General features: G+C 43.1%; 1 protein-coding gene, 1 non-coding gene and 3 pseudogenes across 4 annotated transcripts; 1 reads left to right on the top strand and 4 right to left on the bottom strand.

The window, feature by feature from the left end:
• Positions 1-19598: 19598 nt before the first annotated feature.
• LOC123423037 lies at positions 19599-19692 on the bottom strand (annotated as a pseudogene).
• A 277-nt stretch (positions 19693-19969) lies between these two features.
• Positions 19970-20056, bottom strand: LOC123424115. Its single transcript, XR_006621605.1, has one exon. It is a non-coding gene; the product is annotated as a small nucleolar RNA SNOR75 (small nucleolar RNA).
• Positions 20057-20181: 125 nt separating this feature from the next.
• On the bottom strand, positions 20182-22762 carry LOC123399030 (annotated as a pseudogene).
• A 2799-nt stretch (positions 22763-25561) lies between these two features.
• On the top strand, positions 25562-28456 carry LOC123410480 (ADP-ribosylation factor GTPase-activating protein AGD10-like). Of its 3 annotated transcripts, none has more exons than XM_045103443.1 (6): positions 25562-25679; positions 25807-25925; positions 26743-26868; positions 26948-27035; positions 27396-27533; positions 28065-28228. In XM_045103443.1, exons 1-6 carry the CDS (start codon positions 25611-25613, stop codon positions 28125-28127), a joined length of 603 nt encoding a protein of 200 aa, XP_044959378.1. In that variant the 5' UTR covers positions 25562-25610; the 3' UTR covers positions 28128-28228. The 3 variants fall into 3 exon arrangements, with proteins under 3 accessions (XP_044959378.1, XP_044959365.1, XP_044959371.1); XM_045103430.1 differs by having other exon boundaries at positions 25572-25679; positions 28087-28456; XM_045103436.1 differs by lacking the exons at positions 25562-25679; positions 25807-25925 and having other exon boundaries at positions 26757-27035; positions 28087-28456.
• A 17677-nt stretch (positions 28457-46133) lies between these two features.
• On the bottom strand, positions 46134-49417 carry LOC123410470 (annotated as a pseudogene).
• Between the last annotated feature and the right edge of the window lie 22672 nt (positions 49418-72089).

Raw genomic sequence — 72089 nt, 5'->3', positions numbered from 1 at the left:
GATATATAAACCAGAGTGAGGAATTATAGGCTTGGTAGTGAGAATAGTAATAATAACACTTGAAAGTAAATAATATAAATAAAAGTTAGAATTTAGTTGTGTTTCCTGCAATGGAGAAGTTAGGCGTAGAGAGAATTCAGTTCATGGTATACATGAAGTGTGCTAGTGCGACGGTACTACCTATTACCTTGTATCGTGGTCATAGCATTTCATTTATTGGTTTTGTAGGCAGATTATTTTTAGGTCATGAAACTCCTAATCGCAGGATTACATTCCATTCTATGGTTGTGCTTCGTCATTGCTAGAACATGGTTGTCTCCACAATTAAGGTCCTCGGACAAGAACCGAACATTAGATTTAATGGATCATTGTTATCCTATATTGTCTTCGATCCTTACAGATGTCTCCACTTATCACGTCAAAGGTCACATATTTCCTAAATAATATGTGTTATATGTGTATTTGTTGAGATAATCTTGCCTGGGTCCATAAATTAGACAGCACACATAGAGTGCAACAGAGTATAACAACTTAATAGACAAATCATCAGACTACAAATACAAATGATGACATATAGATCATGCACAATGAATCTTACTACCTACTACAGCTCCCATGCCAAGGGGGAACTACTCACACATTGTAAGGCACTAACCAATCATCACAGAGAAGAAACCAAATAAGACAATTTTTACACACGAAAGATCCACAATGAACTGGATGATCCAAATAGTCTCGGTCTCCAGATGAGTATGAGTAAATTTTACAACTTGTTATTTCAACTTGGAATTCATCTTACTATAGTGAATGATGAAATGATGATGGAGATGAAAGGGCCAAAACTAGAAAGAACGCTGGTGGTTCTTCGGAGCTCTCCTTCTCTATTATGGTTATGGTGGTTGCGGCTAGGGTTCTCCAATGCTATGTATCCCATCATGAAAGTGTCTTGTATATACGTGGTGGAGCTGTTGGCACCTCATACAACCGCCCATCTGAGCGGGTGTGCTCGCATTAAGGGACCACTTTTGCTCTCTTGTGCCTGATGGCTTGCCTCTTCACATGGAAGTTGATCCATTTGACTTCAATTGTAGAAACCCCCCTTGGTTTCCTTCCATAAATAATATTACCGGCCAAACAATGGAAGAACAATTTTTCTTGTCTTTTGAAGTATTAGCATTAGGAATAGTTGAGAAGTGGCATGAATATGGTGAAAACCAAATAAGAATCACTTAGAAATAATCACAAATTCTAGAGCCATTATTGACAAGCATTTTCCTTCGATTCTCTCATCGTGGTGTTCCGTAAGAAGTTTAGTTGAATCATCTCCAATTTGGTTATCTCCCATTTTCAATTGTTGGTTAAGAAGTAGCCATAGATGTCAAAACGGAGTTTATGAGAGTAAAGACCCAATTAGCCATGGGTTGTCTTTCCATCCTCTAAGTCTACTGTCCATGTGTTCGATGAGAGGGAGGACCTAAGTTCTCCCAAGATTGTGGTGATTAAACGAAAGGCCTAGGTATCTATAAGTAGGAGAGTCCCTCGTACCACCAAAATCTAGGATGATGTCTTGGAAATTAAGCTCCTCGCACCTAAGTAGATATACAACACATTTCTTAGCATTGACCTTTAGTCTAGAGGCATCACCTATTTTTTTCGGAAATAACTCTCACTTCTCCCACCTCCTGCTTGATATGGTTCATAAATAATGTCACGTCATCGACATATAAGTGTTTTCAAAGTCCGACAACCTTAGTCCCAAGCTGGGATGAAGTGTCACTTTTCGTGGCAAGATCCAACAGTCTCAGAAGGGGTTCCTTACACTAGTAGAAAAGGCCCATTTGTCCCGGTTCCAGAGGCCCATTAGCCCCGGTTTTGGAATCGGGACTAAAGGGTCGGGACTAAAGGCCCAAACCTTTAGTCCTGGTTGGCTTACGAACAGGGCCCAAAGGATCTCCACGTCGCCACTGTGGGGAACCCATGTAGGAGGAACTTTAGTCCCGATTGGTCACACCAACCGGGACCAAATGGCATCCACGCGTCAGCATCTCGCCGAAGCTAGGGTTTTTGTTTTTTGAATGGGGGGGGTTGGGGTGTTTTGGAGGGTTAATTTAGTGTTTTCATATTGTGTTAGCTAGCTAATAGAGAGAAGTGGCCTCTCTTTCTCCGTGCTTGGTCGACGCTAGCTACTATACATATAGAAAGAACTTGACGCTAGCTAATAAGAAAATGAAGGAAACCATTTACAATCCCTAACATATATATACAATATAACATCTTCTACAATCCCTAACATCATCTAATTAAGATCCAATCACAAATCCACATGGTATTCTCCGTCTTTAGGTATGACGTCGTCAAGAAAGAATCCCGCCAATTCCTCTTGAATTGCTCGTATGCGATCATATGGTAGGAGTTCATCCCGCATCTCGGAGATCTAATTTAATGAAGGGGGTCAGTAAATGCATATATATGAATAAAACTAAACACAATTGATGGTAATATATAAAATAAAATTGTGAATATTATTTACGTACTTCAAATAGTTCCGTAGAGAAGCGCCGCTCAGAGGTCGAGTGGCGAATGAACTCGCATACGTAGTATCCACATAAAACAGTCCCTTCTTTCTGGTACATATACTTTACGAGAATAGAGTTCAATCAAACTGATAAGCAAGCATGGTAATGATATATTTGAATCAATTAGAGATGCGCGGAACTAGCTAGTACTACTTACGTTGGGGTGCGTAAATCGCAACTCTTTATTTAGACCGGGAACCTTATTGGCAAACTTCTTCCAAACCCTCCCAGGCAAAGAAAATGATTACTTGATATCATCCCATGAACAAAAGCTGCATGTCGATATGGTCCTGGTATTGGTTGGACTTACTTTTTGAGCGTTGCAGTCATGTCTGCATAATGCTCTTCGGCTTTACGTCTCGAGTCTAAGACAGTTACTAATGCCCTACCAACGTCAATGGATAGCAGAATAAAATGGTATCTGCACACGCATATATAACTCATCAATTACATGACTTAACCTCGAGTAATCAAAACCGAGTATACAGAGAAGACAACAACACTCACTTGAAGTTGTAAGGAAATATTATTTCCCTTTTGTTTTGATGTATAAGGAACGAGTTTAGCAAGTTCTCCTCGGTCTCTTTGATTGAGTTTCGTACATCAATTCACTTACGGCATTTGGGCTAATGAACCCAACATCGACGATTCCTGCTTTTTTTTAATTCAACGATCTTCAATCTGCATAATAGATATAGTGAGGATAATTATATATACATGCAATGAACAAACTAAGCTACAGACTTACACATAGTAGGAAGTCATGAGTTGTTTGTCGAGGGCCAATTGATTGTATAACTGAAATAACTCCTCAAATTAATAGGAATCACGGGAAGTCCAATAAATTCATGCTCCGGTTTCACTTCCACATACATAGTGTCTTTCTCAGACTCCCTACAGGTATTCATGTACCACTCATGCAATTTGTGCATGATCGTTGTTAGATGAGGATGACTAGGTTTGACGAGAGGCTTCCCGCACACGTATTTATATTGTTCTTTTCTTACCTCATCCCCCAAGTAATCATCATGATTGGTACCGGGCACCATCCCCGGATGATTAGCAACGACGATATCGCTACACACCTTGAGCGGGGGCACGACTCCTTCTCCTATTGGCCGAGTTGGGGAATTGTTTTCCCTCTTCTCCTTGCATCACTAGAAGTAGTTTCTGACTGTCGCGCTTGTGCATATGTCTTTTTAAGAATGTGGTCATAGTTGGAACCCGGCGGAGGCGGTGATAGTCGCTTCAGTTGATTGATAGTGTGCTCCACTTTCACCGGATCTAGCTTCTCCTTCTAAGGTGGAGTTTTCTTTGCAAAATGGGCCCTCAATTCGGCATGACATATGTCCTCGTTTTCTTGCTTGGTCCTCTCATATGGTAACTTTTCCAGAGGCTTGAGACATGGACGTATTTCTCGCCTCTGCTTGTACTGCTAGCCGCCGGAGAGAAGGTGGCACATCTGTTCCGCTGGAGAGAAGGAGGCGGACTGCTCTGACGCGCCGGAGGAGCCGGAGCGGCGGCGTTTGTCTTCCAACGTTGCCGACGAGGTGAAGGAGGAGGCGGACTGCTCTAACATGTTGGAGTAGGCGAAGGAGGAGGCAAAGTGCCCTCACGCGTCGGAGGAGTCGAAGAAGGAGGCGGAGTGCCCTGATCACTCGCCGGAGGAGGAGGAGGAGGAATGCGAGGAGGCAGAGTGGGCTGATCACTTGCCAGAGGAGGAGAAGGCGTCCGGTTTGGAAGCTTGATGAACTCCTTCTGCCATAGACACGTACTCCTCAGAGCATGAACCAACTGATTCTCCCCTTCACCTACAGGGTGGTCAAGCTCGAGCTCCTCAAATCTCTCCATTACTTGATCCACCATCACAACAGCATAGCCATGTGGAATCGAAAGGCAGTGAAAAGTTCCGTTGGGTTCAGGAGGTGCAACAGAGCTGACAGCTGCCTTGAAAGTGAGGTTCCGACATTTCATCATAAGCTCGCAATGTTGATCCTCCATGATAGTATCCGCGGGGTAGCTAGGAGCCGTGAAGTCATGCTGAACGGGTTCCATGGAAGTGATACGTCTCAAACGTATCTATAATTTTTAATGGTTTCATGTTGTTATCTTTTCAACATTGGATGTTTTATATACCTTTTATATCTTTTTTGGGACTAACTTATTAATTCAGTGCCAAGTGCCATTTCCTGTTTTTTCTGTGTTTTTGACTCTTTTCAGATCTGATTTTGGAACGGAGTCCAAACGGAATAAAATCCCCGAAATGAATTTTTCCGGAACGGAAGAAGATCGGGGGACTTGAGGGCCAAGGCAGGAGGACCACAGGGAGCCCACAAGCCCTTTTGTCGCGGCCAGGGGGGCCTGCGGCCACCAGCTTGTGGCCTCCCTTGTGATCCCCTACCCTAGCTCTTTGGCCTATATATTCCCTAAAATCCTAGAAAAAATCAGCGCGTCCACGAAACCACTTTTCCGCCGCCGCAAGCTTCCATTTCCGCGAGATCTCATCTGGAGACCCTTCCCGGTGCCCTGCCAGAGGGGACTTTGGAGCTGGAGGGCTTCTACATCAACATCATCACCTCTCCAATGACTCGTGAGTAGTCTACTTCAGACCTACGGGTCCGTAGTTAGTAGCTAGATGGCTTCTTCTCTCTCTTGGATCTTCAATACAAAGTTTTCCATGATCTTCATGGAGATCTATCCGATGTAATCCTCTTGGCGGTGTGTTTGTCGAGATCCGATGAATTGTGGATTTGTGATCAGATTATCTATGATTTATATTTGAGTTTTTGCTGATTTCTTATATGCATGATTTGATATCCTTGTAAGTCTCTCCGAGTCTTGGGATTTATTTGGCCAACAAGATCTATGATTCTTGCAATGGTAGAAGTGCTTGGTTTTGGGTTCATACCATGCGATGACCTTTCCAAGTGACAGAAGGGGCAGAAAGGCACGCATTGTGTTGTTGCCATCAAGGGTAACAAGATGGGTTTTTATCATAGATTTGAGATTGTCGATCTACATCATGTCATCTTGCTTAAGGCGTTACTCTGTTCTTTTGAACTCAATACACTAGATGCATGCTCGATAGTTGTCGACGTGTGGAGTAATAGTAGTAGATGCAGAAAGTATCGGTCTACTTGTTTTGGACGTGATGCCTATATGTATGATCATTGCCATAGATAACATCATGACTTTGGGAGGTTCTATGAATTGCTCGACAGTAATTCGTTCACCCACCGTCTACTTTCTTTCATGAGAGAAGCCACTAGTGAACACTACGGCCCCCGGGTCTATTCACAACTATCATCTCAGCTTTTACTTTTACTTTGCTTTGATTACTTTTTTCTTTGATTTCTCACTTTGCAAACAATCTATAAGGGATTGACAACCCCTTCATAGCGTTGGGTGCAAGCTCTTTGTGTTTGTGCAGGTACTTGTGACTTGACGCGATCCTCCTACTGGATTGGTACCTTGGTTCTCATACTGAGGGAAATACTTACCGTTGTTATGCTACATCACCCTTTCCTCTTCAAGGGAACACCAACACAAGGCTCAAAGGCCGCGGGGAATCCTTTGCATATTTGCCAAGGAAATCCCTATAGGCGTAGCCAGCAGCAGAAGGATTTCTGGCGCCGTTGCCGGGGAAGGTCTGTTGTTGCCGTAGCAAAAGGATTTCTGGCACCGTTGCCGGGGAGAGATCAAGTCAAGATCTATCCAAGTAAGTGTCACAAACTCATCTCTTACAGTTACCTTTTTTGCCAGTTACCTCTCATTTTCCTCTCCCCCACTTCACATTTGTCGTTTTCATTTGCCTTTCTCCTTTGCCGTTTTCATTTGCCTTTTGCCGTTTTCCTTTGCTACTTTTCTTCCTTGCTTGTGTTCTTGTTTGTTTGTTGAAGTCATCATGGCTGAAAACACCAAACTTTGCGACTTCTCGAATACTAATAATAATGATTTTATTAGTACTCCGATTGCTCCCGCCACTAGTGCGGAATCATATGAAATCAACGCTGCCTTGCTGAATCTTGTTATGAAAGAGCAATTTTCTAGCCTTCCTAGTGAAGATGCCGCATCCCATCTCAATACTTTCATTGAACTTTGCGATATGCAAAAGAATAAAGATGTGGATAATGATGTTAAATTGAAGCCTTTTCCGTTCTCTTTGCGAGATCGTGCGAAAACTTGGTTTTCTTCTTTTCCTAAAAATAGTATCGATTCTTGGAATAAGTGCAAAGATGCTTACATATCCAAGTATTTTCCATCGGCTAAGATTATCTCTCTCTGTAATGATATCATGAATTTCAAGCAACTTGATCATGAACACGTTGCGCAATCTTGGGAGAGGATGAAGTTAATGATTAGAAATTGTCCCGCTCATGGCTTGAGTTTGTGGATGATTATACAAATCTTTTACGCTGGTTTGAATTTTGCTTCTCGAAATATCTTGGACTCCGCCTCAGGTGGAACGTTCATGGAAATCATGTTAGGAGAAGCTACAAAACTACTAGACAATATCATGACCAACTACTCTCAGTGGCACGCTGAAAGGTCACCTGCTAGCAAAAAGGTACACCCTATAGAAGAAATTAACTCGCTTAGTGCTAAGATGGACGAGTTGATGAATTTGGTTGCTAATAGAAATGCTTCTTTAGATCCTAATGACATGCCACTATCTTCCTTGATTGAGAGTAGCAATGCTAGTTTGGACGTTAATTTTGCTGGTAGGAACAATTTTGGCAACAACAATGCTTCTAGAGGAAACTATGTTCCTAGGCCTTTTCCTAGTAACTCCTCTAACAACTATGGCAATTCCTACAACAACACTTATGGAAATCATAACAAATTACCCTATGATTTAGAGAGTAATATCAAAGAGTTCATCAACTCTCAAAATATTTTCAATGCGTCCATAGAGGAAAAACTACTAAAAATAGACGATTTGGCTAAGAGCGTTGATAGGATGTCTTGTGATATTGATACTTTGAAAGTTAGATGTGCTCCTCCCAAGGTTAACTTGGATGAAACTCTAAAAGCTATGTGTGTCTCCATGAATGAGAGCAAGAAAGAACCGCCCAAATCCGCGCTAGGCATGAATGGTTTAAAAGGGTGCGTTCTAGTGATGCAAATCACGAAGATCTTAAAGTGCTTGGTGTGACTCCTCTTGAATCTTTGTTTTCGCGTGTTAAACCTATTGATGAAGGGGCTGGATATGAATCCACTTTGGTTGAAAAACGCCCCAATGATTCGGAGTCCACCAACCTTGATGATAAAGGTGTGGAGAGTGGAGTAGGAGAAATCAAAATATTGGGTAGTAATGAAACTCCCACTTCGGATTTCAAGGAATTCAATTATGATAGTTGCTCCTTGTTTGAATGCATTTCCTTGATGCAATCCATTGCAAACTCTCCACATGCTTATAGCCAAAGCAAAGCCTTTACCACACATATCGTAGATGCTATGATGAAATCTCTAGAAGAGAAACTCGAATTAGAAGTATCTATACCTAGAAAACTTCATGATGAGTGGGAACCTACTATCAAAATCAAAATCAAAAACTATGAATGCAATGCTTTGTGTGATTTGGGTGCTAGTGTTTCCGCGATTCCAAAGTCTTTATGTGATATTCTTGGTTTTCATGAGATTGAAGAGTGTTCTCTTAATTTGCATCTTGCGGAATCTACTGTCAAGAAACCCATGGGAAGGATCAATGATGTTCTTATTGTTCTAATAAGAACTATGTACCCGTGGATTTCATTGTACTTGACATAGATTGCAATCCTTCATGTCCCATTATTCTTGGTAGACCTTTCCTAAGGACTATTGGTGCTATCATCGATATGAAGGAAGGGAATATTATATTTCAATTTCCTCTAAAGAAGGGCATGGAGCATTTTCCTAGAAAGAAAATAAGATTGCCTTATGAATCTATGATGAGGGCTACTTATGGTTTGAGCACCAAAGATGACTATACGTGATTCCATCACCTTATGCCTAGCTAAGGGCATTAAACAATAGCGCTTGTTGGGAGGAAACCCAAAGAATCTGTCCTTTTTCTTTCTGTTTTGTGTTTTCCACACTTTCATAATTCTGTTATGATTGTGTTTTTTGTGTTTCTTTTGCGTTTGTGCCAAGTGAAACCGTTATGATTAGTCTTGGGGATGATCGTTTGATCGTGCTGGAAAAGACAGAAACTTTCTGCTCACGAAACAATTTTTCATTTTTTTCTGTGAGATCTTTTGAGTTGATTCTTTTTGCTGCTGATTGCTACGCAAATTCTTCAGATTGTCGTAATTGTTCAGAAATTTTTAAGTACCAGAAGTATACGAAGTATACAGATTTCTACAGACTGGTGTGCTGCTAACAAATTCTGTTTTTGTTGAGTTGGTTGCTTACTTTGATGAAACTATGGATAGTATCAGAGGTATTAGCCATGGAAGATTGAATATACAGTAACCCAACATCAACATAAGTAGAATTTAAGTTTGCTACAGTACCTAAGGAAGTGGTGATTTGATTTCTTATACTAATGTTATCACGAGTTTCTGTTTAAGTTTCGTGTTGTGAAGTTTTCGAGTTTTGGGTGAAGTTCTTATGGACAAAGAGATAAAGAGTGGCAAGAGCTCAAGCTTGGGGATGCCCAAGGCACCCCAAGTTGATTCAAGGATGCCGAAAAAGCCTAAGCTTGGGGATGCTACGGGAAGGCATCCCCTCTTTCGTCTTCAATCCATTGGTAACGTTACTTGGGGCTATATTTTTATTCACCACATGTTATGCATTTTGCTTGGAGCATCTTGTATCGTAGGAGTCTTTTATTTTTGTTGTGTCAAAATCTTCCTTGCTGCACACCTAGAGAGAGAGACATGCACTCACCATGATTTTGTCGAGCTTCACTTATATCCTTTGATTAGGCAATTTAGTCACATGTGTTTCACTTATATCTTTTGAGCTAGTTGATTTTGCTCTATGTGTTTCACTTCTATCTTGTAGATCACGGAAGCGCGTGGCGTGGTAGTTGATCTATGCTATGAAAGTAGTCTCAAAAGGGGTAGTTATCCAAAGGGATATGAAAACTTCCACCTTCATGTGCATTGAATAGTTAGAGGAGTTTGATTCATCTCAATTAGTTTTGAATTGTGGTTGTGGTAATATTGAAGTTATACTAGTAAGGTGTTGTGGATCTAGAAATACTTGTGTTGAAGTTAGTGATTCCCGTAGCATGCGCGTATGGTGAACCGCTATGTGATGAAGTCTGAGCATGATTAGTTTCTTGATTGTCATCCTTTGTGTGGCGGTCGGGATCGCGCGATGGTTTATACCTACCAACCCTTCCCCTAGGAGTGTGCGTTGAATGCTTTGTTTCGATTACTACTAAAACTTTTGCAACTAGTATATGAGTTCTTCATGACTAATGTTGAGTCCATGGTTTAGATGCACTTTCTCCTTCCACCATCACTATCTTCTTCAGTGTTGTGCAACTTTCGCCGGTGCATAAAACCCACCATTAGCCTCCCTCAAAACAGCCACCATACCTACCTACTATGGCATTTTCAAAGCCATTCCGAGATATATTGCCATGCAACTACCACCATGACATGTGACACCACTTCTACATTGCCATTGCATGATCATAAGATAGCTAGCATGATGTTTCCATTGATGTCTATGCCATGCTAGATCATTGTCATGGTACACTACCGAAGGCATTCCATATAGAGTCATCATTGCTCTAAGTTTTGAGTTGTAAGTGTGATGATCATCATTGATGGAGCATTGTCCCATGTGAGGAAATATAAGAGGCTAGCGAAGCCCATTTACAAAAAGAGGCCAAAGATGCCCATAAATAAATAAATAAATAAATATATATATATATATATATATATATATATATATATATAAGAGAGGCAAAAGAGCCCACCAAAAAAATTAGAGAAAAAGAGAGAAGGGAAAGTGCTACTATCTTTCCACACTTGTGCTTATTAAGCACCATGATCTTCATGATTGAGAGTCTCTCGTTTTGTCACCACCATATAGCTAGTGGGAAATTTTCATTATATATCTTGTCTTGTATATTCCAATGATAGGCTTCCTCAAAATTGCCTTAGGTCTTCGTGAGCAAGCAAGTTGGATGCACACCCACTAGTTTTCTTTAAGAGCTTTCACATACTCTTAGCTCTAGTGCATCATTTGTATGGCAATCCCTACTCATTCACGTTGATATCTATTGATGAGCATCTCCATAGCTCGTTGATATGCCTAGTCAGTGTGACCATCTTCTCCTTGTTTGCCTTGCAACCTCCACCGCACTCCATTCCACTTATAGTGCTAAAACCATGGCTCACGCTCATGTATTGCGTGAGAGTTGAAAAGGTTTCAGAAAGTAAAGGTGTGAAAACAATTACTTTGCCAATACCGAGGTTGTGCATGATTTAAATTCGTTGTGCAAGGATGATAGAGCATAGCCAGACTATATGATTTTGTAGGGATAACTTTCTTTTGGCCTTGTTATTTTGAAAGTTCATGATCACCTTGCTAGTTTGCTTGAAGTATTATTGTCTCCACGTCAATAGCAAACTATTGTTTTGAATCTAATGGATCTGAACACTCATGTCACATAAGAGGAGTTACAAAGGACATCTATGCTAGGTAGCATGAAAGCATCAAAAATTCATTCTTTATCACTTCCGTACTCGAGGACGAGCAGGAGTTAAGGTTGGGGATGCTTGATACGTCTCAAACCTATCTATAATTTTTGATGGTTTCATGCTGTTATCTTGTCAACTTTGGATGTTTTATATACCTTTTATATCTTTTTTGGGACTAACTTATTAATTTAGTGCCAAGTGCCAGTTCCTGTTTTTTCTGTGTTTTTTACTCTTTTCAGATCTGATTTTGGAACGGAGTCCAAACGGAATAAAATCCCCGAAATGAATTTTTCCAGAACGGAAGAAGATTGGGGGACTTGAGGGCCAAGGCAGGAGGCCCACAAGGATCCCACAAGCCTTGTTGCCGCGGCCAGGGGGCCCGCGGCCACCAGGCTTGTGGCCTCCGTGGAGCTACCCTGCCCTAGCTCTTTGGCCTAGATATTCCCTAAAATCCCAGAAAAAATCAGGGCGTCTAGGAAACCACTTTTCTGCCGCCGCAAGCTTCCGTTTCCGCGAGATCTCATCTTGAGACCCTTCCCGTTGCCCTGCCGGAGGGGACTTCGGAGCTGGAGGGATTCGACATCAACATCATCTAGTCTCCAATGACTCGTGAGTAGTCTACTTCAGACCTACGGGTCCGTAGTTAGTAGCTAGATGGCTTCTTCTCTCTCTTGGATCTTCAATACAAAGTTCTCCGTGATCTTCATGGAGATCTATCCAATGTAATCCTCTTGGCGGTGTGTTTGTCGAGATCCGATGAATTGTGGATTTGTGATCCGATTATCTATGATTTATATTTGAGTCTTTGTTGATTTCTTATATGCATGATTTGATATCCTTGTAAGTCTCTCCGAGTCTTGGGTTTTGTTTGGCCAACTAGATCTATGATTCTTGCAATGCGAGAAGTGCTTGGTTTTTGGTTCATACCGTGCGGTGACCTTTCCCAGTGACAGAAGGCGCAGCAAGGCACGCATCATGTTGTTGCCATCAAGGGTAACAAGATGGGCTTTTATCATAGATTTGAGATTGTCCATCTACATCATGTCATCTTGCTTAAGGCGTTACTCTGTTCTTTTGAACTCAATACACTAGATGCATGCTGGATAGCGGTCGACGTGTGGAGTAATAGTAGTAGATGCAGAAAGTATCGGTCTACTTGTTTTGTACGTGATGCCTATATGTATGATCATTGCCATAGATAACGTCATGACTTTGCGCGGTTCTATCAATTGCTCGACAGTAATTCGTTCACCCACCGTCTACTTGCTTTCATGAGAGAAGCCACTAGTGAACACTACGGCCCCCGGGTCTATTCACAACTATCATCTCAGCTTTTACTTTTACTTTGCTTTGTTTACTTTTTTGCTTCCAGTTCTCACTTTGCAAACAATCTATAATGGATTGACAACCCCTTCATAGCATTGGGTGCAAGCTCTTTTTGTTTGTGCAGGTACTTGTGACTTGACGCGATACTCCTACTGGATTGATACCTTGGTTCTCAAACCGAGGGAAATACTTACCGCCGCTGTGCTACATCACCCTTTCCTCTTCAAGGGAACACAAACGCAAGGCTCCAAGGCCGCGGGGAATCCTTTGCGTATTTTCCAAGGAAATCCCTATAGGCGTAGCCAGCAGCAGAAGGATTTCTGGCGCCATTGCCGGGGAAGGTCTATTGTTGCCATAGCAGGAAGCCACGCTGCTTCTCCGCTGAGATGGCGGGGTACCTTCTGGGGTAGCTTCGTGTCGCTGGGATGGTTGGCCAGAAGCTCGCTGGCTCTCATGTTCCTCAAGCTTTTGTTGTCTTGCTTGGATCTTCTGCATGTCACTCAGCTCCGCTTTCCTCTTTCTCTCCCGGCTTCTGTAACCGCCTGCGTCGGGAAACCCAACCTTCCATGGAACGGAGCGAGGTGTGCCTCGTGTTCGTCCAGGGTGCTCAGCATTCCCTAGGGCCTTAGTCAGCTCGTCCTTCTCTCTGTCGGGAATGAACGTCCCTTCTTGCGATGCGGTGTAGTACTTATGAAGCTTGTTGATGGGTATTGCAAGTTGCTCGTCTGTCCAATGACACTTCCCTGTTTCAGGATCCAAAGTTCCCCTAACCCTGAAGAACCAAGTCCTTGAACGGTCTAGCCAGTTCAATGTCTGTGGTTCGACCCCTTTAGCAATCTTGTCATTCTCAGCTTTGTCCTAGAACAGCCGGGCTTGAGGTAGCCACCTGACCCCGTGTGATGGTGATACTGCTTCTTTGCGGCATTGTTCTTGTTTGTCTCTGACATTTTCTTACTCTTGTCCGATATCTTGTAGGCCACAAATGCAGGCTAGTGATCTCTTATCTTCTCAAATTATCCAATAAATTCTGGAGTCTTCCCTTTGTCGACAAACATTGATTTCAAATCATTCTTCCACTTCCTAAATAGATGTGCCATCTTCTTAAGAGCACACGCATTGACCAGTGGCTCTATAACTGGCTTATTCGGATCCTCCTCTGGCGGTAGGGTGAAATTTGCCTTGAGCGTGGTCCAAAGATCATCTTGCTGCCTATCGGTGACATAATCACCTTTAGGGACGTCGTCGCCCTTAGGCTTATTCCATTGCTTGATGCTGATCAGGATGTTGTCCCTAACAATAGCTCCACACTTAGAAGAAATTGCGTCCTTGGTCCGCTTTGGTTCAATCGGTAGGCCATCGTCCGCCAGTGTTGTGATCGTGAACTTTTCATCCATGCGCAACCTTCTCTTCGGGCCTCGTCTCTTTAATGAAGTTTGGCTCGATCCGGAGGGCTATAAAATAAGACAGAAGAGTTAATATATGCACATACCTTCGGGCTTAATTAACATATATACCTCGTCGAACTTTGCAACAGCTCCATCCCCCGTTCAGTCAATAGAGCCGTCATCATGGTCTCCTTCTTCCTCAGGCATTCGGTAACCGGAGCCATCATCATCATGTCCTTCCTCCTCCATTGTTCGATCACCCGAGCCGTCATCCTCTCCTTCAAGAAATATTTCATTGTTGAGACACGACAAAAAATCACCTTCGCCGAGGATTATCTCCCCCAACAACTGGTCTTGTTCCAAGTCTCTCTGATCCATAGTTTGTGCAAATATTTCAGCTCCTTGTGTGAATAACCGAATTACACGAACTTCTATGTTTTAAACATGCACAAACTTTTTTATATTTCATTTCCAAATGTTGAATAGTTCATAGATGTACGTTATGATATATAATGCAATAGATCTCAAGAGGCAAAAAGGTTTTCTTTCAGTTACAACCAATAATCAGCTTAATACATCTCGAATTTTATCGAATATAATCTCGAATACATCTATAGTAGAACCTCTTCCACTCGCGGTTCATCATCAAACTAATCACCCAAAGAGTTGTCTTTGTACTGAGGCACGGGCGGTGGAAACTCACAGAGTAGGAACCATAACAGGATCATAGCTCGGGTGAGATCGCTGAAGAACCTGCCAGGTATTGGAGAACCTGGCGTCCAACGCAACCAAGTAGCGACGGACGTGCTCGTCCTCCTCCCTCACACGGCAAAGTACCTCCTCCTCGGGGGTGAGCTGCCTCCGCACCGAAAGTGGTCCATGCGACCGCCACCAAACAAGCTCCGGGTCTACGACGGGAGCCTGATTCCTCGCCAAGATGTGTGCCCACAAGGTAGCACCTCCCGGTGCCAGCCCCACGGAGCCCAGTCCCGCACATGCTGGGGCCTATCAAGTAGGTGGTCACCACTGAGTCGACGACGAGGATGCGGGATGGGCATCGTCGACGTCTAGAACAATTTCTACAACTATTTAAGGCCCTACTATTTCAAGCATAAATTTGGATTTAATATATTTAAAGCCCTCATATTTTACCGCAAAAAATGAAATCTAAAACTAAACCTAAAATACATCTAAAACTAAAATGCATCGAAAACTAAATTTGCAAAAGCTTTGACTCATCTTTGACTTATCCAATTTAATACAAAATCTAAAACAAGCAATTTAATTAGGTAGCGGTGGAGCTCACCGGGGCCGATGGGCTCGGGGCGGCGATGATGACGGGTTCGGGGGGCAGCGACGACGACGACGGGCTTGGGGGCGACGACGACGGGCTTGGGGCGGCGATGACGACGGGTTTCGGGCGACGGCGATGGGCTCGGGGGCGATGACGATGGGCTCGGGGCGGCAATGGCGATGTGCGCGGGGGCGGCGACGACGGGCTCGGGGACGGCGGTGATGACGAGGAGGACTGGAGCAGGGGCGGCGACGGCAATGGCTCGGGGGCGGCAGCGATGGCGACGGCTCGGGAGTGGTGGCGACTACGAGGAGGAGGACGGGCTCCAGGCGGCGGCGACGACGAGGTGAACGGGCTCGGGACGGCGGCGACAGCGGGTTCAGCGACGGCAAAGTCTCGGGGGCGGCGACGATGAGGAGGAGGAGGACGGGCATAATTCCAACAGTTTAGTCCCACCTCGCTAGCCGAGAGAGCCCAGGAGTGGATTATAAGCGCTGGTGCGCACATACTCTCGAGCTCCTCTCCACTGCAGGCTTCCGGGCCAAATTTGTCACTGCCTGTGGGCCTATTGAGCCTTCTACGGGCTTGAACTTATTTGAACTCAAGACTTTTTATATGTTCAAAATGAACCATTCAAGACCACATCATCAATTTTCAACACTTTGTGAGTTCATTTGGTATTTTTCAAGCATTTACTGATTTCTTGAGCTAAATGAGCCATAAATTGAAAAGCACTACAAATGAACTCTGAATAGGTTGAAAGTTGGCATGGTATCATCATTTCACCCACATAGCATGTGCTAAAATGTTGAGAGGATTGCGGCAAAAACTAGATGCACTTCGTGTACAAATCGGACAATCTGTGTCGAAGTATCAAGGATTCTTACGAAAACTCTTCTGTTACAAAAGGGATTTTATTTTTTGAACTTATTTGTAATCAATCCTTTGTGTGTGTTCAAAATGCACCATTCAAGGCCACATGATCGATTTTGAACACTTTCTGAGTTCATTTGGTATTTTTCATGCATTTACAGATTTTTTGGAGCTAAATGAGCCAGAAATTGAAAAGCACTACAAATGAACTCTGAATAGGTTGAAAGTTGGCATGGTATCATCATTTCACCCACATAGCATGTGCTCAAAAGTTGACAGGGTTGCGGCAAAAACTGGATGTACTTCGTGTACAAATCCTACAATCTCTTTCGAAGTATGAGGGTTTCTTACGAAAACTCATGTGTTACAAAAGGGATTTCATTTTCTTGAACTTATTTGAACTCAAGACTTTTTTTTGTGTTCAAAATGAACCATTCAAGGCCACATCAGCAATTTTCAACACGTTCTTAGTTCTTTTGGTTTTTTCATGCATTTATTGATTTTTTGACCTAAATGACCCGGAAATTGAAAAGCACAACAAATGAACTCTGAATAGGTTGAAAGTTGGCATGTTATCATCATTTCACCCACATAGCATGTGCTAAAAAGTTGAGAGGGTTGCGGCAAAAACTGGATCCACTTCGTGTACAAAACGGACAATCTCTTCCCAAGTATCACGGTTTCTTACGAGAACTCATGTGTTACAAAATGGATTTCATTTTTTTGAACTTATTTGAACTCAAAACTTTTTGTGTGTTCAAAATGAAACATTCAAGGCCACATCATCAATTTTCAACACTTTCTGAGTTCATTTGGTATTTTTCATGCATTTACTGATTTGTTTTGAGCTAAATGACCCAGAAATTGAAAAGCACTACAAATGACCTCTCAACAGGTTGAAAGTTGGCATGCTATCATCATTTCACCCACATAGCATGTGCTCAAAAGTTGACAGGGTTGCGGCAAAAACTGGATGTACTTCGTGTACAAATCCTACAATCTCTTTCGAAGTATGAGGGTTTCTTACGAAAACTCATCTGTTACAAAAGGGATTTCATTTTCTTGAACTTATTTGAACTCAAGACTTTTTTTTGTGTTCAAAATGAACCATTCAAGGCCACATCAGCAATTTTCAACACGTTCTTAGTTCTTTTGGTTTTTTCATGCATTTATTGATTTTTTGACCTAAATGACCCGGAAATTGAAAAGCACAACAAATGAACTCTGAATAGGTTGAAAGTTGGCATGTTATCATCATTTCACCCACATAGCATGTGCTAAAAAGTTGAGAGGGTTGCGGCAAAAACTAGATGCACTTCGTGTACAAAACGGACAATCTCTTCCGAAGTATCACGGTTTCTTACGAGAACTCATGTGTTACAAAATGGATTTCATTTTTTTGAACTTATTTGAACTCAAAACTTTTTGTGTGTTCAAAATGAAACATTCAAGGCCACATCATCAATTTTCAACACTTTCTGAGTTCATTTGGTATTTTTCATGCATTTACTGATTTGTTTTGAGCTAAATGACCCAGAAATTGAAAAGCACTACAAATGACCTCTCAACAGGTTGAAAGTTGGCATGCTATCATCATTTCACCCACATAGCATGTGCTGAAAAGTTGAGAGGGTTGCGGCAAAAACTGGATACACTTCGTGTACAAATCTGACAATCTCTTTCAAAGTATGAGGGTTTCTTACGAAAACTCATGTGTTACAAAAGGGATTTATATTTATTGAACTTATTTGAACTCAAGACTTGTTGTGTGTTCAAAATGCACCATTCAAGGCCACATCTTTAATTTTCAACACTTCCTGAGTTCATTTGGTATTTTTCATGCATTTACTGATTTTTTTAGCTAAATAACCTAGAAATTGAAAAGCTCTACAAATGAAGTCTGAATAGGTTGAAAGTTGGCATGGTATCATCATTTCACCCACATAGCATGTGATAAAAAGTTGAGAGGGTTGAGGCAAAAACTGGATGTACTTCATGTACAAATCAGACATTCTCTTTCGAAGTATCACTACAAGGAATATGCTAATACACGATGCTATTTTTCCGTCGCTACATCGTCACGGTTTTTAATTTATGACGATCTCACGACGAAAAACCAAGCGTAAAAACGGAGCGTCACAAATGAACAGCAGCGATGTTTTGATTAAAATCATCATAACTTTTACGATGATTCCTGGATTGTCGTAACCTTTATGACGACCCTAAATCGTCGTTGACAATCAAACCCAGTCCTACGTGGCAAAATTACGACGAAATCAAAATGTCATGGTTCAAATCAGCCCAACCCATTTCTATTGATCACATGGGCTGGTTTTATTTTTTTGGACTTTTTCTTATTGGCCTTCTTTTTGGGCCTTAGCCTATTTACAACCACTTCTAGTATTTTCTTCGAATTTTTTATATCATTATAATTTGGGCCCTGGCCTTTTAGTACCCAAATACATTTCGTCCAGTTTCATTTTTGGCCCTTTTTCATTTTTGAATTCGGCAACTTTTTGTTCCAAAATTTGGATTCATTTCTATTTGTTGGGCCTTTTCAACCCAATTATTTGTCTAGTATTAAATCCAACACTACTTCATATTCAAATCAAAAAAGTCCAAGTCGAATTAAAATCATCCATCATATAACATCACAAAATACATATCCCGGGTTTACATAACACAATAAATCATCTCATGAATACATTTCCTTACACAAGAATATAGCAAGAACAACAAAATTGCACAATAGAATAATGGCACATCTGCTACTATCCCAACAGTACATTGGACTTCATTCCGCTCTCCTATGAGGCATGCTCGAGATGCCACAACTTGTCAACCTACAAGAACATTACACTGCACATGAATCAATCAAAAGGAAACAAATATAAAAAATATTAGAAATAAAAATATATGTGTTCATCCTGAAGGTGATGTTAAAAATTCTGAGATATAAATTCTGGAGTATAATTAGTCCAACCTAAACAGGTCACACAAACTGAAAATTAAACTTCAAACTATCTAAGATTGTTCCAGGAAATTCTGGACAAAGGAAATGCAGACAAGAAAACTCAATATCTTTATGGTATTTTCGCTTTACTGGAGGAATTTAAGCACTGACACAATTAGGAGTCAATGACACAATAATTAGCAGACATGTAAGATAATACAAAACAAGCTACTCCACATTACTCTGATAACCAAGTGCAAACCAGGGTGTAAGAATATTAGCCCAAAAAATCCTTTCGGCAACATACATCACTAAATTACGCTATCAATAAGTGCACCAGAGACTCTAATTTATTACCTTCAGAAGTTTTAGATCGAATCAAATGAAAACATGAAAAAGGGACTACCAAAGAGCACTATTGATTTAGATAGAGCTTGATGCTGAGTTGATTTCTGGTGTCAACCGGGGTAATTCTTTAGCCAGATTGGAGAAAGGAAACCCGACTAGCACTCAAAATATTAACTAGAAGACAATAGTAAAACATATAAGATGGATCAGATTTCTGGCTTGGAATCCTGGTGGATTACATTTGCGCATTGTATAGTCATAGTCGATAATTTGGGGAAAGTATCCTCAAGTCCATATAATCCAAGGAAAAAAGCAATTGATCATCAGAGTAAGTGCAGAAACGTGGTATGGATATGATATAATCACTTCTCACAGCAAACAAAAAATGGTGTAGGAGTTTCTATTTATTTAAGACAAGACAACTATACAGCATCCATGACAGAATGTGCTGCTTACTAGACATTCAGAATAAGTAGGAGGAAATTATCATCAAATAGATCACAAATTGTCTGTTTTAATGTAAAAAAGAGTCATATTTGAAAATAAAAAAATAAAAAATAAACAAATTAATGCTCTCTCAGACAAATGCCTCGATTGTCAACATGGTTTAATAGAATGGACTACATCAAACTCGTCATCTGTTTTCATCATCACAGAGAGAACCAACTAAAAAAATTAAGAGTCGGTAGAGATACAAAAACATGACTTCAGATGCTGAATATGCATAGTTTAATAATATACTATATCATGAGACACCTAATAAGTGTTGATCATCGCTGATGAATCAACCACAGAAACCAGCTACAGAAAGAACAATATAGTTGATATGTGTAAACGAGAGTATAGTAACAGGAAGCTCCTTGTATGAGAGCAGCCAGTGTCGCAAAAACCCGTTTCCTTCTCGATGTCTGCCAATCTAACGAGAAACAAGGCCATGAAAGCATATCAAGCATCAGATACCTCATGGCATCCCAAATACCACTATCCAGACAAAATTCAGTTCAGTGCTAAGATATGCATGGACAAGTTGAATGCAAAAACCATATCAAAGAATGGTTCGTGCTAGAATCTTAACCCAAAGTATCTCTAGGCAACGTACATCGCTGAATTACGCTACCAAGAAGCGCACCCCATTACTCAACCTTAAAGCTAATTAAAACTTAGCAGAGTATACCTAAAGATGAAGGGGAACACTCAGTGTGTCAAAAAAGAAGGCAGCGTCAAATACTATAGTAATTATTATTGTACATGATATAGTAAGGTACTCTCACTGGTTATTGACTGTTGTCAGTTTTCACTAAGCATAAGTGCATAATATGGAAACAATATAAGAGAAAACATACACCCTCGGATATTAAGCTATTCCAAGTATGTGAGGTATACAACTTATAGGAGCTTACATGACATTTGAACCGATAGTCCCAACGCCCAGAGCAATGTTCTTCGGGGAATCTAGGTGTTCTGGTTTATTCTCTGTAATATCTGATGTCGATAACCTATTCTTCTTCCCTCTACTGATTAAAAATAGAAGTTATTAATCCCAGTCCAATGTGTTGAGGGAATAAAAACATAGCGTGTCAAAAAGAAGGCAGCATCAAGTACTATAGTAATTATTATTGGAGATGATATAGTAAGATACTCTCACTGGTTATTGACTCTTTTCAGTTTTCACTTGCCATAAGTGCATAATATAGAAACAATATAAGAGAAAACAAAAGTAGTTAGTCCTAGTAAAATGTGTTGAGGGAAGAAAATCATAGCATATAAATCAATGAGTTTTAACAACTGACATCATGAACATTCAGTGATCTTTTTTATGTATATGAAGCTGAATGAGCTTACCTAAGCAGAGATCCTATGGTCTCATCATCAGAATATGTGCCATACGAAGCCTCTTGACGCTGTGATTTACTCCGTGAAAGGTCCACTGAAGGCGGCTCCTTATTTTTGTTTCTGCCATAGATGAAGAGAAACACTCAATATGTCAAAACGGACAAAGACACATCATAAAACTATTTCACATATCTGTGGCATGTTCACTCTCAACTTTATACTATCTCTAATATAAAATTGTAATTATTTTAGGACGGAGGGAGTACATCAAAACACCAAGACATAAGAATCTCATCTCAAACCTATAAGAACAGGGGAATACCTGAATGTTAGGAGCAAAACCACCTTCATCTCCGACATTGGTGGCATCCTGCCCATACTTCTTCCTGATAACATACTGTTACGGAAAATGGAAGTTTCAGTCAATTTATTGATTTACAAGATGATAAAGCTAGGGTGTGTCTCCATCCATAGAGTTCCAGATCGGTTGCACTTGCACACATGACATGATGACCAGTAACAATATGTATTCTCATCTACCGATCTACGGCTGATGCACGAGCACACACACCGTGTGTACACTGTACGTGCAGATGATATCTGCATCCATATCATTGTACTACTATTTATTTTGCATGTGGAGGAAACTTCAAGGAAGCACATGGCATTTTTAGGAGAGCGTGGCAAATGCATCCTTCATGCACCTACAACTTTGGGTCTCTCATCACATTCATGGTGCAATGCATATGCTAATTTATTTATATCAACTGAAATTTCTCTTCCATTTTTTCAGGTGGAACATTCAGATGCCTACAATAATCTTTCACTTATTTACAAGATGATAAAGAGACAAAAAAGCCTGTTATGAACCATTTACTTGGGTCACGTAACCAAACGAACTCAGATTCAGATTTAAATGTCCCGAGCATAGCTTGCAAAGAGTAAGTAAGTGGTACTGGTACTACCCGTTGATGTGGACCGGACGAGGCCGTTCTTGTTGCAGCCTGTGCAGGTGCAGAACCCGCCGCCACCCTTAAGGTTGTATCGCTTGTGGCGCCTGTCGCAGCTACCGCACAGGACGCACCGCTCGCCGCCGCACCAGCCGCAGGCAGTGAGGGACGTGGCGCCAGCCACGATGCATCGGAGCTCGCCCGACTCATGCAAGTGGCGGAGCTCCTCGGCACTGCTGAGGTGGCAGCCCCCGACGAAGACCTACGGGAGCGTGACCCGGCAGGCGCGCGGGGGGAGCGTCGTGAGCTCCTCGAGGTAGCACGCGTCCATGGCAAGGTCGCGCTCGTCGACGGAGGCGCAGAGCCCCCGCGGGATGGCGTGCGGCGCGGCAGTCATCGTAGGTGCCCTAGATGACGTCGAGGGAGGTGTAGTAGAGTAGGACGCGGTGGTCGGCCTCGGTGGCGGGTGGTGGCGCCTCGACCCTGGAGGGTGCGGAGCGCACGGAGTGCACAGGCGGCCACGCGAACGCGGTGGAAGATGCAGGTGGCAGAGGGGGATGGGGAGGAGGTGGTGGCGGCGAGAGGAGGGGGATGGGGAGGAGGAGGGTTCGATGAGATCTGACTTAGGCTTTGGGTAGTTGGGCTGCGGGTGGGGATTTCCCTTTTCTTTTTTCCTTTTTTCTATAGATAGATGGATGGATGGATAGGTGGATGAATGGATGCCATGTCATCGATCTGTGTGACAACTAATTCCACCAATGAGAATAAAACGTATGAAATGTATTTTTCTTTTCTTTTTATTTTATAATTTCACGTGAAAATTTCAAAGAAATGATGTCTTATTATATACAAGGCTGCATATTAGAATGACAAACAATGTTTTTAAAGGGAGCTTTCATTTTCTTTGCACGAAAATTTCGTTTTTCATTTTCCGAATGCCCAAAATGAGTTTTGGGCACATTAAGGCATTGTAAAACTTTCATGAGATAATGATTTGGATAGGAAAGAGTGCCCAAAAATATGAGGGTAATCAAAGAAATAGAAATAGCACTTCCTTCACAAATTGCTATTCTGAACAGAATAGGAAAATGAATATTGCTGAATTATTTTTGAACTATGGAAGGAAGGGTTTTCACATATTTGAGGAATATATGAGCCAAAGTATTTATGAGATTTTTTCGAGATTTTTTGGAATGACAGAATAGCAGGTTGCTTCACAAACTAGGATGAGGTGGGATAGAATGGACCCAGGAGTGACATGTCAACATAGTTAGAACATGTTACGACATTTTTATAATCGTCATAAAAGTTATGACGATCTCATCTTATACGGTTACAACATTTTTGACTCACATCATCGTAATTTATATGTAGATTTGATCCCCTCAAATGGTTTACGACAATCTCGGATGAAATCGTCATAGATTTATGACGAATTCATCAACGACATCTTAAAGAACGTCATGTATGAGCATATTTCTTGTAGTATCACGGTTTCTTACAAAAACTCATTTGTTACAAAAAGGGATTCTATTTTTTGAACTTATTTGAACTCAAGACTTTCTGTGTGTTTAAAATGTACCATTCAAGGCCACATCATCAATTTTCAGCGCTTTCTGACTTCATTTAGTATTTTTCATACATTTACTCATTGTTTGAGCTAAATGACCTAGAAATTGAAATTTACCTTTCGTCCCGGTTGGTGCTACAAATCGGGACTAAAATGTAAATTTTCAGCAGCCCAAAGGGCGGGAAGAAGAGACTTTTAATCCCGGTTAGTGCCAACAACCGACAGGAAAGGGCGTCTTTCGTGTTGGTTGGTGGCACAAACCGGGACTAAAGGCTTGTGCCTGCCACAGCCGCGGTGCGATTGGATGTTTAGTCCCACCTCGCTAGACAAGAGAGCCCGAGAGTGGTTTAAAAGCGCTGGTGCGCAGATCCTCTCGAGCTTCTCTCAACTGCAGGCTTCCGGGCCTAATTTGTCACTGCCTGTGGGCCTATTGGGCCTTATGCGGGCTTGGATCCAGGCCCAACTCTGTGGCTGGGTTTCTAGTCGTTTTCAAGCCGTGGTGGCCGAGTAGGTGGCATTTTAAAAAAAATCTAGTTTTTTTGTTTCATTTTTTACTTTATTTATGTTATTTTGTGAATAACTTTACTAAAAAATAGATTTTTGAGTGATTCTTTTTCTTGCTATTTAATATTACTATGTTTTATCATTATATTCAATTTAGTAGGTTTTAGGTTATCTTAAATGACTGTTTTAATCAAAAATAGATCTGTTACAAAAGGGATTTCATTTTTTGAACTTATTTAAACTCAAGACTTTTTCTATATATATGTGGTCGAAATGTATGATTCCCATCAAAAGTAGCAAATGAAGTTAGAAAGGCCTAAACCATTCAAATTTGGAAACTATAATGGCACAAACAGAAACTAGACATATATAAATTGGTCCAAGCAGTACACAATAATACTTGTCCAAACAATACATAATAATGACTAGCATAGATATATATATACAAGTGTTCGCCATTGTGAACACTACTCGTCTGAATCGTCTAAATCAGAATGTCCCCAACCTGGTGTGAGGTGATGCTCGCCATAGTTGATGACTCGAATCTTGTCGTACAACTCGTATGAAACGTATGCATCTTTTGCTGCATACTGAATGTTCATAGGGTCAAGTGGGGTCCTCTTCCAATGTATGTGCTGAGACCTTGGGAATTTGGTCTTCATAACAGCATACTCCTCGTCGATCAAGGCGACTGCCATATGAGCCATCGAAGTCATGTCATGTCAAAGCCTGAATTTCTGTTGAAAATCAATGTGGCAATCAGCTGGTATCTCAATACCGAAGTTGTGCCTTATCTTCAGCTTGTCGTTCCATACACTACTAGGAAAAGGGGTATAGATGATATATACATTAATGGCGCACCACACAAGTAGTGCGCCACTACTATATAGCAGTGACGCACCATGTGCAGGTGTGCCATTAGTGTGATGGACACTAATCGTGCACCAAACACTCGGTGCGCCACTACTATTTTTTTTGGCAAAATTACTAATGGCGCACCGGGTCAGAGTGCGCCATTACTAGTTTAACTAGTAATGGCGCACCACTCACCCAGTGCGCCACTACTATAATTTTTTTTATTTTTTTTACAAAACTACTTATGGCGCACCACCAGCCAGTGCGCCATTAGTAACTAGGGTTACTAATGGCGCATTTGTAGGTGGTGCGCCACTACTATAATTTTTTTTGCAAAACTACTAATGGCGCATCACTAGCTAGTGCGCCATTAGTAATCAGTGTTACTAATGGCGCATTTGTAGGTGGTGCACCATTAGTACTTTTACAAAAAAAAGATCTCTCTGCCACCCACGACCCCTACCAGCCCCAAGCCAGATCTCCACCCATCGCGGCGGAGCCATGGCGTTCGACGCCTTCAACGACAAGACCGCCGTCTTCCGCCGCCTCAAGGCCAAACCTGGGAAAAAGGTGTGTATACCTCTTCTTCCTCCTACCCTCCCACCCCCCTTCCTACCTACCGGTTAGCTCAGCCAGCCAGATCTGCGAGCCACCGCCTCAGTACAGATCTGATCCATATGTGCTATGGCTATGGAAGATGTGCTTCGACTACAACGCCAAGAACACTACATGGGCATCCGTCACCTACGGCATCTTCCTCTGCCTCGACTGCTCCACCTTCCACCGCAGCCTCGGAGTACACATCGCATTCGTCAGGTACAACTTGCTTCCCTCCAGATCTTACCGCTACTCGATCTCATCGATACATGCCCCGCACCATGATCAATTCAATTCCAATGCTCGATTCATTCACCACCAAGCATCCATACTCCCTGCTTGGTCGACCTAAAACTAATCTCTTTGCTGCGTTCGTGTGATCCAATCCCAATGGCCGACATCCAGCCACCTGACATAAGAATGGATTAAACCTGGGACGAGCCTTTATGCCCTCGGCGGCAGAGAGCCAAACACACACCGATGCCCATATCGTTTGCTAGGAAAAAAAACTAAGGCTAAGATGGAGTTGAGAGCGGGCTTGCTTCGTCTTGGTACAACAACCAACCTCTAATAGTCCACAAGTGGCACATTGGTCTCCTAACATATACATATCATGCATTCCTAAGCCGATCAACAGTGTGAGCTTTGTCTATTTTTCAAAGTTAAAGCAATGTTAAGTTTGCCCTTTGTGCTATATGCTTCCTAGTCTTGGGTCACAGAAAAGAGTGCGAGGGTCATCCTACGTTTTCTCTACATTCTTGAGAAGAAACTCCATGGATCCACTGCATGGTGATATGATCTGCTGCTAATGCATTACTCCTTGCAATCACCACCACCACCTGCTGACGCGTTACTCATTTTGTTGTCTATGTTTTGTCAATTTGTTGTGCCAAGAGTAAACCTTTTTCTCGTGATTACCAAGTTCCAGGATAACAACTTTCTGCTACTATTTGCCTTTTGTGCCTACCATCAGTTTCATGTTGTTTCCCCTCTCTCTTACACAAAACTCAAACTGTACATTATATTTCGTATGTAGGTTAACGAACCTGGACTCATGGACTCCAGATCAGCTAAAGATGATGTCTTTTGGAGGCAACAATCGTGCAGATGCCTTCTTTAAACAGCATGGGTGGACAGAGGGCAGTGGGAAAGTCGATTCAAAGTACACATCAAGGGCTGCTGAATTATAGAGGCAGATACTGCAAAAGGAAGTTGCTAAACACATTCTTTTGCTCTGTTAGAGAGAAGATAATGATAGTCCCGAGGAAGAAAACTCAGCGCGATCTCCGAAGATTGGAGAAAGCTGAAAAGGCTACTCAACTAGATAAGGTTATTTTTCTTGATATACATTGCCATGTTCTAACATCTTCCTGCTATCGATCCGAGTGTTACCTTCCCATGTTCTAACATCTTCCTGCTATTAATCAGAGTATTGAAAGTGAACTAACATCTTCCTGTTGCAGACCTGTAGTTCTTTACGATCTCCTTGATTCACTTTAGGAATTTCATTCATCTTTGCATGAGTCCTTCTCATCAATTGACAAAAGTTCTACAGTTTCTGGAAACACAAAGAACTGTATTGTTGATCTTTCATCTTGACCAGCATAATTTTCTTGAGTGTTGAACTTATGATTACTTGTTGAGTTGATGTTTTGACTTCACTATTTAACCAAAAATTTGTTTTGTCAGGTTGCAATATTTGTTGTGCTTGTCTTGACTTTAAGAAGGAAGCCAGATGTACTAATAAACCTCTCCCCAAAAATAGTGGGGAACAGTAAATATCTTGGACAGGAAAAGCGTCCCATCATCGCCTGGGTTATTAATCAGGTATTATTCACATTTCTTATCACTATCTTGCTTGCTCTGAATTATTTTTACTTTTGAGGCCTAAAAGCTAAGGTGAGCTTATGTGCACAAGTTGTTATGCCGTCTCTTTAAGTTTTTTTTATTACTGTTCAGACTCTTCCATCTATTCTTGTTGTACTTTGTGTGTGAATCTGTTCTACTAGAAAGTAGTTCATGTTGTAGTGAGGCAAAATGAAACATATGTGGCATTGACACTTTTTAAGCATGATGTGCTTATCTTGATTTGCTTATGATGTGCTTATCTTGATTTGCACTTTTCTTCATAGAGATTATTTGTGTCTTTTCCAGCAATGATAAATTATTTTTAGTTAACTATCAAATATACAAGAATGCACACGAGTTGTTAGTTATAAATGCTTTTCCATATGTTTGGGCGTCTTAAGTTATTTTATCAACACAACTTCAGTTCCTTTTGTGTACACCTTACTTGCCTACTGTAAGCTCTCAATTATTTGTTTGTTGTGTTGTTGGCTTAAAACTGATGTAACTCAGTTTCTTGTATGTACCCATGAAGGTTGTCATGGGCTCCACATGCGTCCTATTGTTGGCCCTTGATGCGGCGCCTCGGCCTCCCATAGAGGACCGGAAGCTTGCGGTAGCAGGAGCAAAAGCATATCCGAGCCCTTCGGCCTTTCCTGACGAGCTGCACCTCATAGTTCACCGCTGGAATCCATGCTTTTATTTTTGTCGCTCTCAGGTTGCATATCATGCCAAATTGTCTCTGGCCTGCTCGCTTGTTGTTTGTTGTCTCATTTGTCTCTCGCTATGGAAGAAATATAGGAGTGTTTATATAGTACCTTGTTCTAGCATTATTGATGAATTGTATTCGGAGACTAATATGATGAATTGTATTTGGAGACTGATCTTCTATTGTATTCGATAAATCTGTTGTTTATATGTTGTGCTCTCTATATTCTATGCAGTAATATGTTTTGTAACCTGTGCAAATATCAGGAAAAAAATACCTAATATTCATACTAGTGGCGCACCACTCAACACTTTAGTGGCGCACTGCAAAGAGCACACTAGTGGTGCATCATCAACTAGTGCGCCATTAGTAAGCCAGAGCACACGGGTAAATATGGCCCTGGGAGGCATAATAATGGCGCACCATGAGCTATACTAATGACGCACTGTCTGGTGCGCCATTAGTATACCAGATACTAATGGCGCACCATGAGCTACACTAATGGCGCACTGCCTGGTGCGCCATTAGTATACCAGATACTAATGGCGCACCATGAGCTATACTAATGGCGCACTGCCTGGTGCGCCATTAGTATACTAGATACTAATGGCGCACCTATGGTGCGCCGTTAGTAAAAATTCTAAAGGCGTGATGCTAGTGGCGCACGTGTAGTGCCCCATTAGTAGCCAAAACAGGTGCGCCACTAGCAGGCCTATTCCTAGTAGTGATATATCAACGCTAGAAAAACTTATGCCGTTGCGAAGGAAGTCCATGAGTTCTAGACAATGCTTGTCACTACTTCAACAACAACAAATAAAAATGGAACAAATGTTACATACTACAGCAACAAGGAAAAATGTTTCACTACAACTAAAGAGAAAATTGTCTTTAGGATTCAAATGGAACATATTGCTATCCTATGCAATTTTCATATCCTACGAATTGATCAAGAAACCGTCAATTAACTATGACATATATATATTCTCCCACGGTTTTGCAAATATGCAACAAGGAAAATTGTTTCACTACAACTAAACAGAAATTGGTCTTTATAGGATTCCAATGGAAGATATTGCTATCCTATGCAAGAAACCCTCAATTAACTATCCAATGGAACATATATAGAAACTGCATATTGCTATCCAATGGATCCTAGAGAGATCACTATATGCATTTTTCATAACCTTGTATCAAAGAACACCGCGAAAAATTGGTTCACTACAACAAAGGAGAAATTGATATTTATAGGATTCCAATGGAACATATTGCTATCCTATGCAATTTTCATATCCTATGAATAGATCAGGAAACCATCAATTAACTATCCAATGGAACATATATAGAAACTGCATATTGCTATCCAATGAAACCTAAAGAGATCACTATATGCAATTTTCATAACCTTGGATCAAAGAACACCGCAGAAAATTGTGTCACTACAATTAAAGATAAATTGATCTTTATAGGATTCCAAAATGGAACATATTGCTATCGTATGCAATTTTCATATCCTATGAATTGATCAAGAAACCCTCAATTAACTATCCAATGGAACATATATAGAAACTACATATTGCTATCCAATAGAACCTAGAGAGATCACTATATATATGCAATTTTCATAACCTTGGATCAAAGAAAGCCTCAAAACATACCTCGCCCAATGGAAGATCAAGACACAGAGTTTGAAACATAGTTGGATGACGGCAACAGCTCGTTGATCGGTCATGTACTCCAGATCAAGCCCCAAGAATTGCTCATGCTCCATCGCGGCATCAAGCCATCCCTTCAACTGTCTAACAAATTGCGGCACCTCCCTACTGTCGTTCGTGTACACGACATCGAGCTTGGTATTGCCATGTGCGAGCAGCTCTCCAAAGCGAGTTGGCATGGTGGAAGAAGAGAAGGGAAGAAGAGAGGGGAATAAGAGAGGAAGAAGAAAGGAGAGCGAGAGAGAAGAAGAACATAGAATGGCGAGAGACTCTGCTTGGGTTGTGCTATTCACCGCTAGAAACGAAGCGGAAGGCAAACCGTTTGGGCCTTTAGTCCCGGGTTGAGCCACCAACCGGGACTAAAGGGTGATACGAACGGTTGCCACCGCCACTTAGACCCGGTTTGATCTACAAACTGGGACTAAAGGGGGATACGAACGGTCCACCTGGTCCCGGTTTGATCCACCAACCGGGACTAAAGGGGGATACGAACGGTTCCGGTTTATGGGTCCCGGTTCATGTCTGGAATCAGGACCAAAGGGTTTACACGAACATGGACCAATGGCCCACGATACCCGGCTGACGCCCTGGCCTCACGAACTGGGACCAATGACACCATAGGTCCCGGTTCGTGGGTGAACCGAGACTAATGGGATTGCAGGCCCTCGACCAAAGCCCTCTTTTCTACTAGTGATAGCCCAAATGTACAACAATAGGGACAAAGGGTCCTTCTGTCTAAGTCTACGCATGTGCATGAAGGTGCCAAGAGTTCCATTGAGAAAAATTCTAGAAGAAGATACTAGTAGAAAACATACCTTTTGTCCGGAGCATTAGTCTCGGTTGGGTTTCACACCGGGACTAATGTGACCATTAGTCCCGGTTCCAACTGCTAGGACTAGCCAGGAGCATGGCCAGGTTTAGTCCCAGTTCATGAGAGACCTCTAGTCCTGGTTGGTGATACCAACGGAACCAAAGGGTTGTGGTAGGGTTGCGTCAAGCTTGGGGCCCTACGAGCTCCTTTAGTCACTAAGTAAAAATCCTGAAGATTACACCAACGTAATTAAAATGCTCGACAGGTAATTTCAATCATTATTGCACTAGCTATATCGGTCCCTTTCGTTCATTTTCTGATATATCAAGTAGTTAATAACTCCTTTATTCATTTTCTTTGCCGGACAGGGTTTGTAAACAGTTCATAAAATAGGTTAGGGGTGAATGGCCTCCGAAGCTGCGTTGGAAAGTGGTCAAGATAATTAATTAAGTAGTACTAGCTAGGTGTGCGCATCTCTTTAATTCCAGTTTCAATGTCATTATCTTGCTTTATTATTATCTGAATGAATTCTATTCTTGCAAAGTGCATGAGGGAGGAACAAGTGACTAATTTATGCGCATACTACATTTGTGAGAACATTCACATTGTGATCGAAAGCCGGCGCTTTAGTGACCCATAACGTCAGGTATGTAAACACCATTCACAATTTTTTATGATGGTCTATTATATATACAACCTAATATATTTATATTGATCTCCTTTGTATAAAGATTGATGAACTATGGAAGAAGCTCCTACCAGAGAACCACGTACGAGCAATTCAAGAGGAAATTGCAGGATTTTTTGCTTAATGAGGTCATACCTAGAGGCGGAAAATACCATTACATGTAATGATCTCCAAATTATGTATAGGAGAAATTTTATATATACAAATTGTATATATATATATATATATATATATATATATATATATATATATATATATATATATGTATGGTCGTACAAGAAATTATATTATGCATCATCGTGTATAGTATGTAGTAGCGTAAAATATGTTTGAAATGAAAGATAATTGAATGTAAAACACAAAATAAAACGGGAAAATATACTATAAACCCTAAACTCTTAAATCATAAACACCAACCAAAAAATGCAAACTCCTTAGTCCCGGTTGATGACACAACCAGTACTAAAGGTTCTCCGCCCCAACCACACGCTCACTGCCACATGAAGGAACTTTAGTCCCGGAGTGTGGCCAATCGGTACAAAAGGGCCGGAGCCTTTAGTACTTACCCTTTATTCCCACTTGAGGAACCGGGACTATAGGCTCGTTCTCCACTAGTGAGAAGATCTTGGGATGGTAGATACGATGACTTTCCAAAGCTGACAAAAACCAAAAGCAGACAAGACCTCCAACTAATATCCCCATCAAAGTGAATCAAATGCCTTTTTAATGTCAAACTTGAGGAAAATTGTCGACTCCTTTTTTTGTGGGCCTCTCTAAAGATATTTTGCACATAAAGTTTTCATCTATACATCTCTACTTAATGAAAGTACTAAGAGAGTGCGATACAATGCAATCAAGCTTCCGGGCAAGCCCGCTTGCAAAGAATCTTGGCAATGTTATGCATCAAAATGACCGGCCTCTAATCAAGAGGGTTTCGGGACAATCCTTCTTCCACGGGAGCATGATAAGTGCTGAATTTAGGAGATTCCAATGATATGTCCGGAGTGAGTGAGCAAGATCAGTAGGCTGAATTCGGCAGAGGGAACAAGACGCCCTTCGAAACGGTTTTTCTTCTAATGCTAGTGGCTGCTCCAACCAGGATTTGTGGAGACAGTGCATGATATTTGGGAGAAGGCGAGAGGATGTAAGCCCCATAGATACGGACCATTGTGTGACTTGATGCATGAGTGGCAGCATTGTATCCGTCGTACTATACATCATCTCAGAGGATGAGGGGCTAACTTTGGCAGTTTCTCTAAGGCTTGCAAGGATGCTTTATGGGGGGCTGGACACGAAGGCGGATGTGTCTGGCCTCTCTAGAGGGGAATGGTCATGGAGATACAAGCTTGAAGATGAGATGGTTTTCATTTTTACATGCGAAGATTTGTACTGGAAGCAACATGGGCAAAAAAAGTGGGTGTTGAATAGGGATGCTAGCACATAATTTTTCCATGCGGCGGCCAATGGCCGAAGTAGGAGGTACATGATTTCTCTCCTCCACGAGGGCGGGACTACTTACTCCGAGGAAGCTTACCTTAGGGCCCATGTGGATGGTTTCTATAGAGGTCTTTTGGGTGTATCCGGAAATGGAGTTGTGTCTTTCGGTCCGAATATGTGGACAGGCCATAGGAGGGTGTCTGTACTGGATAATTCAGCGCTGATTAGACCTTTTTTGCTTGAGGAGATTACTGCCAACTTAAAGGCAATGAGAGTGAACACAGCGTCGAGTCCAGACGGGTTCCCCGTGATTTTTTAGAAGAAGTTCTGGAGCATGATAGGCCCTCGATTTGCTGAGATGGTCCATGAACTTATGTTGGGGAGGATAGACATGAAAAGGCTAGATTATGGCATTCTTGCTCTTATTCCGAAGGTCCAGGGTGCGGAAAACATTCGGCAGTTCCGGCCTCTCACACTTATTAATGTCAGTTTTCGGTTGTCGGCAAAAGGTTTTGCAAATTGGCTTGCCCCGGTGGCACATAAGATTATTGACTCGGGTCAATCTGTATTTCTTAGAGGCAGGAGTATCTTGGACGGAGTTGCCGTCTTACATGAGGTGTTGCACGAGTTTCGACAAACTAAGGAAGAGGTGTTTATTCTGAAAATTGATTTCGAGAAGGCGTACGATATAGTGAGATGGGACTTTTTGGAGGAGGTGTTGCGTCAGAAGGGCTTTGACCCGCTTTGGATAAGTTGGATGCATCAACTTGTCCGTGGGGGCCAAACGGCTATCAACCTTAATGGCCAGATCAGTCCCTATTTTCGAAATAAGAGGAGCTTTCGTCAGGGAGACCCTATTTCTCCGTTGATGTTTAATGTGACGGCGGATGCCTTGGCAGGCATTCTGGATAGAGTTAAATCGGCAGGGCATATTTTGGGTGTGGCCTCGTCTATTATTTTTGGAGGGATTTCTCATTTGAAGGAATGCTGATGATACTCTTATTTTCATCAAAACTTAGGAGAGGGACATTATGAACCTAAAATTTATCCTCATGTGTTTTGAGGAGATTTCGGGCCTCAAAATTAACTAGGCTCCATCCCCATGAAATATTTGGGGATGCCTATTTCTGCAAGGGCCCTTTCCAAGATGGATTTCCAGCCGATGGGTGATAAGGCTCAGGCACATGTGGACCTGGGCAAGGCAAGTTCCTTGCTTCGGGAGGTCGTTTGGTTCTGGTTAATGATTGTCTTACTAACATTCCAATGTTCATTATGGGATTCTACTTGCTTCGGGATGGGATTCATGATAAATCGGATAGGGTGAGATCCAGATTCTTTGGGGCAAAGGAAAATCAGAAACAAAAATACCACATGGTGAGGTGGGAACACATTTGCCAACCAAAGGAGCTCGGAGGCTTGGGGGTGATTAACACCAAAATTATGAACTGGTGCCTTATGGCCAAATGGGCAGGGAAAACCCTAACTGGACAGGGCGGGCTTTGGCTTGACATTTTTAGGGCTAAATACCTCGTTGTGGATGGATTCGAGTTCAAACGCAATATCCCTTTATCTCAGTTTGCGAGGGACATTCGAAAAGTACAACCTCTCTTACGGCTGGGGACTAAGTTCACATTGCGAAATGGGCGATCTATCTCTTTTTGGTGGGATCGCTGGCTCCTCGATCGACCCCTTTAGGAGGCGTTCCCTCGGCTGTGTGCCATTGCTGGGAACCAAAATGCGAGGTGGCGGATGTGTGGCACCAGGACCGCTAGGACCCCAGATTTTGGCGCTCCCTTGGCCCTCCTGAAATGATTGAGTGGGATGAGCTACGTACGCATCTCCAGCACGTGCACGTTTCTGCTGGGCAAGATGAGGTGATTTGGCGGCTTGATTCATCCGGCCAATTCAATGATGGGTCTTTACATAAAGAGATCTTTCGTGGGTCCCCGCAATGCGACCTTTCTGGTATTTGGAAAGCCCCTCTACCGGCCAAAATTGGGATCTTTCTTTGGCAAGGGGCACCAAATAGGATTACGAGTGGGGACCAAGTTCATAAGCGTCGTGGTCCTGGAGATGGGAACTGTCCCTGTTTTCGGGAGAGTGGGGATAGAGATCATATATTGTTTCGGTTCGTTATGGCGCGATTTGTATGGAGCGCGATTAGAGAGGTGACCGAGAATGATTGGAACCCGTGTGGTTTTTCGGATTTTTATCGTCTAGCGGGAGACCTGAGAGGGTGACAGAAACATCTCGCATGCATGGGACTTGGGGCTATCGCGTGGGCTCTTTGGACCACTAGAAATAAAGCTTTGATAGAGGGTATTTTCATTCGGCACCCAGACCTGTTGTACAAAACTGTTTCTTTGTTGCAACTGTGGAACCTGCTCGCAAGGCGCCAAGACAGAAGGCTCGTGGAGGGACTCGCATCAAGGGTGCGAGCAAAGTGCACTGACCTCCGGCTTGCGGTGTTGGGCATGGTTAGAGGTGGACGGCCCTTGCCTCGGTCTTCCTGTTGACCGTTCTTGTTAGTCTTACCGTGCTGCATCACATGTATCACCTGATGGCCTGTATCTTCTACCTCTCCTTTCTTTCCTTAACCTTGTTTGAACCTTGTAAGACCTAAGTTTAAGGCCAGGCAGATGCCTCTTCACAAAAAAAACAGGGCCGGCCCTGGCGTATGGCCGGCGGGGCGACGGCCTAGGGCCCATATAGGAGGGGGGCCCATAGTATAGTATGTATATACAATATAGCCCATTAAAAAAATAGATACTCAGATCATCAGATCCTAGGCCCAGCCAAAAACTTCACGTGAGAAACGGAGAAACCTGCTCGACGCCTCGTCTCCGCTGCCCTACAGCACGGCGCCTTGCCGCCTCGGTCTACGTCGCCCGGCCCGGCAGTCAGGAGGTACTACGACGACTAGATCGACCAAGCATGCGGATCTCTTTTTGTACCAGGAGCTTGACAATCTTCCAATACTTGTCCAGGGCCCTGTACCTGTCTACGTTGCCTGGATCGATCTACAGTCAACTGATCCAAGCATCACGACTTCTTTGACTATCACAGCTTCTTTGACTTATTGACTATCAAGGCTTCTTTGATCAGTTGAGAATCACGTGCTACAATCAACTTTATTTAGTAAATAGTAATTCAAGTACTTTTTCATGTATGTCTAGGGTTTCAATCATTTGATGTATAAATTTCTAATTCTTTATATTCTCTATTCCTCTTTTCTTCATAATTTTAGGGTTTGTCATGTTGCCTAAGAAGCAATTATCGGGTGCTGAAAAAAGAAAAAGAAAGAAAGTGATCTAAAAATTCAACCATTGAAGGGTTCTTTGAATAGGTACTTTACATCCTCTAGCCATGTTGATGCGAGTGTACAACAACGGCAAATAAGTAATCCCGAGCATGTCAATTCAGATATTGAGGTCAATGAAGATGGCGCAAATAGAGGGGAGCAAACAAATTTTGAAGTTGACGCTGACAGTACAATGGAGGAAAATTTGCAGCCTTCTGCTAATAATGAACATCAAGATTCCCTTTCATTTATTTTTGATCCAAGAACATGGGAAATTCTTGACAATACCAAAAGGGATATTTTAATTGAGAAGGGACCTATTAGAGAACCATATATGAAGTTTGAGAAGGACATCATTGGTAGACACTTTTCATATGCTTTCTACTCCAGTAAATTAAGTAATGGTGAGTTTGTTGACAGAAACTGGTTTGTTTACCATAAAGCTGCAAACAAAGTATATTGTTTTTGTTGCAAGTTGTTCAAATCAAAACAGAGCAAGTCTATGCTAGCAAGTGATGGATTGAATGACTAGAAGCGTTTGAGTGTGCGACTCAAAGAACATGAGAACAACATTGAGCATTTAACAAACATGAATACATGGAATGAAGTTACGTTGAGACTAAGAAAAAACAAGACAATTGATGATGATATGCAAAGGGAGATTGCGAAGGAGAAGGAGCGTTGGAGACAAGTATTGGTAAGAATAGTTTGTGCTGTTAAGTTTCTTGCAAAACATACTTTGGCATTTCGTGGATCAAATGAGAAGTTGTATCAAGATAATAATGGTAATTTTTTGGGCACAATTGAAATGATTGTTGAATTTGATCCTGTTATGCAAGAAAATATCCGACGCATTCAAAGTAATGAAATTCATCATCACTATCTTGGCCACAGAATCCAGAATGAGTTGATCTTAGTTCTTGCCGATGCTGTGAGAAAGGTTATTTTAAAGATCACTAAAGATGCCAAGTATTTCTCGGTTATCTTGGATTGTACCCCGGATGTGAGCCATGAGGAACAAATGACTCTCATTGTGCGTTGTGTCAATATGTCAAGCAACATTCCGAGGGTGGAGGAGTTTTTCCTAGAGTTCCTAAAGGTTGAGGACACATCGGGATTGGGGCTTTTGAATGTATTATTGGATACATTGAGTTCCTTTGATTTGAATGTTGCTGATGTGAGAGGTCAAGGTTATGACAATGGTTCCAACATGAAGGGACAATACCAAGGTGTGCAGAGTCGCTTACTTAAAGAAAACTCCAAAGCGTTGTATATGCCATGTGCTTGTCATAGTTTGAATCTCACTCTTTGTGATATGGCAAAATCTTGCAAACAAGATATTACATTCTTTGGTATTATACAACAAATATATGTATTCTTTTCACGTTCTACTAAAAGGTGGAAGATTTTGCTTGACAATCTTCCAAAAGGAACAAAACTAACTCTCAAGCCATTGTCCAATACTCGTTGGGAGAGTCGAATAAAGAGTGTGCAACCTATTAGGTACCAAACTATCCATGTAAGATCAGCTTTGAAGGAACTGGAAGAGACTTCTATACTCATGACCCAGTAGCTGTAAGTGATGCTCAATCTTTGGTCAATGCACTTGAGAATTTTGAAACTTTAGTTGGCATGGTTATTTGGCATGATGTTTTGTTCTCCGTAAATATGGTGAGCCAAAAGTTGCAGGAAAAGATGGTATGCATTGATGCTACTATAAAACACATTCAAGGTGTCATATCATATTTTCAGAAGTACAGAGATGAAGGATTTCAAGCTAGTATTGAGATAGCAAAAGCCATTGCATCTCATATGGACATAGAGCCATAATTTCCTACAAAACGTCAAAGGAAAAGAAAGAGGCATTATGATGAAACCAATGATCAAGATGAGGAAATACAGTTGTCAGCTATGGAATCCTTGAGAGTTACTTACTTACTAGTCATCGTTGACAATGCAATTCTTTCATTGACCACTCGCTTTGATCAGTTGAAGAAATTTGAAAAGTTATTTGGTTTCTTGTTCAATTCAAAAAATCTGAAGTCCTTGGATGATACCAATTTATGGGAATGATGCACTACTTTTGCAAAATCTTTTTCTGATGATAACTCATGTGATGTTGATCTTGATGATTTTGTCTCTGAGTTAAAAGTGTTGCAGTCAACTTTGCCACATGGTTGGATATCAGCTCTTGAGATTCTTCAGTTTGTTATGGTTGCAGATTACTATCCAAATGTCTCTATTGCATATCGGATCCTCTTAACAGTGCATGTGACTGTAGCCTCGGCTGAAAGAAGTTTCTCTAAATTGAAACTACTGAAAAATTATTTGAGGTCTATTATGTTGCAAGATAGATTGAATGGCTTGGCTATGTGCTGCATTGAGAAGGATATCTTGGACAATGTTGATCTTTAGTGTGCCCTTAATGAATTTGCATCAAGAAACGCCCGAAGAAACTTTATCTGAAGAATTAAATTCTTATTTGAGGTAATCATGTCATTTTAGTTTCATTTCTCTATCTTCTATTATTATTGTTGATTAAGTAAGTTGAAATTTTGTTATTATTATTGTCGATGGAATCAGTCAATTATTATAGTTAAATTTTGAAGTAAAAATATATGATCTTAGAACATAGGGGCCCATGTTGTAGAGTTCGCCTAGGGCATCCCAAAACACAGGGCCGGCCCTGAAAAAAAAATCAGTAGTCTTCACGAGATCTCCTTGTCAAGTGCTTGACGGTAGAAACTTGGCAAAGACCGGCTTGCCTGAAGGTGCGTCGAGTACCTTAGGAGTCATCACGAGATCCACTCTTGGCAACACACACTGGTGGAAAAAGGGCCTTTGGTCGCGGTTCGCAACTGCCATTAGTCGCGGTTGCGCAACCGCGACCAAATAGGCGCGACTAAAGGCCCCCCCTTTAGTCGCGGTTGCTTAAGAACCGCAACTAAAGGCCCGTCCACGTGGGCGCCAGGCGGCCGTCGGGGCGGAGGACCTTTAGTCGCGGTTCTTCTGCCCAACCGCGACTAAAGGCCCCCCCCTAAACCTGTTTTCTGTTTAATTTGTATTGTTTTATTTCTTTTGTGCTTTATTTTAATTTTGAAGGAGTTTCACATATTCTACGGTACTACATACATGCATATGAATGTACAATTTCAAACAAATTTGAAATTAGAACCAAAAAGAATTCAAGAGGAATATACAATATATATTCAATATCATCGGATGACCATATACAATTTTGAACAAGTTTCCATACATAATTTAATGCATATGAAGTTCTACGTCCTCGTAATGGTGTTCTCCTTTACGATGGAGGACTTCCCTCCTGAACCATCCAGCTAGTTCCTCTTGAAGTGGTCGGAAGCGAGCTTCTGGACTAAGCATCACCCGGAGGTTATTCCGCTGAGCATTGGTATCACTCGGAACCCGCTCAGAGGTGTATCTCCGGATCATCTCACAGACATAGTATCCACATAGATTGGTCCCCGCTGGCTGAATATCCCCACCATTCTTAGCCTTTGACCTTTTGAATTCTAGCTCTTTTTTGAATTCACCGACCTTTGTATCTACGAACCGTCTCCAAACCCTACGAGGCAAAGAAAATTAAATGAACAAGAGAGTTATTAGTTACTTGATATTAGGAAATGAACGAAATAGGCCGATCGATATAGAGCGCAAATGAATGAAAATAATTACTTCTGCAGCATTCTTCTCATGCCGCCCCAAAGCTTTGGATCCATATTCAGAGAGTCGTGGACGAGACATTCTGAGGTGTCAACTTTAATTACTAGCAGAATCCAGTGGAACCTGCGGACACGATACATGCACAGTACGTCATGCATAACTCATCGATTAGCCGGCCACATATCATGCATGGAGTAAACAAAAGAGAATGTGCTCAAGACAGAAACACTCACCCAAAATGGTAAGGAAATAGAATATCACTTTTGAGTTCCTGCTTTGTAAGAAACTGCCACAGGTCTGCCTCCATGTCGGCGGGGTGATGCTCCAACACATATCCATTAACGATGTGTGGGTCAATGAACCCAACATCATGGATGTTCCTTACTCTGCATTCCTTAATCTTCATTCTGCATGTATAATAGCGGACACAACAATATAGTTACGACATATATATAGTGCAGGCAATATGAACGAGATGGGGTATAAATAAATCACTTACAGAACGTAGCAACTGATGATAGATTTGTCGAGCTCGCGCAGATTGAAAAGCTGGAACAATTCACTCAGATGAATTTGTACATAGTAATGTTTGAAGTGATGCTCATATCTAACTTCCGCATAAATATAATCTTTGGCGTTTTTATTTTTTATGTAACCCTTGTACCATTTCAGCAGACCTTTCATTTGTGGAGGTAGATCCTCTTCCTGCGCAGGCTCGACGAGAGGCCCATTCTTCACATATGTAATTACTACCTCCTTCACTGGCGCCTCATCAAGGCCTAACATTTCACGAAGAGTAATACCTAAGTTGGCCGCTTGTTCTCTGGCACTCGTTACAGTCAATCCATGTGCTGCCGCAGCTGCTATGATATCGGGGTCATCCGGACCGGCGGCTTTCACTATAAGCGGGGCAATCGATTGTTTACTTTGTTCCCCGAGCTGGGCAACTCGTTTCCCGCTTTTTTTACTTTCTAATTCCATTTTCTCGGCCTCCTCCAAGGCTTTGTTCTCCTGGTTCTCCGCCCGCTCTTTCTTCTCCTTCAACATGAGTGCCTGCCTACGAAGTTCACGTGCATAGTCGTCAGGCAGATTCTTCGCGGCTTGGGACGGTGTGCTCAAAAATGACTTAGCCCACTTCTTTTGCTCATCAGAAAATACTGGCTTGGGCTCGGGCTCTCTTTTCTTCTTGCAGTCCGCCTTCCATTTCTCATGATCAGCAGCCGCCCTCGCGGCAGTTTCCTCGGCACTACGTTCCCAAGGCCTTGTGGGGAGAGGCTTCAGTGATGGCTCCGGTACCTTTGTGGTCTTAGGTACATAAGGGTCCAGGTTAATAATCCAGGACTGCTTCTGCTTCTTTGCCGGAGGTGGATTGGGGGGTGGCGTCTGATCACCCGCCGGACGAGGACTGGGGGGCGGCGTCTGATCACCCGCCGGACGTTGTGGACTGGGGGGCGTCGGCTGACGTGACGGAGGTGTAGGTGAACCGTCACCACCACCACCACCACCACCACCGCCACCGCCACCACCACCACCGTAGGGGGTGGACTTGTTGTCCTTGGCGCCTCGCCTGGAAACTTGATAAACTTCTTTTGCCATAGAATGAAATGGCGCTTGACATCTCCAAGTCTTTTCTCCCCTTCAGGTGTAGCAATGTCAATCTCCAGGTCCTCAAACCCTTGGACTATGTCCTCCACCGTGACACGAGCATAGCCATCTTGAATGGGGTTGTTGTGGTGGAGTGCTCCAGGTAAACATGGTAAAGCACTGCCGATGGCTACCTTCATGGACAAGTTCCCGATAGGATAATACAGATGACATTCTTTCATCTCCTTTATATCGTCCACGGGGTAGCGAGGAGGCTCCGGTGCAGTAATTTCGACCACCAGAGGCTCCGGTGCAGTAATTTCGATCGTCGGTGCATCTGCACCAGCTGGTGGGGCCTCCGTGGAAGCCACGCTGCTTCTCCGCTGCTGGCTTCCGAGATCCGCTGGATGATCTTCATGCTGCGCCCGAACATCTCTTTCGGCTAATAGTACACTCACGGTTTTCTTCATCACATCCATTTCCGATGCCAACCGCGCCACAACATCTGCTTCCCGATCCATCTTTCTCTTACGGCTTCTGTAACCGTACGGGTCATCGTTCTGGGGGAACCCTATTTTCCACGGAATGTTCCCCATGCCTCGTACACGTCCTCCGTGTTCAGGATTCCCGAGGGCTTTTGTCAGCGCGTCGTTCTCTCTGTTGAACTTGATCTTCCCCTCTTGAGCATCCCTCATTGCGTCAATAAGGGCTTGGGTGGGTTTAATTAATTTGCCCCGGTAAACACACTCCCCTGTCTCCGGGTTCAGCGTTCCCCCATGCCCGTACCACCAGCTTTTGGCCCTTTGGTCCCATCCCTCCGTACCTGGACGGATTCCTCGCGCCCTCAGCTCGTTCTCCATCTTCTCCAACCTAGGCACCCAAATGCGATACCCTCCTGGCCCCATAATATGATTGTACTCCTTCTTAGCCGCATTTTCCTTATTTCTTTTCGATATTTGAATGAACTGCTCCGATTTCTTTTGCTTCACAAATTCTGGCCAATCATGTTTCAGTTTCTCATATTGTCCTTTGAAATCCGGAGTCTTGTTCTGCTTGACAAAGTCATGGGCTAGATTTTGCTTGAATTTCCGGAATGCGTCGGCCATCTTATGAAGAGCGAACTGTTTGACTAGCCTCCTCCTCTCCTTGTTTTCCTCAATCTTGTTACCCTCCTCATCGAATTTGTTGTATTCCGGAGGTAGAACGAAATGTTCCATAAGCTTCTTGAAGCAATCTTTTTTTGTTCTCTTATCGACAAAAGTGAAACCAGCATTTCGTGCCTTCTTTGGCTCATTCCACTCCTGGACGGTGATCGAGACGTTGTCTCTAACAACGGCTCCGCATTGGCTGACAAACTTGGTGGCGTTCTTGCGGGGCTCCAGCGGCCTGCCGGTTGCACTGTCGACAACCTCGATGGTGCATGTTTCTCCTTGTTTCATCGTCTTGGTTGCGCCACGCTTTGACGACGTACTCGATTGTTTCGACGATCCGGCCGAGGGCTAAAATAAGAAAGAGAGTCGCGCGCGTTAGTACACACATATTTATTCAAATCAGTTAGTTTGTATCACCAGAGGCTCAATGTATATATATACCTCGGCGCCGGAGGTGGTTGCTACTTCCATTTGAAGATCGTCGTTTATCGACGTTTGTTCGGCATCATCTTGCTGACGGCGCCCTTCATCTTCACCGTCAAGGTTCAGATAAGAAGAGATATCATCTTCTTGATCTTGTCCGGTCGGCACATATAGAATATCGCCGTTTATGATGCCGAACATATGTGCTTCACCGTCCGGATCATAGTTGTCCATAATCGGGTCAGCTCTATCGTCCGCCATTATGTCAGTCCTGAAAACATGTAGTAAAAACAAATTAATTAAGTGAAGAAGGGGGGCGGTGGCGGTGGCGGTGGCGAAAGGGCGGTGGCAAAAGGAGGGGGCGAGGAAGGGGTCAAACACTCATGCCCGTCTATTGACAAGTACCCCCTCTTGTTTGGTTTTACTCCGTGTATAAAATTTGACTGATGTTGAACTTCGTCAAGTTCGATCGAATGCGTGTTAAGAAACATCAATATCCACAACACTAAAGTTTAACTTCAAACGAATCATGTAAAAAAAGGAACGACGGGAGTACTGCATCGCCTGTCGCTAGAAAGGATAAGCGTTAAACCTTGAGCTTTGATCTCTGTTAGGCTAGGATGCAATCACCATCGGTCGGGTGCCATGCTACTGATTGAAACAACAGCCTATAACGGTCTCGGATCCAACTTGGGCTCATGTTCTGAGATCACTTTACATTTTTTGACAAAACAAATTGACATCAGATGATTATACATTTTTATTGTCTGTTTGTTTGCCATATTGTGTGTTTTTTCATCTTAATAATGTTAATTTTACGAACTTGTCTAAACAAGACTAATACGGTTTTATTCAACTATTACTTATCCATTAACTCATTTTTATGCCTGACGTGCAAAGTGATATTAGCGTGTTATAGCCCACCAGAGGTAAACAACCCACACCATTTTCTAAAATATTTTTTCAGAATAGATTGTTGTTAGATTCTAGAGTGGTGGGTTTAGTGCCAAATAGTCAACGTCATTGTGGAAAATAAGAAAAATGCACAATATTCATCATCTATTTCTTAATCAATGGAATGTGACACCATGACACATTTAGTCGCGCGCCCAAGTTGGATCCGAGACCGTTATAGACATACTTTAGAACGTAGATTCACTCATTTTGCTTCGTATATACTCATCTAATGAAATCTATAAAAAAAAACTTAGAACGTAGATTCACTCATTTTAGGAACGGAGGGAGTATACTAAGTGAATCAAGTATCCAACGGTGCATCAAGGTTAACGGCAATCAAGATTCATAGTGCAATTCTTCAATCCTTCTTGCACTTGCACATAGGTTAACGGCGCCGTACGTGGGCGAGACGGCCGGCGGCGAGGGCGAGGGGCGACGGCGGGCGACGGCGGGCGACGTACGTGGCCGGGCAAGGGCGACGGCGGGCGGCGAGGGCGGCGTCGAGGGCAAGGGCGACGGCGGGCGGCGAGGGCGGCATCGAGGGCGAGGGCGACGGCGGGCGGCGAGGGCGGCGTCGAGGGCGAGGATCGGAGAAGACGAGAATCGGAGAAGACGGCGGCAGGCCTTGTATTTATAACCCCCACCTTTAGTCGCGGTTGGGGAGGCGACCCGCGACTAAAGGTTACCTTTAGTCGCGGGTCGCCTCCCCAACCGCGACTAAAGGGTTTTTGGCGGGTTTTTGCGTTCCCGCGCCCCCCCCTTTAGTCGCGGTTGGGGAGGCGACCCGCGACTAAAGGTAACCTTTAGTCGCGGTTGGATAAACCAACCGCGACTAAAGGGTTTTTTCGTTCCGGCGCGCAACGACCTTTAGTCGCGGTTGGTCTGGCCAACCGCGACTAAAGGTATTTTTCAAAATACTTTTCTTTTTCAATATCTTAAAAATACAAATAATATATCAAAAAATTCAGAAAAATAAAACTAATTCAATTCAATATGTTAAAAACACAAAAACTATATCAAAAAATTAAGAAAAATAAAACTAATTCAATTCAAAATGTTAAAAATACAAATAATATATCAAAAAATTCAGAAAAATAACACTAATTCAATTCAAACGTCCTTATCCCACCGACAGTTTTCTTAGATGACACAAAAACCACATTTAGTCCCGGTTGCACCAACCAGCCGGGACTAAAGGTTAGATGACCAGCTCTGGATTCCTCTTCTTCCCGCCATTTCTTCCCTGTCTTCCCGCCTCTTTCTTCCCGCCACTTTCTTCCCGCCTCCTGTCTTCCCGCTCCCATTTTTCCCGCCATTTCTCACTACATATATGTAGCCCGGCTTGGCCAGCATTATCACATCTCTACAATCTCTCATCACTCTCTCATGGCTTCCACCGCACCCACTCTAACCTACCAGCAGGTGGAGGAGCTTTGCGCCTCGAACTACCCTTGTCCACCGGGCTACCGCGTCCCCACCGGCTGGAGCCTAAGCGCCGGCGGCGTGCCGGTCCCTCCCGTCCCTCAGGGTACTGCGCGCCGGGCGGCCATCACGAACCACTACTACCTCGACCTCACGCCGGAGCAGCGGATGAATCCCCGCTGGCATCCCGATAACCAGCATACTTGGGACGCCTTCTTCATCAATCGGTGTGAAAGGGCGCTCGCCAGGTATGAGGAGGACGGTCTGCCTCCTGGGAACTTCCACGAGGCCGGCCGTCGGCTATGGTGGTACGGCCGGACTCTGCAGAGCGTCATGGACTACATCACGGCCGGCGATATCCCCCGCCTGCGCTACCCTCAGTTCGAGCCACGAGCGCCGCCCGACGACAGCGACGACAGCAGCGACGACGACGGCGGCAACTTAGAAGGCGACGACTACCAGTACAACGACGACAGCAGCTATGAAGACTACGAGTATGCATATTATACGCCTAGGCAGGAGTATGACTAAATCACTCCAAATTTCATGTATCATCAGTGGTATCTCGAATCATTCGAAAATGGACACCAAACACATCACGGGTAATATAATTCACATGATCCATTCAACAAAGTTTGGTACAATAAATTATTACACATCATTTCTTCCCTTGTGTCCCTGCTTGCTTACGATTGTGCCGTATCCATGGAGCATCCTCATCATTTAACTTAATGCTTGGGTCGGTGTTCACTTTGAAGGGCGGAATTTCAGCAAACATATTATAATCTTCTGACATGTCTGTCTTGTCCTCCACTCCCACGATGTTTCTTTTCCCTGAAAGAACAATGTGGCGCTTTGGATCATCGCATGATGTACTGATCGTTTTCTTATCTTTCCGTTTCCTCGGTTTGCTACTCATGTCCTTCACATAGAAAACCTGAGCGACATCTTTCGCTAGGACGAATGGTTCGTCAAGGTAACCAAGATTGTTGAAATCCACCATTGTCATTCCGTATTGCTGGTCCACCTTTACCCCACCTCCTGTTAGCTTGAACCATTTGCACCGGAACAAAGGGACCTTAAAGGAGGGTCCATAGTCAAGTTCCCATATCTCCTCTATGTAACCATAATATGTGACCTCTTGCCCATTCTCGGTTGCTGCATCAAAGCGGACACCACTGTTTTGGTTGGTGCTCTTTTTATCTTGGGCGATCGTGTAAAATGTATTCCCATTTATCTCGTACCCTTGGAAAGTCGTTATAGTCGAAGATGGTGTCTTGGCCAACATGTACAGCTGATCTACAACATCATTGTCATTCATTAAATGTTTTCTCAACCAACTGCCGAAAGTCTCCATGTGGGCCTTCCTAATCCAGGATTCAGGCTTCCCCGGGTTGTCCGAGTGTAAAATATTCTTGTGTTTCTCAAAGTACGGAGCCACCAAGCTGGAATTGGTCAGTACAGTGTGGTGTGCTTCAGTCAGAGAATGGCCGTCCATACATATCCTTGATTTCCTTCCGATCGTGCCTTTTCCACTTAGTCTCCCCTCGTGCCGCGATCGAGGAAGACCAATCGGCTTAAGGTCAGGAACAAAGTCAACACAAAACTCAATTACCTCCTCATTTCCATAGCCCTTGGCGATGCTTCCTTCTGGCCTAGCACGGTTACGAACATATTTCTTTAATACTCCCATGAACCTCTCGAAGGGGAACATATTGTGTAGAAATACAGGACCGAGAACGAAAATCTCTTCGACTAGGTGAACCAGGAGGTGCGTCATAATATTGAAGAAGGATGGCGGGAACACCAGCTCGAAACTGACAAGACATTGGATCACATCGTTCTGTAACCGTGGTAGAACTTCTGGATTGATTACCTTCTGAGAGATTGCATTGAGGAATGCACATAGCTTCACAATGGCTACTCGAACATTTTGCGGCAGGAGCCCCCTCAAAGCAATCGGAAGCAATTGCGTCATAATCACGTGGCAGTCGTGAGACTTCAGGTTTTGGAACTTTTTCTCCGCCATGTTTATTATTCCCTTTATATTGGACGAGAATCCAGACGGGACCTTCATACTGCTCAGGCATTCAAAAAAGATGACCTTCTCTTCTTTGGTCAGAGCGTAGCTGGCACGACCTTGAAACCATTCCGGATGCCGGTCATCAGGGTCTTTCAAACGTTGCTGGTCCTGCCGTGCTTCCTTTGTATCATTTGTCTTCCCATACACGCCCAAGAAGCTTAGGAGGTTCACGCAAATATTCTTCGTAACGTGCATCACGTCGATTGCAGAGCGGACTTCTAGGACTTTCCAATATTCTAGCTCCCAGAATATAGATTTCTTCTTCCACATGGCTGCGTGCCCGTCAGCTCCCTTCGGAACTGATTGTCCGCCAGGACCCTTTCCAAAGATGACTTTCAAATCCTTGACCATATCAAATAACTCAGCACCAGTGCGTTCCGCAGGCTTCGGCCGGTGATCTGCCTTGCCGTTGTAATGCTTGCCTTTCTTTCTTACTGGATGAATTTTCGGAAGAAATCGACGATGCCCAAGGTACACGTTCTTCTTACAATTTAGCAAATGTACACTTTCAGTCTCATGTAAGCAGTGCGTGCATGCATTGTATCCCTTATTTGACAGTCCCGAAAGGTTACTAAGAGCAGGCCAATCGTTGATGGTTACGAAAAGCAACGCTCGTAGGTCAAATTCCTCTTCTTTGTGCTCATCCCACACACGGACACCAGGTCTGCCCCACAGCTGTAAAAGTTCATCAACTAATGGCCTTAGGTACACATCGATGTCGTTGCCGGGTTGCTTCGGACCTTGGATGAGCACTGGCATCATAATGAACTTCCGCTTCATGCACAACCAAGGAGGAAGGTTGTAGATGCATAGAGTCACGGGCCAGGTGCTATGGCTGGAGCTCTGCTCGCCAAAAGGATTCATGCCATCTGTACTTAGACCAAATCTTATGTTCCTTGCGTCAGCTGCAAAATCTTTGAACTCTCTGTCGATCTTTCTCCATTGCGTTCCATCTGCGGTGTGTCTCAACTCCCCGTCCGACTTACGGTCCTCTTTGTGCCATCGCAACAACTTGGCATGCTCTTTGTTCCTGAACAAACGTTTCAACGTGGTATTATAGGAGCATACCACATCACCTTGGCGGGAACCCTCTTCCTGGGTTTCTCGCCCTCAACATCGTCACCAGGGTCATCGCCTCTGATCTTATAACGCAATGCAGTGCATACCGGGCATTCATTCAAATTCTCGTATTCACTGCGGTAGAGGATGCAGTCGTTGATGCATGCATGTATCTTCAGAACCTCTAAACCTAGAGGGCATACAACCTTCTTTGCTTCGTACGTACTGGCGGGCAACTCGTTATTCTTTAGAAACATATTCTTCAACATTTTCAGCAAGTTTTCAAATGCCGAGTCAGCTACACCTGCCTGTGCCTTCCATTTCAGCAAATCCAGTGTGCAGCCCAGCTTTTTCAGACCATCATCGCATCCGGGGTACAACGACTTTCTGTGATCCTCTAACATGCGATCCAAATTCTCCCTCTCCTTTTCAGTTTCGCAGCGTCTCCGTGCATCAGCAATGGTCCGACCAAGATCATCAACGGTCTCATCACGTGCTTCTTCTTCACCTTCACCTTCCCCTTCACCTTCCCCTTCACCTTCAGCATCCTCCATGAAAGTATCACCGAAATGAGCAAGATAGCTTTCATCCATGAAATCATCCCCTTCTTCATCTTCTTCCATTATAACCCCTCTTTCTCCATGCTTGGTCCAACAATTATAGCTTGGCATGAAACCGTGCCGAAGCAGGTGCAGGTGAACTTCTCTTGAGGAAGAGTAACCCTTCTGATTCTTACAGTCAACACATGGACAAATAACAAAACCCTTCTGCTTGTTCGCATTAGCCACTACGAGGAAATCTTTCAAACCCGTAGTGAATTCGCGGGAGAGTCGGTTACCGTACATCCATTGCCGATTCATCTGCATTATTATAATATAAAATATATAATTAACCATCATGCATTTGTTAAACTAACTAGCTATAAACAATAGAAATTAAACAATGAACAACACACATGCATATATATTTTATCAATGACACACATGCATGAAAGGTTCAAGTTGCTAACCGCGATCGAGGAGGAAAAAATAAATGAGGAACCTCAAGTGTGGCTCCAACACTTCATATCATGTTTGTTTCACGCTCTTGGGGCATTTCATCAAACACCTTGTGTGCATAAGAGGAACCAAAAGCAAACCTACACCCCCTTGTGAAGCTTGTGAAGAGAAGTGACACCAAATGGCTAAGTGAGTGTGCTGAACTGGTATCTATAGGGGAGGAGATTTAGTCGCGGTTGGCATGGCAAACCGCGACTAAAGGCCTTTGGGCACCTTTAGTCGCGGTTGGCCTGGCCAACCGCGACTAAAGCCCCTCACGTGCACCAGCTGGCCACCGAGCGCCCTGGCCCAGGCCTTTGGTCGCGGTTCGTCTGCCGAACCGCGACTAAAGAAATCATTAGTCGCGGTTCCTACAGTGTCGCGACTTATGGGGCTGGACGGAAGCCTCTTTTTCTACCAGTGACATGAACCATGAGAAAAGTTCTCCCAAAGGAATGTGTTTGTGCCATCACGAGATCCAACTATACCGAATGCCAATTCATGGGTTTTCACCCTTAGAAGCAAGTTCGAGCAATGTCTAAGCAATGTCTTCAACAAGTGAACAACATGTAGACACGACATCGCAGTTACCAGGTGCAAGCAACAAATATCAGACCTAGTGTGGTTTTCACCTTGAAGTTCATTGTCCAATACTTGAAAGAGCAATTTTCACATGGTCCCTCTTACCCCTCTCTTTTCACATCGGAGGTAAGAAGGTAAGAGTAATCAAACTCATTATTTAATAAAATCAATTGCTCATGTCTATTATATACTCTTATATCTCATATAAAAATAGAAGGTAAAAGGAACCATATTAAAAAAACCTCTGAAAGAAAAGTTTCATGTTAGTTAAATTGGCCTCTTTAAGTTATGTGTTACAGGAGAATATGACGTACGGACAATTTTCTTCTTGCAAGTAGTTTTCCTACACCCGGCTTGGTGCGCCCCTGCTACACCCTGCAAGAAATCATAGAGAAACATTCACAAAAATCTGAACGAATGTTATAACTATTTACAAAGTTTGATGGTCAAATGACATACCATGAGCTCTGTACAATTATTTTTATACTCAAAATGTATGTGCACTGTTTGAGCAAAACTAAAAGTTTTGTTTCTCTTGTACACAGTTCCTCGATGTGATTTGACCACCAAACTTTGCAAACAAGCATATCTAACAATCGTTCAAAACCATTCTCATTTTTTTCGGAAAGGAGGTTAAACCCCAGGCCTCTGCATCAATTATATTGCCATCTTTATTAATTATTTCATAAAAGTCTGACAATAACATACATCAATCCATCCAAAGCCACCACACACACCAACAAATTCAATAATGTGGACTGCTCTCACTCTCCATATCTAAAATCAATGTCGTCGTCAATTCATTCATATAACGTATCAGAAGCAACAACCGGTGCAACATACTTAAAGCGCACACCACATGCACACGTTTTAGAAGCCGTCATCATCTTCGGACCAATGACCCATCTTCAGGAAAGAGATCCCCATCATCCTTACCAGTCCGTACATCCGTCGATGCCACCGCGGTGCCCAACGGGGCCACCATCCTGCGCTCATCCGTCCACACGCGAAGACTCTGAAAGAACTGTCGTGCGTAGAACCTGCCAACCAGTCATGACTTAGCGTAGCACGTGTTAGTCACGCATGACTTGACAGCTCCACCAAACTTCCGTGCAAGACGAAGCCACTACACCTCCTGCCTCTGTCATCCAGCGCTGCTCCACAAACGATGTTCCCTAGAGAAAAACGGCACCGGAGTACCGCCATCATCCATCTGAAAGACCAGATCGTATGGTTTCCCCCAAAACAGTGCCCACCACCAGCAACCGTCAAGGATCCACATAGTGCCCACCGCCACTCAGCCCTCAAGGCGACGCCTTCAGAAAGGTCACGACGTTAAGGACGTCGCCGCCCCCACCAGAGTTAGGGTTTTCACCCGAGGGCGGGTAGGAGGGAAGTAGAGGAGCATACATAGACCGACATTTCCAAGAAGAATATTGGTGCTTTGAGCACCGCCTTCGGTGCGGCCACGCGGAGCCGACAAAGATTTTCTCCAATCTGGATCTCCTTCACCAGCTTCACCCGTAGCCACAGGCCAAGGTCCCGGCAAGCCACGCCGGCACCACGAGGATCCTTCAACCCCGCACCCTGTTGTCGAGTCTAATCGTCGTGTCGCGACCACACCGAAACCAAGCGCCACCACCATGAGGTGCCCCACCGCGAAGACAACCAGGAGCAACAGGTGACCAGCTGGAGGCAATAGCGACCAACCGAAAGACGCCCCAGCCCGGGCCAGCCACATCCATCGGGGGGGGGGGGGGGGGGCAGACCCACGCCACCCGCGTTGCCGGCAACCAGATTTGACCTCGCCAGATCGGGGCCGCGGACAGCACCAGCACGCCTCAGGCAGCCATCCACGCAGTCACCAGGGCCACAACAGCCGGAGCACGCATAGGAGCCTGCTGCCGCCACCAAAGCCTGCGCCATCGCGCCCCGTCACCAGCGCGCCGCCACCTGCCGCGAGGACCGCCCGCGCTGTTCCCGTCGGCAGAGGGGAGAAGAACTCCCGTTGCTAACTACGACAGTTGGGCTTTGCCCGGTGCTGCGCCCTGGGCGGTGGTGAGGAGGAGAGCAAGGAGGGGGGGGGGTCGGAGGCGCTTGGTTTCCCCCTCGGTCGCCACGGGAGCGACGTGAGGGGGTACCGGTGTCTCATAAAACTTGAACTCAAAATCATTCTCATAATATTCATAGTATTTTGCGGCCGGTGTAGCGAGTGTGCACCGAACTAGGGCTCAGCGTGAAAATGCTTTTTGGAGCTCGGGCTACATGTCACCCTTTATTTTTGAAAAAATTAAAATTTAAATCTTTGTTTCCAAAAAAATCTGAAAATATATGCAAGTATTCAAGGATGAAATGTATATGTGTGCAAAAATTCATGATAAAATACCTTAAGATGCGATCTATGCAAAAAAAAGTCATGGACTTTTGGAATGAATAGTATCATATCTTAAAAAGCCACAAATTTAACTTTTCTGCACAGACCACTTCTCAACATATTTTGTTTTAAAAATTTACACACGTGTGTTATGCCGTCATGTATATTCGTATTTTCTTTTTTGGTTTTTTTAAAACATAAAAATATGAATTTTGATGAATTTTGGGGTTTTTTAAAACAGGGCTCCATGGAGCCGAGCTCCAAAACGCCCTATCTCAGCTCAGCGCCACTACTTTCCTTTCTTCGCATAAACTATATGAAGAGATTGAGTTGAGAAAAATAGAGATCCATATGAAGAAAATCGCATGATGAATAACGAACAAAGGATAGCAGATCATGCGGGCAGCCAGGCCGCATACACTGAACACGATTACATGACATAACATATATAAAATTGATTGGAAACTGAAGCACAAGATTTATAAGAGTTTTCCAACAAATGATTCTGTAAGTTAGGAATGCCGCATCCGGAATAATGATATAGTCAGTTATGAGAGAAACATTGTACCAAAGATGGAGCAAAGCTACACAGAAGATATCAAGTGTTAAATACATTGTAGACAAGAGGACAATGTTTCTCTCATAACAGGACTAGCTAGTTAGTACTGAACGTCCATATGTATACAAAGTTTACTTTTGCTCAAACGAGCCAAGTATCAATGTATCATGATTACTAGCAAACGATCATGCCAGCTTACAACAACACAGTACAACACAACGCAATACTGCATCACAATTTCTTCCGAGTTCCGAATTCCAGCTAGCTACTTCATTATTTGATGCAGATCCATCTCTGAACCCTGAAGGTAAAAGATAAATAGAATTACTAAGTGCGCAATGGTAGCTAAGAAGCTCGCAAGTCTTAAGCACATCATGACACCGGCCTGATTTATACTGCACCTGCGATGAACAAACACACCAACATACATATACATCCATATGAATTTAGCTCCAGAAACATATTCATAGTGTTCTGAAAACATGCATGCACCATATGCTTTCAAGGCCTAGTAACATGACTGAGGGAAAATCTACGTCTATATGGATCTGCATCTAGTTCAGTGGCTTGCTAGCTGCTTGGAAGAAACAAAACCACGCAAGAAAATCTACGTATATATGTATACCCGGAAGCAAAGGGAGCAATCAGGTGCATACAAATACATACGTTTGGATCAACTTGGTGACCTCAGATCTGGATAAAGAGAAGTGAAAAGAATGGAACCGAAAGGAAGAAGCAAACTAAGAGAGAGAAACGAGCGAGAGGAGAGAGAAAGGGAAGACGATCTTCCCAATCACGAGGCAATGATGAAACTTTCTGGCTCCTGCATGCCAGAGACATGGGAAAGAGCGGAGTCAAAGCCAAGCCATCATTGCAGCAATCTTCAACCTTTCTCGGTTCTCCCAACAGACGGACAAAAATAGTGCGGTCAAGTGTGTAAGAACTTTCTCGGTTCCGACTAAACGTAGACAAACAAACAAAACACGCAGCGGAAGTGTAAGACCAACCTCGGTCCTCACCAAACATACGCAAGAAACAAATGAAGTTCTGTGAAGTGCAAGAAGAAAAAAGGAAGAACGGGAAAGAAACTCTCGCTCACCCCACCCCCTTACCCAAGAAACATCAAACTGAACAGTCTCCTCGACATAAACTCGAAATGATTCGGAAGAACAAATATGGCAATCTTGGCTGGCTACTAGCTAGATCTCATGGTTGAAGCTATCTCTGAGGGGAATGAAGCCTGGTCCGAGATCGCTCGCAGGCGAGAGAAATGGAAGTAGTTTTCCATCCTCAGACCTCAGAGCGAGACCTTGAACCAGACAACATTCCACCCAGAAGCAAAATAGCTTCATATCCTCTCATCCTCTACCTCTAGCTAGCATCCTCAGTTCCTCACCCTCTCTCATGCAACCCTCGCTTTGCAACTTGCAGGAGGCTGTGGGAGAGGAGGCGGGTATGTATAGACACACGGTGACATGGTCCAGTGTGGGTGGCTGCTCATGATGTGTGAATGATTACCCACATCATCACACAAATCATTTCTTTTTCGGAGTCACCAGCATATTCAAGAGAGCAAACACCCACCGTGCATTCATTGAGGAATGGTGCACTGCACAGTGACTGGGGCGTGGGCCGTACGGCGTTTGTGGTTCTCCCCGCGCCCACCTGTCAGTGAAACCGGGCACGCAAATGCACGCATTGAAACGGCCACCGGCAAGGCCACATGGAGAAAAGAGAACGCATTAAAGAACGGGGTGAATGGTGACAAGAACACGGCCGCAGAGGGTCGGACCTACAGCTGCGCCCGTTGCTGTGGAGGCTCTGGGATCCATCCGGCCCTCCGTCGTCATCTGGACCGTTCGTAGAGTGGGAGAGGCCGTGAAACCCTAGAAATGGCGAGAGGCGCGCGCGCGGCAGCCGGTGGGGGAGTGGTTGAGTTAAATGCGCTGCCCAAGATTTGGAAATTTCTCTGTGACTGTTTGCTCTCCGTGCACCATTTCAAAATTTCATATTATGCCCCATTGCTAGGAGCACACAGCTATATGGTGAAAATTAACAATGTTCTACCGGCTGTGGGTGTGGCTGAGTCACTGACAGGGGACATGCGATATAATAGATGCGCAGTAGACTCTGACTGCATGGGTTGGTACGTACCTACACGTAGGAGTTAAGACCTTGTTACTTATGGAGCTGTAAACCTCTGAATGGCCGGTGTCAAAACCAGGGTGCATTTTTACACTGGTACTACTACTTCTTTAGCAATAGAGAAAAGATCACCATCATTAATCATATCCTAATGTTTTCTGGTCCGCTGATATGTTTGATTAATGCATGGTGTGTCTTGTGACAAATAACCTAACCCTTCTATCAGCAGGTTGTCCTATTACAGCGGCACTGGTTACTTTTCAAATCGTTAGCTGGATAGTCATCGATCTTGACGTGGATGTGCTGGCCGGCATTACAAAAATATGAGCCACGTACGTCGCCGCTGCTTTCTTTTTTCTTTGGGAGCAGGGACTGCTGATTTATATGTCGTTACACGACGAGCAATACATGCATTTGAGTTGGTTCCTTGTTTCATGTGACGGGGAGGACACTGTTGTTTTTTTGTGTGCTAGCAATTAATTTTATGTCGAGCATCTATTGGGGTTTGTTATTTGGATGGTGAGGCGTGACATGCACATACACTGACACTACAACACGGCGTAGTGTGTCGATCCAACGGCTATTCAGACATGGGCACTGTCCTAACTACGAATTATATAGGGTTCAAATTAATGGGGTCGAGTGTATCAATATGGTCGGCCTTTTTGCTCTTATTCCAAAAGGTTAGGCCGGTGTGTCATGTCATAGTCACATGCTGGTTGCTACACAGTACGTTGTACAACCTTTATATACTCTTCCTAACCTATCATTAACATGCGTCGCGCTACCTCACGTTTCCCTGAGAGGTTTATCATTGGTATATATATATATATGCATCTGCTAGACTAATTTTTGTCTCCCCTCGTAGTTATTTCCAAACGGAAGGAGTACTATTTAGTTGTGTGTATCACTGAGGCCTTGTTTGTTTAAAAAGTTTTTGGATTTTTTTATTCTCAATTAAAAAGTCTCTAGTCCCTACCGGTTTGGTTCTAAGGATTAAACATGGACTAGAGGTTATTAAATGACATGATAAAAGACCATGTTACCCCTACTAATGAACTAGATGTTATTAAATGACATGCTAAAAGCAGGGGCACTGTTGGAAAAAGTTCCAAAAAGTCTCAAAAAGACTCTCCCTTATGGACTTTTTTCTTTAGTCCCAAATGCCCACTTTTAGTCCCTAAAAGCCCTTCATGTTTGGTTTAGATGGGACTAAAAGAGACTTTTTTAATCCCTACATCAAAAAGTACATGTAAACAAACACCTCTTGATTCGGTCACACACAAAAAAGGCAGCCTAGGGCAGGCCACTCCTACTTGTGTATGGCCCGAAGAAGGGTTTCGTACCTAGTCTTTTCTTTCATTCTTTCAAGAGGCTGTTTTCCAGGATTTGAATTCGTGACTTTATAGTCACAAAGCAACATATTTATCGTTGTGCCAAGTGTCATATCCCTAGTCTTTCCACTTGCATTGTGCTAGCATGAGTGTTGCATCATGTTTAATTTTATTTTTCTAAACTTGAAATGGGGACTAACAAACGCTAGCACTTCATTGAATAAAACAATTCCAAATAGTTGTGATTTTCAATGAATCCAAAATGGCTTTCAAAAAAGTTACACATTGTCACATAAATGTTGGCAACCACATATCATAGGTGAATTATATTTTTAAAACATTTTGGGCATTTTAAATATAATCCAGAGAAGCCACTAAAAATATCAAATAAAAGCATTATAAATACTTAGTTGTTCCAAAATTGTTGAAACTTTTTGGTGAAGCTTGGAAATATTCAATTCTATTCCGTAAAATATTTCAGGAATTTTGTGATAAGATTTTTCCCAAACAAAAACAAAACAGAGAGCAATTAAATAGAAAACAGAATTAAAACAAAGGAAATAGAAAAGGGGGGAATACCTACTTGGGCATTACCTGTGAAGTGGTGGCCCAACCCACCATGGCTCCCCATGTCGTCTTCCTCCTGCGAGTACGCGGAGGAGGAGTTGGCCGCCGCGCGCGCTGCCGCCGGCACACAGCTGCTTGCCTGGCTGGCCTCCCCGTCGCGCTGGCGAGGTGGATATGCCACTACAGGAATCAGAGACGTTGTTGTCTGCCATGGCAGACAACAAGGGGAGCACCCCGGACGACAAAGGCTTTTGTCGTCCGTCTGCAGATGGCAAACTCGACGACAAAGAAAAATCCGGTAAATGGGTTCTTTGCCGTCTGCCTTGGGCCTACGGACGGCAAAGAAACTTTGCCGTGGTGATGCAGACAATAAAGAACATGGACGGCAAATCCACGGGGCAGAGCCCTCAAGTGTTCACGGCACCCTTTGCCGTCTGCTGGCCCCACCACCCCTTTGTCGTCTGCCCTGGCCCCCCTTTGCCGTGTGCCATGGTTCCCCTTTGTAGTGTGCCATGTATGTGGGCGGACGACAAAGGTGGCATCCAGTCAGTTGCAGCCCAGGCCTGTAGAGCCTTTGCCATCTGCTACAGCTCCTTTGTTGTGTGTGGGCGGACGAGAAAGGCTCCAAAATGCCCCTGCTTATTTTATTTTTTATTATATCCAACAATTTTAACAAGAATCAGGGATATATATATATATATATATATATATATATATATATTTGACAGAAATAATGTTGTTGCCATACTGATAATCATATTAAAATAAGTTTCATCCATACATACATACATATTATGCAAGTTTCATCTGTACCAAACCATATATTACACAAGTTAAAGTCAACCATACAAAGTTTCATATCCATACATTACAATAGTTTCATACATACATATTATCCAAAAAAAATACAAGTAACCCAAGCACTCCATCAATCCAAGCTTCCGTGAAGTGAATGTAATCTGCAAAATTGAAAATAAAAAAGTTAGAAGAAGAAGACTAGATGAATAAGAGAAGTATAGGTCATTTCAGAGCTAATTTAGCTCACTACATCATTTAGGAGGAAACTAAACTAAGTATACGTAATTTTGGAGCAACTTAGGTAAAAATAGGTCATTTAGGAGCTAACTGTGCTTATTAAGCCATTTTGTATCTAACTAAGCTAATTATAGGCCATTTAATAGCTAAGTTAAGTAAAATAGGTCATTTTGTAGCTACGTAAGCATATTATATCATTTTGTAGAGAACTTAGCTAAGTATAGGTCATTTTTGATTAAATAGGCCATTTCGGAGCTAATTTAGTTACTACATCATCTAGGAGGAAACTAAGCTAAGTATATGTCATTTTGGAGCCACTTAGGTAAAAATAGGTCATTTAGGAGCTAACTATGCTTATTAAGCTATTTTGGAGCTAACTAAGCTAACTATAGGCCAAATAGCTAAGTTTGGTAAAATAGGTTATCTTGGAGTACATGTCATTTTTATTAAATAGGCCATTTCGGAGCTAATTAAGCATACTACGTCATCTAGGAGGAAACTAAGCTAACTATATGTCATTTTGTAGCCACTTAGGTAAAAAAATGCCATTTAGGAGCTAACTATGCTTATTATTCCATTTTGGAGCTAACTAAGCTAACTATGGGCCATTTAATAGCTAAGTTAGGTAAAATAGGTCATCTTGGATCTACATAAGCATATTATGTCATTTAGGAGAGAACTTAGCTAAGTATAGGTCATTTTTTATTAAATAGGCCATTTCGGAGCTAATTAAGCTTACTACTTCATCTAGGAGGAAACTATGCTAAGTATATGTCATTTTGGAGCTACTTAGGTAAAAATAGGTCATTTAGGAGCTAACTATGCTTATTATGCCATTTTGGAGCTAACTAAGCTAACTATGGGCCATTTAATAGCTAAGTTATGTAAAATATGTCATCTTGTAACTACATAAGCATATTATGTCATTTAGGAGAGAACTTAGCTAAGTATATGTCATTTTTTTTATTAAATATGCCATTTTGGAGCTAATTTAGCTTACTACGTCATCTAGGAGGAAACTAAGCTAAGTATATATCATTTTGGAGCTACTTAGGTAAAAATAGGTCATTTAGGAGCTAACTATGCTTATTATGGCATTTTGGAGCTAACTATGCTAACTATAGGCCATTTAATAGCTAAGTTAGGTAAAATAGATCATCTTGGAGCTACATAAGCTTATTATGTCATTTAGGAGAGAAATTAACTAAGTATAGGTCATTTTTTATTAAATAAGCTATTTCGGAGCTAATTAAGCTTACTACGTCATCTAGGAGGAAACTAAGCTAACTATATGTCATTTTAGACCTACTTAGGGAAAGATAGGTCATTTAGGAGCTAACTAAGCTTATTAAGCCATTTGGGAACTAACTAGGCTAATTATAGTCCATTTAATAGCTAAGTTAGGTATAATACGTCATCTTGGAGCTACATAAGCTTATTATGTCATTTAGGAGAGAACTTAGCTAAGTATAGGTCATTTTTTTATTAAATAGGTCATTTCAGAGCTAATTAAGCTTAATACGTCATCTAGGAGGAAACTAAGCTAACTATATATGTCATTTTAGACATACTTAGGTAAAAAATAAGTCATTTAGGAGCTAACTGTGCTTATTATGCCATTTTAGAGCTAACTAAGCTAATTATAGGTCATTTAGTAGCTAAGTTAGGTTAAATAGGTCATCTTGGAGCTACATAAGCTTATTATGTCATTTAGGAGAGAACTTAGCTAAGTATAGGTCATTTTTTTTATTAAATAGGCCATTTCGGAGCTAATTAAGCTTACTACGTCATCTAGGAGGAAACTAAGCTAACTATATGTCATTTTAGACCTACTTAGGTAAAAATAGGTCATTTAGGAGCTAACTATGCTTATTAAGCCATTTTGGAGCTAACTATGCTAATTATGTCGTTTAGGAGGAAACTAAGCTAAGTATAGGTCATTCTAGAGCTAACTTGGGTAAAATATATCATTTTGGAGCTAAGGTAAGGTAAGTAAACATCATTATGCGGTTGTTAAGCAAAACACTAGAAAAAGCATACCATTCTTGCCATCACGGCTGTGAAGCACCACTACAAGAAAAATGTTCAATTATGACAAAAAAATGTCGGTGGTTTAATTGGTCATTGATCCATGACCAAAATTCTGACATTAGTCATGGCAAGTCTAAGAGGGTCCAAAGCCCATAACTTTATGACCTTTTGCGTACATTAGGTCATGATACTATTGCACAAATTGGTCATTAACTGCTACCGATTGAAAAAAGAAGAAGAAAAAAAGTGAAAGAGGTGTGTTGTATGAGGCGAGGGTTTTGAAGCGTTGGATGTAGGAGGAGTGGATGGCTAGGATCTGTTTCTAGTGAGGGATCCGTGTCCTCGGATGTAATAGGCTCTCTTTATTCAGGTCGAGATGTAGATCACGTCTCTCTCTCACACACGCACTAGATCCAGAGCACCCCGGCCCCTGCCTCTTCCCGCTTCATCCCCGCCGCTGGCGCCCCCGGCCCCAAGCCTCGATTAGGATCCTTCGACGCATGCGGACGATCATACCGGTCAAATACACAAATGGTCCGAACATCTCCACATTATTGCATCATCACATGATTTTCTCAAAAGAGAGAGAGAGAGAGAGAGTATCAACATGAGCCACTCACCCATCAATCAAGATCAAGAGTCAAGAAAAGAAAAATATGGGTGGTAATTCTTGAAGGAGAAGAAAGAAGGATTCCACCCATGAGAAAAAGGCTAAGCAAACCCCTAGTCCTAGGCGGCTCGGCCCATCGCAGCGCAGGGCTAACTAAAGCGTAAAGAGGAGGTGGGGTGGGGCCGGGGTGTCATAGAGAGGAATCCCTAATAGGTGGCATCATTGCCAGAGCCCTCTCCCCATCCCGGATCACCAACTGCTCTCCCCCACCCTCCCTCCCACCGCCCCCGCCGTCATGGAGCCGGCCCCTATTCTTCCCTTTGCAACGGCACGAGAAAAATGCTGATTGCAATCCCCGGCAACCGAAACTAGAAGAACGTTGTTGACGCCCACCAGCGCGTGGGATCGTAGCAGTTTTCGAGGGTAGAGTATTCGATCCAAATTTGTTGATTCACACGACGGGAGGTGAGAGAATAATCTCAAGTATTAGCAGTTGAATTGTTAGATTCAACCACACCTGAAAGATTAGTATCTGCGAGCAAAGTAGTAACAACAAAGTAGCGAGTAAGGCAGTGGCAAGGAACAACGGTACAGACAGCAGTAGCAAGTAGCAACAGTAGCAAGCAACAGTAGTAGCAATAGTAGCAGCAGAGCAAGACAAGTAACAGCAGTAGCAACAGTAGTAACAGCAGCAGAGCAAGACAATTAACATCAGTAGTAGGACAAACTCGTAGGCAATGGGTCGGTGATTTGTTTGGATGATATTCATCATGCAACAACTATAACACGGAGAGATATGTGGCTAGCTCCCATTCGTCAATGTGATGTAGGCATGCATTCCGTGTGTCGTCATACGTGCTTAGGGAAAAGAACTTGCATGACATCTATTGTACATCCCTCCCGTGGCAGCGGGGTCCAAAAGGACACTACGGGATATTAAGGTTCTCCTTTTAATAAAAAACCGGACCAACGCATTAGCACTTGGTGAACACATGAAATCCTCAAACTATGGTCATCACCGGGAGTGGTTCCGGTTATTGTCACTCCGGGGTTGCCGGATCATAACACATAGTAGGTAACTACAACTTGCAAGATCGGATCTAAAACACACATATATTGGTGACAACATAATAATTTCAGATCTGAAATCATGGCACTCGGGCCCTAGTGACAAGCATTAAGCATGGCAAAGTAGTAGCAACATCAATCTCAGAACATAGTGGATACTAGGGATCAATCCCCATCAAAACTAACTCGATTACATGATAGATCTCATCCTACTCATGACCGCCCAACGAGCCTACGAATAGATTACTCACGAACGACGAAGATCTTCATGGAATTGGAGAGGGAAGATGGTTGATGATGACGATGGCGACGATTTCCCCTCTCCGAAGCCCAAGACGGACTCCAGATCTGCCCTCCAGATGAAGAACAGGTGGTGGCGGCGCCTCCATATCGTAAACGCGACGAAAACTTCTCTTTTTATTTTTTCTGGGACGAAAGGGGACTTATAGACCTGAGGTTGGGGGCTACAGAGCCGTGTGGGCCCCACAAGCCTGCCCACTGCCAACAGGGGGTGGTGGCGGAGCGAGGGCTTGTGGCCCACTGGCCCACCCCCTGAGGTGGAACTTGGCGTAGATATTTTTATATTTTCCAAAACTGCTCCCCGTAAATTTTCAGGACGTTTGGAGAACTTTGATTGCTGCACAAAAATAACACCAAGGCAATTCTGCTGAAAACAGCATTAGCCCACGTTAGTTCCATTCAAATCATGCAAATTAGAGTCCAAAACAAGGGCAAAAGAGTTTGGAAAAGTAGATACGATGGAGACGTATCAAGTCCCCCAAGCTTAAAACCTTGCTTGTCCTCAAGAAACTCAGTTGACAAACTGAGAGAGAAAGAAAAACTTTGACAAACTCTGTTTGATCTTGTTGTTGCAACTATGTCTAACTCATAACCAAAATTTCAGCAAGATCACAAGTTAAACACATAAGCAAATGACACAAAGGTCTCATGGTAAACTAATATAATTGGCAAAATCAGCTAACGAGCAAATAATAATGAGTTTCAAATACCAACACTTCAATCAAAACAAGCATGAAGCAATATGAATAGGTGGTATCTCTCTAGCTCTTTCTGAGACCGCAAAACATAAATGCAGAGCACTTTCAAAGATCAAGGGCTGACAAAACATTGTAATTCATAGCAACGAAGATCCAGTCATAGTCATACTCAATATCAATCAAAAGCAAAGAATAAAACTGACAGAGGTGCTATCTAATTGGTGCTCATATAAGAGGAGGATGACTCAACAGGAAAATAAATAGACAAGCCCTTTGCAGAGGGACGCATTGATTTGTAGAGGTGCCAGAGCTCAAGCTTTGAAAACAGAGATAATAATTTTGGGTGGCATGCTTTCATTGTCAACGCAATGACCAAGAGTTCTCAATATCTTCCATGCTACTCATGCTATAGGCGGTTCCCAAACAGAAAAGTAAAGTTTTAACTCCCCCACCACCAATCAATCACACTCCACGGCTAGTCGAATCCTCGGGTACCGTCCATACTAACATCAATCCGGGGGGAGTCTTGTTTTACAGTTATGTTTTCGATTTAAGCGTGGAACTGGGCATTCCAATTACCGGCCCCTTTCTCGTGAATGACTGTGAATAAACACATGTCGAGGATAACACTCCTAGCATGGAAGATATCAATAGCCCCCTGTCACCACATGAGCGGTTCGGGCATGCAAAACAGATTATTTCTTGAAGGTTTAGAGATTGGCACGTGCAAATTTACTTGGAACGGCAGGTAGATACCGCAAATAGGTAGGTATGGTGGACTCTCATGGAAAACCTTTTGGGTTTATGGAAGTGGATGCACAAGCAGTATTCCGCTTAGTACAAGTGAAGGCTAGCAAAAGACTGGGAAGCGACCAACTAGAGAGCGACAACAGTCATCAAGATGCAATGAGTTTGACTAACATTGAATGCAAGCATGAACATGATATAAATCACCATGAACACGAACATCATAGAGGCTATGTTGATTTTGTTTCAACTACATGCATGAACATGCGCCAAGTCAAGCCACTTGAAACATTCAAAGGAGAATACCATCCTATCATACTACATCATAGTCATCTCAAAATCTATGTTGGCATTCAAGACTAACCATTATAAGCTCTCAGCTAAATAAGCATGGCATCGGAAACTATGATCTCTAAGTTGTCATTGCAAACATGGTTCTCTCACAACAAAGCTAAATCTGGGTCGACAGGCTAGTCATATTTACAAAAACAAAATAGATAGAGTTCATACTAGCTTTTCAGTCTCAGTCACTTCATCATATATCATCGTTGTTGCCTTTCATTTGCACGATCGAACAATGAAAATGATAATAAGCGCATTGGACTAAGCTGAATCTGCAGGCAAACACAAAGGAGAAGACAAAGTAATATGGCTCTTTGAAAGCTAAACGGGTAAGCATGTAAGAACCAATAAACATTGTAACCAATATCTTATACCTTGACCCAAAGAAAGAGAAAACTATTTACACGGGAAAGCTCCCAACAAGCAAAAAGAAGAAAGAAAAATCTTTTTGGGTTTTCTCAAAAGGACACAAAACAGGAAAACAAGAAAACAAAAATAAACTAGCATGGATAATACAGTGGCATAGTGTAAACACCGGCTAACAAGGTGAAAGCATAAGCATGAATGTAAAGTCGGTGAGAACACGTACTCCCCCAAGCTTAGGCTTTTGGCCTAGCTTGGTCTACTCCCAAGGTGGGAAATAACCAGCTCCAGGATACTCCGCAGCAGACTATGGATGCCACTGCTGTGTGAGCTCCTCTGGCTCCCACTGATAAACTGGCGTCTGGTACTCGACTGGCGGCTCGGGCACGGGCGCCTGTGGTTGGGCCAAGCCCCAATATGCGTAGATGTCCGCGGGCATAATAGTGTACCTGCCTTCATGAAGATCGAACAAAGAAGGAGCAGGCAAAGTAATAGCCTCTCGAGTACCCTGACTAAATACCAGGTTATAAATCATCCGTCTACTAGCATCTCTATCCAGAAAATCATGGCGAACCATGCTATCATAATCCAGATATTTCTCAGGGAGAAGCATCTCTCCTTCCTCTCCCAGTCTAATGGGTATCTCAAAGTGTCTGGCAAGACGGGTAGCATAGATACCTCCATAGACAACACCTTTAGAATGGTTCAGGTTCAACCGTTGAGCTACTATAGCGCCCAAGCTATAAGTCTTATCGTTATAAAGGCCTTCGCGCAAAACCGCAAGGTCTGGAGAACTAAGTGATCCAGCCTCCCCACGGCCAATCAAACATTTTCCCACAAATAGTGAGAAGTACCGAAGCACAGGAAAATGTATGCTAGCAATTCTAGCGTGAGACACTCATCTCTCCTCTCCAACAACAATAGAACCAATGAAATCCTCCAAGTCCCATGGACGAGGGTCACGGATATCCCCAACATAAGGTAATTTGCATACGTTGCAAAAGTCCTGCAGCGTCATGCACTGGGGGACATCGTAAATCATGAACTCAACCATGGGAGGATTCTTCCTCGGATAAAAGTTGAAGCTTTGAACGAAAATATTGGTGAGGAGGAGGTATTGTGGGCACTTATCTTCAAAGAACGCAGTAAGACCTGCGTTCTTCACCAAGTAATAAAAGTCTTCATAAAGTCCGGTGGCGCACAAAAATTCATCACTTGGCCACTCGCACACTCGAACTTCTGTGACTCGAGGGACTACGTACTTGGGGTGATTCTTCTCATCCTCCTTGGGGTTACGGCTTGAAGAGCCTCTCAAGAACCTCCTCATCTTTTCCTTTTTCTAGCTCTAAAAATTTCTGAAATTTTTAAAGACTTCCAAAGAAAAGAGAATAAAGATTAACCCAACTTGTAGCAACTACTCCTACTAGTGCCTAGAGACCATATCACGCGATAAAACTACTTGGGACCAGCTAAAATCAACTTTTCAAGCTCAAGAACAGGGTCACCAAGGTAGCAAGAATTCACGAAGGATAACGCACTAGAGCAAAAACTAATTGGACCAATGGAGGAGTCACTTACCAAGGAGTAATTTCCCCAAAACGGTTCGGAGAACGGTGCTTTGAGCAAGGGGATCAAGAATCACAGCCAAATGAGCAAGACCACGGGTTTGAGCTGCGAAACAATTTTTTTTGGAGGTGGAAGAAGAGGCTGAGAGCTGGAATGAGTGGAGGGGGTGCCTGTGGGCGCGAGAAGATTGCACCCCGCCACCAGGGGGGTCGGTGGCGGTGGCAGGGCTTATGGCCCACTGGTCTGGCTCCCAGGCCATCTCTCAGGCCCAGAAATTTTCAAAAATTCCAGCAAAAATCATACTAAATTTTCAAGACCATCGGAGAACTTTTATTTTCGAGGTATTTTTCTCTGGGACGCTAAAACAGAAAACAGGAAAAGCTAAACTATTTCTATCATTTTTCTTGTAAGCAAAAGAAAGTGAAAGCTCAAAACAGAGGTATGTGACTCTTTGATTCATCCGTTTCATGGTCATCGAAAGAAATCCGTCAATGGGGTTGATCAAGTCCTCATGACAAAACCTTCTCGAATCGTAAGAGAGAATGGAGAATTTTCTAATAGCCACTAATTCACCTCAATGGGGATATGTATCTCCCAAACAAGCAAATCATACTTCATTTGACACGAGGAATAGGGCATTCAAAGCTCCCAATGAGAATCGATGAAGTCTTTTCGATAGCATTGATGCAATGTACTTGATATCGTTTCTTCGGAAAGTGCACGGTGTGCTCATTACCGTTGACATGGAAAGTGACATTGCCTTTGTTGCAATCTATAACAGCCCCTGTAGTGTTTAAAAAGGGTCTTCCGAGGATGACAGCCATGGCATCGTCCTCAGGAATATCCAAGATAACAAAGTCTGTTAAGATAGTGGTGTTAGCAACCACAATAGGCACATCCTCGCAAATCCCGATAGGGAAAGCAGTTGATTTGTCGGCCATTTGCAGAGAAATTTCAGTGGGTGTCAACTTATCCAATTCAAGTCTACGATAAATAGAGAGCGGCATAACACTAACACTGGCTCCAAGGTCACATAAGGCAGTTCTTACATAGTTTCCTTTAATGGAGCAAGGTATAGTGGGCACTCCGGGATCACCAAGTTTCTTAGGAGTTCCACCTTTGAAAGTATAATTGGCAAGCATGGTGGAGATCTCAAGATCTGGTATCTTCCATTTATTAGTCACGATATCTTTCATGTACTTGGCATACGGAGACATCTCGAGCATATCAGTTAACCGCATCTGCAGAAAGACGGGTCTTATCATCTCAACGAAGCGCTCAAAATCCTCATCATCCTTTTTCTTGGATGGCTTAGGAGGAAAGGGCATAGGTCTCTGAACCCATGGCTCCCTATCTTTACCATGCTTCCTAGCAGTGAAGTCATTCTTATCGTATTTCTTAGGTTTTGGGTTATCAGGATTAACCGTCGGTTCGATCTCCACATCCTCATCATTGCTAGGTTGAGCATTATTATTAACATCACTGTCCATATTGTCACCAGGTTCATGTTCATCACCAGATTGTGTTTCTGCATCAGACGCAGAAATATCATTAGGTTCTTCAGGTGTGACAGTATTTGGTGAACTAGCGTGTAGGTTTCTATCATCCTTCTTCTTCTCCTTAGGATGACTGGGTGTATCAGCATTGATTCCTTGAGAATCTTGATCAATTCTCTTAGGATGACCATCATGATACAAAGGTTCCTGAGTCATTTTGCCTTCTCTAGTAATGACTCTGACAGAGTTGTCATTTAATTCATTGAGCAGTTCATTCTGAGCTTTAAGTACTTGTTCTACCTGAGTAGTAATCATAGAGGCATGTTTACTCAGAAGCTTCAGATCATTGACATTTCTGTCTACACAAGCACTTAAATGGCTAAGCATACGAGTACTTTGTTCCAAATGTCTGCTAACATAATCATTGAAACTCCGTTGTTTGGCAACAAAGTTGTCAAAATTATCAAAGCATAGGCTAGCAGGTTTGTCAAAAGGAATATCACTCTCATCAAACCTAAGCATAGAATTCACTTCTACTACTTGTATCGGGTTATCGAGACCATGGATCTCTTCGATAGGTGGTAGATTTTTGACATCTTCAGATCTAATGCCTTTCTCTTGCATGGATTTCTTGGCTTCTTGCATATCTTCGGGACTGAGGAATAGAATACCTCTTTTCTTCGGAGTTGGCTTAGGAGGTGGTTCGGGAATAGTCCAAGCATTATCGTTGATCAAGATGTTATTCAGTAGGGTCTCACCTTGTTCTACAGTTCGTTCCCTAAAAACACAACCGACACAACTATCTAGGTGGTATCTAGAGGCATCGGTAAGTCCGTTATAGAGGATATCAAGTATCTCGTTCTTCTTAAGAGGGTGATCAGGCAAAGCATTTTGTAGCTGGACGAGCCTCCCCAAGCTTGTGGAAGACTCTCTTCTTGGAGTTGAGCAAAGTTGTATATCTCCTGCAAGGCAGCTTGTTTCTTATGGGCAGGGAAATATTTCTCACAGAAGTAATAGAACATCTCCTGGGGACTACTCACACATCCAGGAGGAAGAGAGGTGAACCAGGCTTTAGCGTCATCCTTTAGAGAGAAAGGAAACATCTTAAGGATATAGTAGTGGTGGATCTTCTCCTCATTAGTGAAAAGGTTGGCTATATTTTGTAGTTTGGCAAGATGGGCTATGACCATCTCAGACTCATATCCGTGAAAAGGATCAGATTCGACTAGAGAGATTATCTCAGGATCGACAGAGAATTCATAATCCTTATCGGTGATAAAGATAGGTGAAGTGAAGTGGCAAACTTCGAGTCATATTTCATCCTAGCTTCCCGAGATTTTTCCTTCCACTTGAGAAGTAATTTCTCAGCGTCATAGGCATCCTTACACGCAAGAAAATCCTCAGCTATCTCTCCCTCCATAACGTAACCCTCAGGTATATCAGGCAATTCATATCTAGGAGAGCTAGATCTAGTAGGAGCAAAAGCAGGTTCTATCTCAATAGTATCGGTAGTTTTAGAAGCATCACGAGCATTGGCAGTAACTCTAGCAATATGAGCATCAAGGAACACTCCTAGTGGAACATCGGGCAAAGTAGTATCTCTAGCAGTATCAAGCATAGCATCGTCAGGAAAAATAGCATCTCTAGCATCATCAGGCAAAGCAGTATCAAGCATAGCATCTCTAGCAATATCAAGCATAGCATCTCTAGCAGTATCAAGCATAGCATCATCAGGCATAGTATCAAACATAGCATCATTAGGCATAGAATCAAGCATAGCATCATCAGGCATAGTATCAAGCATAACATCGCTAGCAGTAGCATCATAAGCATCATCAAGCACAGGCGACATATCAAGATTTCTAGCAGGAGGTGATGTCGCAAACTTACTCATAACTGAAGGTGAATCAAGTGCAGAGCTAGATAGAAATTCCTTACCTCCCCTCGTAGTTGAGGGCAAGACTTTGGTCTTTGGATCCTTCAGATTCTTCATAGTGATCAGAAGATATAAATCCCAAGTGACTCAGAGAATATGGCAATACCTCCCCGGCAACGGCGCCAGAAAAATGCTTGATGTCAACTCTTCTTCCCTTTGCAACGGCACCAGAAAAATGCTGATTGCAATCCCCGTCAACCAAAACTAGAAGAATGTTGTTGACGCCCACCAGCACGTGCGATCGTAGGAGTTCTCGAGGGTAGAGTATTCGACCCAAATTTGTTGATTCGCACGATGGGAGGTGAGAGAATACTCTCAAGTATTAGCAGTTGAATTGTCAGAATCAACCACACCTGAAAGATTAGTATCCGCGAGCAAAGTAGTAACAGCAAAGTAGCGAGTAACGGCAGTGGCAAGGAACAACGGTAGTGACAGCAGTAGCAAGTAGCAACAGTAGCAAGCGACAGTAGTAGCAACAGTAGCAGCAGAGCAAGATAAGTAATAGCAGTAGCAACAGTAGTAGCAGCAACAGAACAAGACAAGTAACAGAAGTAGTAGGACAAACTCGTAGGCAATGGGTCGGTGATTTGTTTGGATGATATTCATCATACAACAGCTCTAACACGGAGAGATATGTGGCTAGCTCCCGCTCGTCAATGTGATGTAGGCATGCATTCTGTGTGTCGTCATACGTGCTTAATTAGGGAAAAGAACTTGCATGACATCTATTGTCCATCCCTCCCGTGGCAGCGGGGTCCAAAAAGAAACTACGGGATATTAAGGTTCTCCTTTTAATAAAGAACCGAACCAACGCATTAGCACTTGGTGAACACATGAACTCCTCAAACTATGGTCATCACCTGGAGTGGTTCCGGTTATTGTCACTCCGGGGTTGCCGGATCATAACACATAGTAGGTAACTACAACTTGCAAGATCGGATCTAAAACACACATATATTGGTGACAACATAATAATTTCAGATCTGAAATCATGACACTCGGTCCCTAGTGACAAGCATTAAGCATGGCAAAGTAGTAGCAACATCAGTCTCAGACCATAGTGGATACTAGGGATCAATCCCCATCAAAACTAACTCGATTACATGATAGATCTCATCCTACTCATCACCGCCCAGCGAGCCTACGAATAGATTACTCACGAACGATGAAGAGCTTCATGGAATTGGAGAGGGAAGAAGGTTGATGATGATGATGGCGACGATTTCCCCTCTCCGTAGCCCAAGACGGACTACAGATCTGCCCTCCAGATGAAGAACAGGTGGTGGCGGCGCCTCCGTATCGTAAACGCGACGAAAACTTCTCTTTTTATTTTTTCTGGGACGAAAGGGGACGTATAGACCTTAGGTTGGGGGCGGCAGAGCCGTGTGGGCCCCACAAGCCTTCCCACCTCCACCAGGGGGGTGGTGGCGGAGCCAGGGCTTGTGGCCCACTGGCCCACCCACTCAGGTGGAACTTGGCGCATATATTTTTTATATTTTCCAAAACTGCTCCTCGTAAATTTTCAGGACGTTTGGAGAACTTTGATTTCTGCACAAAAATAACACCAAGGCAATTCTGCTGAAAACAGCATCAGTTCAGGTTAGTTCCATTCGAATCATGCAAATTAGAGTCCAAAACAAGGGCAAAAGAGTTTGGAAAAGTAGATACGATGGAGACGTATCGGCCCCCGCCCCCGCCACCGCTTCGCCTGATCCGGCGCCCTGCTCCCCGGCGCTGCCAAGAGGTCCGCCTGGAAGCAGCCCTCACCCTCCTCCACCGCCAACGGCACCTTGCACGCCGACTCGCCGCCGCTGCCCGCCGTCATGGACGCCCACCACTGGCCCGTGCTCGCCGCCGCCGCCAAGACCTTATTTCTTGTAGTACATGGTGGCTCTGGCTTGTTTCACGTGGAGAAGGTTGTCTTGGAGAAGGCTCCGCTGTAGAAGGGTCGTGCGATGTGTTTCGGGAGATATTTTGCACCAAACATCGTTTGTAATGTGTCGTTAGCATGATGACACTCAAAAGATCACTGTATTGAAATGAAACTCACCGTCCCGTCATATTAATGACTGGCATCGCTGGAGGGACGTGGCCGGTCTTCTCGCACATAGACTGTACATTTGGTTTCGACAAGTCAAACTTTTTAGTTATTAATGAAACAAACATTCAAATGCAAGATTTGACAAATATGAAGAAGAAACTTACCACGAAGAGCTCGTACATGGCCCTGTTAGACTCATCATTTTTTCCCTCTCCGCCTCCACCAATGTAGCTGTACTCTCCTCCAGCTCCTTCATCTCCTTATCCTTCGCCGCCAAAAGCGCCTGCATTGCCTCTCTCTTTCAGAATAGCAGCCTGCAACACAACTCATTTTTAGCACTATAATCATATTGGTTCACACAGACAACGTAATGCGGAAAGATAGTTGTGTCCATTATACTAACCTCGATGGCGAGCTCGACTGGCCGTCGACGAGGTGTTATCCCGGGACATGAGCTCGTTTGGCGTGCCTTTATCTTCCAAAGAGTGCTAGGACAATGTATAAGGCCGTCTCCAATGGCGATCAAGCCATGGTGCCTCCCATTGCCATCTATTATCACCACCTCTGGATCAATAGGCCCCTGGCTCGGGTTAAAGTCCTCCCCTTTCCTCGCCTTTCGGTGATCTCTGTACTTCACGAGCTTGTGGTGGGCGGAGATGTTAGTGAAGTTTTCAGGATGCTCCAGG

This window comes from Hordeum vulgare, chromosome 1H (assembly GCF_904849725.1).
Source record: "Hordeum vulgare subsp. vulgare chromosome 1H, MorexV3_pseudomolecules_assembly, whole genome shotgun sequence".
NCBI lineage: Eukaryota > Viridiplantae > Streptophyta > Magnoliopsida > Poales > Poaceae > Hordeum > Hordeum vulgare.
This window is presented reverse-complemented; position numbering and strand designations above follow the sequence as displayed.

Excerpts from the sequence above, each read along its gene's own strand:
- LOC123410480 (XM_045103430.1), top strand. The coding sequence starts at position 25,611 with ATGGCGTTCGACGCCTTCAACGACAAGACCGCCGTCTTCCGCCGCCTC. Across the intron at positions 26,869-26,947 it reads AGTGGGAAAGTCGATTCAAA|AGAGAAGATAATGATAGTCC; the intron begins GTACACATCAAG and ends TTGCTCTGTTAG. Across the intron at positions 27,534-28,086 it reads TCGCCTGGGTTATTAATCAG|GTTGTCATGGGCTCCACATG; the intron begins GTATTATTCACA and ends GTACCCATGAAG.